Raw genomic sequence first — 72,089 nt, forward strand, 5'->3', positions numbered from 1 at the left:
ACATGATCAAATTATCATTCCTGCTTTTGAAATGTCTGTGCATATCCAGAGCCACTCTGTCCACCACTCTCACTTATCGCCTCCTGCATCGATTTTTTCTCCAAATACTACCAGTCACTTATACTTCCATTTACATAATGTCAATGAAAAAAAATTGTCAGACAGATTGTAATTCATATCTCCATTCTGTGTGCTTGCTGGCACTAATATTTTAGGTAGCTACCTTACATTTACATTTCAATCAGTGCTTATAGCCTCTCCTCCTCTCCTCCTTTCACCTCGCTGAAAGTTAATACGGGACTCCACTATCTCGGACTGAAATGCATTTGGTGGGATCGCAGCGATAGGCATGAATATTCTGTCTGGTACATATTTACCATGTGCTGCTAAGTGTCACATGCTGCAAGTGCATCGTTTAATAGCTCACTGCACTGTATACAACAAAGTGTGGCGCTAACACTGCCAGAAGCCTCAGACGTGCTAAAAATGTCACATTTTGGCTTAAAGTGTTCACCAAATGACATGTGACATGTTCTCTGAGGCGTCTGTTTAGTGTCCAGCACACTCATTCTATCTATAATGATGATTGTTTTGTTTGTTTAAACCTACTGCACTCACACTCTGAGTTTATCTCAGGATGTTTCTATGTTTCTGGAATATTAGTGGGCAGAAAATGAAACTCCAACACACAAGCTGCTTCCTGTAAGTTTTCACACACCTGCAGAGATTAAACACATCATGATGGAAAAGGTCAAGCAAGTGGAAAATGTCTCTATTGTTAGTTTAGTGTTGACCGCAACTGTGAGATGACCGTTTGACATGTTTGTTGTTTTTTGCATAGATGGCTCTAGGCATAATGAAGGAACACAATGCTGTGTGTTTCATAACCCCCCCCCCCCCCCCACACACACACACACACAAACACACGGGCAGCTGCTGATGACAAATGTTGGGCTCTCTGTAGTCAGAGTGAAGCCTTGCAAAGAAAGCAGGTTCTATCTTCACTGCACTGGAGGACGCCATAGGAAAGTGTGCTGCGTTTGGAAAATCTAACTTCCATGTCCTCCACCACTGAACGCCTGCTGTCTGTTGACTTCTCTATCAGGGGGTAACCCAATATCCGACTTTATAGGGAAAAGTTTGTCAGTTGATGAGTCATTGTGAAGCTTACACTCACTACTTTTGAAATTGCTCTTTACAGTGGAATTTCCTTTGTGTTGGGCCTGGCACCGTACGGTGAGCCGGGAATAGTTGAGCTCAGATGGGAATTGTTTGCATGTTTTCTTGTTTGCTTGTTTTGGAAAGACTTTACAACTCATCTATCATACAGCAAGGAGCAAGGAGGAAAAAAAGGACAAATCATAATAATCACACTTTGCCACAAACCGCTCTCCCCGACCTTCTGTTTTCCAAGTCTGGTTACACAAATGTTGGCTCCGCAGAATATTCAATCGACATTTATAGGAAATAAATTAAGAAATGAATGCAAACCATATGGCATTCGGAGGTTTATTTGTAAAGCCCCTGCATCAAAGCTTTTTTCCAGATCACACCATATTAGCTATGTTTTTCCAGTCCAGCAAAATCAGGAAGGTAACCACAGACTTTCCTGATGGGAAACACATGAGCGGCAGTCCGCCGAGACAAGGAGCCTCACACATGGACGAGGCATCCTTCGGGGAGCATCAGTGAAAACAATTATTCCCCGCATGTCTGGATGTCATATGTCATCCTGGACTGGCTTTAATAGGAGGGGAGCGCAATGGAGCTGCGTCACTGCTCTGAGAAACCTTTTTAGCCTCGAAATGAACCCCCCTGCCACATTCTCCCTTCTTTGCATGTGAGGCGGCCTGGATGCCTGTGCGGGGTGTGGGCTGGAAGGAAACAAGAGGAAATGGCAGTGCCCAGTGTATACACCCCTGCATGAACACAAGAACCCCCCCCCCACTTCTCCTTCCCTTCCAAGCATTTCATATTGGTGAGACAAGTTTACGGTTTTGTGCTTTTGAGTGTGACAGCAGCAGCCCTCCTGCGTGTGACAGGCCCAACAGCAGTGGTCTGCCGACACTCGGGGTGGTTTCTCCTTCTTTGCTGTTGATCTTGGGCTCGCGCTGCACAATGAGGGCCTGCCAATGTCAGACTTGGAGCGCCACACCACTGAGAGTCCACAACTTTAAACCAGGAAATTATTATTTTTGCTGTGGAGATGCACATTTTCCGCGAGATGTCAAGAGCAAGCGGGTTGTTGTTGCTTCTATTCAGCTAGAATGTGCTTATGATGTAGGCTGTGGAGGTTTTAGTTCTTGTGCCATTTCACAATGTAGCTAATGGTATAGAGTCCTCTCTGTCATTTCTATTTTTTCTTTTAGATGCACATAAACACACACAAATAAATGCACTATATGCTCTGAGTGATCAGAGCCTGCTGTGTGCCATCGGGCAGTTTACTTCAGGACTGACAGAAAAGCACTTCCAGGAAAAGAAAAGCCAGGGATTCCTGCTGAGGGAAAATGCATCAAAGAGCCTGACTTAAGGCTATAATTAGTAGCTGTGGTGTTTGAAATGTGGAAGAATGAAGCCTTTGGAGAATTTGAAATGTCTATTTATTTACATTTGTTGTTTTAATTTCCTCTCCAAATGAGCACATTTTTCACAAGGATTGAGTCCGCTCTGGTGTACTTAATTTGCTGTTATCACATATGTGTAATATGTAGCTGTAATAACACATGTTATTACAGCTGTAATCAGCTGTATTGTGTGCAGTGGAGTTTCATGAGATGCAAGCATGAAAGCTGCCATGGTCCAATAAGTTATGTTTTATGTTTATGGAAAAAAGAAATTGTTTCAGGTTCTGTGAGTGGGTGTTCTTTTGGCAGATTAGATCAGTGGATATGGATCAATAAAGTCAGTCCTTTCAATAATGATGAATTAAATCCTAAACTTATACAAATGTATGACCTGCTCTCCCTCTGGCTCCTGTCTCGTGACCAAGCCAAACCAGAGACCCTGCCGCTGGCGGACAGCACACCGTTGATGAAAACCACTGCTTTCAGAAGAACTTGTAGTGGGGTGGCAATCTGACCATCAAAAATTTCCCTGGATGTAATTTGAAACCATTTCCGCTTGCCGATGGAAATATTGATGTCCACCATTGTCTAAATATTGGTGTTATTTAATGCATTTCTAAAATAAAAGTTTACAACCTTTTATTTTGCAAATGCATTTAATATCACCTACAAAAAAACTGACTGTGAAAGATTAAAAACGAGCAGACAAGATTTTAAAACATCACTCACACACACAGCTGAGGTTAAAAAAGTGTGTGGCTTCCCAAATTCCTCAATCCCCTTCTCAGCCTTAATTCCATTTCTAACCTCTGATTCACTCACACTCACACACACACACACACACACAAACACGCAGGTGTGCAGGTGACGTAGCAAACAAACCATTCCTACACACACACACACACACACACACACCACACACACACACACACACAAACACACATACACACACATAATTCACGCACGCAGCACATGTCTACATGGGCTACAACATTTAGTATTGGCGTTGCCGTCTGCTGAGAAACTCTTCTTTTCTTCCTGCCACGACACATCTGCTGATGGCTCACTGCTCCACCAGCTTTCCTTGAGTAAAACGATTTATAGATATTTAAAATTTATTGATGTTTTCATGCACTGTGTGTGGGAAGTTTTATACAAGGCATATTCCACAACCTGTTCAAAGAAAAAAAAATGTCCTGGTTGTAAAATAAACTTCAGGGCCACAGATTCCATAAAAAGGAAAACATTACTAACAGCATGATCATTTTTTATGTATGAATTATATTTGCACAAGCTAAACTGTTTCATGGCTCTGGTTTAATGCGAAACTGTGCTTTAACTGAGCGTTGCTGGGGACGACGGATCAGCTCACATGGAAGCGTTTCAACTCCTCGCAATCATGGCTCAGTTTACTCTGGCTACTATACTGTGCACCTTTGCAGCACCTCATCAACACAATGAGAAACAGAGAAAGTCATTTGTGTTTGTTGGCAGCTGAGAAACTGTCTCTTAATCAGGTCGACTGTCGGCGACGGTCTGGGAAAGAATGCAGGGTCTGTTGTATTGCTATCTGTAGCTTTATCAAATCTTCACACCGGCTAGTTTCACAGCAAAGGATCAAAAAACCTTCAGCTGCAATATTTCCCGCATATGAATTCAGTGTGGATTTCATGAAAAGCTAAAGAAAACCCACCTCACCACATGTAAAAAAATAGATAACTGTTGCTCTCATATAGGCTTGATCTGCAACATGTGCACCCACTGTCCAACAGGAAATAGTGTTTAGAAATTGTCATGCTAAGTTATTCCAGGTGAATGGAAGTGTGTAAACTTGTTTCTGTCTTTTCATCTACAAAAGCAGAAGGCAGTAGCAACTGGTTGCTGAGAGAGGCCTGCCAAGCCAAATGATTTTTTTAGGTCTCAACTAACTTCCCCTAAATATGGACAACAGATTCTTGGTTTAAAAAACAACACATTTGATCGTGGGGGTAATATAAGTTGAGAATGGTGCTGATAAAAAGTTACATTTATTAACAGTGAAAATGGTCAAAAAAAGTCTATATCAGGATTCTTTAACATTTTTTAAAACAAGGAACTGAAAAAGAGACTCAGCAGGGCCCTCCTATTACATACTGTGTTGTTTAAAATGAAGTAGCATATTTAACTGGGCCTACAATAAAGTGCAGGACGGCCTAAAGCCTTTGTACAAACCTTTTTAGTGCACAGAATATTAAGCTGTTAAATAAATCATTGTGGGCGCAATTTTATTAATACCATACTTACATACCATCAGTGGAGATTCATGTTTGCTAATAACATATTGCATTCCTGTTGACATTTTAATTTGGAAAAAACTTAAAAAAATTAACTATGATTTGGTGCCCCCCCTAGGGGTCCCGGACCCCCTGTTGAAGAGCTCTGCTCTAGATGGTAAAAATACCTGGTTTCATCCAGCTTTATTGTGTCCTCATTGTACATGTCTTATCATAGTTTCAGATATCTGAAAAAAACACAATGTACGACCAGCTTAACAAGAAGACACGTCAGCAATTTAGCCCTCCTTTGTTTTGCATTTGTAACACCCAAAGAATAGATTAATGTCAGCTACATGACAAATTCATGAATACTGATTCAATCCCTACGTCAGCTTTCATTAGCTGTCTAAGTGATCCTGCTCTCGCTCCTGATAAAACAATGGGACAGTGTATGATTTCATTGAAAATGTACGGCAAATGCCACCTGAAATTGGAAAAAACAAGATCCCGTGGCAGATGACAGTTTGGTCTGTGAGTGATTCTGTGCTTCAACATTCCTTTTGTTTGAGACTACAACTTATTGATTTACATAAGCCACTTCTTCACAGTCTATGAGCACAACACGCCATGCCCTGTACTCAAGCAGAGGCATTCCTAAAATGTACTCTTGTGTATGTCACTTTTTCCTATTGCAGGCTGTGCTGAACTGATAAAAATACAAACGCCATGAGGTATGTGGGAAAGCATTTTAAATTTGAAAAGCCTGATAATCAGACTGAATTGACATTTCATTTCACTTCATTGTTCTGTTGTTTGTTGCATTGTTGATCGTGTATATATTAACCCATATCCGTAGCAGTTACTCATAGTATGCCATGATCGGGAGTCTTTAAGTTGTTGTTTTAGACGAGAAGTGACACAGGAAATGATGTATTACCAATCTTGGTCTCTTGGATGAGATTTTATTGTTCCAAAAATGGATATGTGCCAGAAACATGTGCTTCAAGTTGTTGGTGGCTGATTTGCAGCAATGAATCAAAGAAGAACAAGAAAAGAGGGTTAGGGGAGTTGTCGTTGACACACATGTTCACACATCTTTACTTTTTATAACTTGCACCGACAACTTTAGTCCGTGTTGCAGATGCAACATGTAAGTTCCTATTGTTACATGCAACCCTTCCATCAGATATCCCCTCAATCATTGTCTTGGACTCTCATTGGCTCTCGGACTCCCCGACAGGTAAAGTTATTTAGTCTGCTAGATATCGGGAGTGTGTCTGCAAGGCGTCTTTGAACAGTTCACACATAGTGCTCAGGTGCCTATGTGAGAGCGCCCAATTGAAAGAGCCCATTTGAGCACGCCAAGTCAACACCAATTTGCCTCTGATCAGGGGGTTTTGAAAACAGTCGGCTGCTAAAAAAAGGCTAAGTTGCGTAGTGTGAACCAGGCCTTAAAGAACCATTGATGTCCTTGGCCATAGAAAAACATACTGTATATGAATTATTAAATCAAGTAGTATTCCTCTTATTCCTTAAGGATTTTAGTCCAGATAAAACATCCCATTGTGTACGGTAACTGCCATTTACCCCACTGTCCTCACAAAATATTGCTTCAATTTATCTCCTCTTTCAATTCCCCCATTTGAATTTGGTAACGCTTGAACTGGCAATTTATTCTTTTTCAATGAATAATGTGACACTGAGTGTCCCTTGAGTTTCACTTGATATTGATATTCTTATTTGTTCTTTCATTTGACTCCACTTGAACATCATTTAAAAAAAAAACAAGCACAGAGAGACTTGAATCTTCATCCTTATTTAAAACCCTCTCTCACTAATCAGCAATTCATCAGATCACTTGTCTTTGTGTTCACCCGCTTCAATAACTCTTACAACTGATGAGAGTCACCTCCAAATAATGTCTTTATCATACAAGTGTCAAGCACAGAAATCCTCACAATTCCCTTTTTCTTTCTCCAATGTCAACAGTTGACCATCTTTCAAAGTCAAATGCAGTGTCAGTTTCAATAATTAAAGCTGTTTGTATTTCAAATAGAATCTTTCATTAACAAATAAAAATCATTAGCGGAGCAATACCATTGGATAGACAGCTTTGCATCAATGATAGAAAAGAATAACCAGACAAAGTCCATCCCCCCACCTGTGAAAGTGATTACGTTTTATGATTAAAAGGAAAAATAATTGAATGCCCCAGAAAAACTCCAGTTAATATTGACATTTTCACCAGAGTGGATCTTGGTTGCAAACAACACAGATGATTCTGTTATTGTTGTAATCTAGAGATCAAAGGGGGCTTTAATAAGGCCATTATAAATACATCTGAAAATTCACTCTGATATTCAGCAAACAAATCAATACAGGATGTGCACCGTTCATTGGTCTTTTATTGCGGCACTGTAGGCCTTTTCTGAGGTACCACAGCATAATGACCAAAAAACGCGCAGGGCTTCAGTGCCCCCGCTGTGTTCAAAGTCAGTCATATCCAGTGTTCTTTATAATTGAAATAAAGGTAATCTCTCCTTCCCTTTGAGCTGCAGCTTACATTATTCTGCTGTTGTCCACAAGAAATGTGCAATGGCCAGGTGGTGTTGTAGGAGTCTATTAAAGAATAAAGGGGAAGCCATGGTCACCACAAAAGTCAAGTGAGAGGCGTAAGTTTTGCTGCTGACCCTTGAGTGTTAGTTCATGTGTTAGTTTTTAACCTCTGTATTTTTGTGTGAGTAAAAAAAGTTAAATAATGTATACATGCTATGGAAGTGGGCCGTATGGATCAAATCACATTGGGTTTATCAATACATATTGGGAAAGAAAGAAAAGATAAAGCAGTCCTGTTCACTTCGGATATTTCTTTTTATAAGGTACTCCTTCTTATGTTAGAGTGTTAAAGGTCCCATGGCATGACAATTTCCCTTTATGAGGTTTTTTAACATTAATATGAATTCCCCCAGCCTGCCCATGGTCCCCCAGTGGCTAAAAATGACAACAGGTGTGAACCGAGCCCTGGGTATCTTGCTCACCCTTTGAGAAAATGAAAGGTCAGATGGACCGATCTGGAATCTTTACCCTTATGAGGTCATAAGGAGCAAGGTCACCTCCCCTTTCTCTGCTTTGCCCGCAGAATTTGGGCCACCCATGAGAGAGAGACATCATGGCTTTCAAACAAGCAAAGTGGCAGTTGGTCAAGGCCACACCCCCAGCCTCCACCTTGCCCCCCCTCTCCTCCTCAAAAGCTACAGACTCATAATTGGCACACACTAAGGAAAGCTAATTGTGGGACTGGCTCTAGTGGCTGTAATTATGCACTAAGGCTGAATTTTAGGAAAGAGATTTCAGACATGGTATTATAACTTATAACTAAGGCTTATATGAAAGCATCCAAAGAGTACTATGTCATTGGACCTTCAAACATATTCTGCTCTCTTTTATCATCTTTTGAGGTTCTCACTGCCCACTGCAGCCCTCAGTAGCCCTCAGAGTCACTATCCCATCTCAGCAAACCTGGGGTCCAGGGCTTTTAGGCCGCGCTCCTACACTGAGGGGCCTGCAGCACATCAATATTGCAAAGGAATAAAGTAGGCTGGTGGTCAGGACAGGAGTACCGAAGCCTAATCAACCATCCCCGTGCTCCAAACTAGAACAGTAACAGGGTTATTGATTTAGAGACACACTTTGCCATAACTGTTTAATAAATAATGAGGAACTATATGCGTTATTGCACACCCTAAAGACGTTTACCATTGGTACAGGAGCTCTGATAATGTGCCACACTGGTCTTCAAGCCTGAGATGTCAGTCAGTCCGTGAAGAGCAACACAGCTCTTGGTGAGTCTTGGACAGTTTTAACACAAGTAAAGGATTCAGGATTTCTACACCTGAATGTCCATAGAAAACAGCAACATTTTATGGGTTTGTTATTTCTCAGTAATATCCTTCCTAGAAAGATCTGGTAGAAATAATTAGGAAGAGTGTTTTGAGTTTAAAGTAGTATGTACTACAAATATGTATACATATACTGTACATACACACAGTATATACTGTATATGAATTTGAACAAATTACCCAATCATTTTGTATTTTCTGACAAATCTGTTGTCCAGGTCCAGGGAAGTTCACAGAGGGATTCTGGGAGAATTGATGTGAACAAAAAACTCTGTTAGCCTTTAGAAATTGAACATAATTGCATAAAAGCAAAAGCTTTAATAAGCAGTCTGTTTCTGCACATGTTTATTTGTCTCCCTCCCTGCCGTTTATCCTCTCTGTGATTGTGTGGCCCTGGGACCCAGTGTGTTATTTGTGAATGTTGTGTTTACATTATTATTTTTTCTGAAAATAAAAATAAAAATGTGATCACAAAAAAAAAGATATTATCTAAACCCAAAATGTTCTTGGTTACAAGCTACAAGTAATATCCACCATAACGATCACAGTGTCAGTTTTTCTCAAACAGCTTCAGGTGAGGACCTGATCAGGCTTCTAAACCAACAATGTGTCAGTGTACAGCTGAGTCATTACACCCCACATCCACAGACGAGGTTGAGAGAAGTGATCAGTTTCCCTTCTTACCTACACCACATGACCGCTTTACACTCCTCACCTCACTATGGTGCACTGCAGTATATAATAAACCTTGTTTGAAGTACATTAACCTGGCTCACAACAATGGTAATGTGCACCCTGAGGGGGAAACCGGCGTTATTGACTTCCTGTTCCTGGAATGTTTTTCTCCTGACTGTTAACTGAACTCGTTTTAAGTTTGCAGGCATGTGTGGAAAGAGAGTGTATTTAAGGCATATCTTACTCTTTAACTGTGTGAATGGGGTTTAATTGTTGATTGCAGGAGGGAGGGCTGGAACACATAAAATATAACCCCAAATAACTTGGGGTTGCAATGTGCATTTGCAAAAACACAAACATACTCTTCAGACATCCACAAGACAATAACAAAAATAAACAAAACGATAGAAACAAATTTAAGGAAATGAAAATGGTCAATGGAAAAAGTGTTAAAAGTGTGTAGAGTAAAACTCAGCTCAGGCCTTTTCAGGTAACACATGTTGACATGTCACTGTATGAAAAGTCACAGGTGTAACTAAAACGAAAGATGGCCCGATTGCATTTTGTTGCTTTAGTTTCAGGTTGCTGTCTTTCGCATGCTGGCTCACTGTTACACTGTCATGGGACACATGGATGATACAGAGGTTACCGAGCCATCATTAATGTTACAAGGAACACCTGGGCTTGTCCCACTGTGACAAGTCACAATGTCTGCTGTGAAAGAGACACATTAAGAATTTGTATCATATTCATGATAATGAGACACAATAAGCATGGTTAACATAGTGGAGCATTTAGCAGCTAAAGATCCAGATATTTCCCTCAGGAGTTGGCAGAGACCAAATACAGAGCCAAAAGAGAGTAAATAATGGATTTACATTCTTCAGGTGAACAAAAACATGTCTCAAAATTAAGGATCATGTTGCTCTGTAACTGCTGGATGTGTAAATGAGGAACAGATTGATAACAAGTTCACCATATCCAGTTAAAAGATGATATCAACATCAGTTAAAGGCAACATTTAGGTTTTACAACAGTCACAAGTTCACACTGTATTACTTTTAAGATCAAGCTAGTTTTTGAGTTCCATTAAAGGGGGAATTTACACTTCGCACTGGCACATTATTTAGTCATGAATAGTGATTTATTATTATTCTTTTGTTATTTAATAACATAATAATTCCTGCTGTAGAGAGGATGAGATTACAAAAGCAACTCTTGAGGCCGCACTCATTTCTTTGATATTAACAAAACTCATAGGTAAAACTCATACTTTAAACTAGTACAGATATAGATATAGATATAGATATTGGAGATATCCAAATGTCAACTGCAAGAAATGGTTTTGTTATGTTTGGGTTATGACACTAATAACACTGTATTAGTGTATTGTCTACCTCAATGTCCACAAATATTCACTGAATGTCCCTAATGTTCAGACACAAACTGTAACCTCCATAACGTCATCAACATTACATTACAGTATAACTTTACTATTATTGTCATTAGTTAGTTTTTCTCTTTAACCAGTGTCTTATAGTCCAAATGTTTACAAATGATTTCCATAAATTCTACATGATGCGATTACATAACAACTTAATGCGATGTTTCCTTAAGTGAGACACCCAAACCTGCATTGTGTTAGTCAGGTTTATTTCCTTTGATAAATGTCTCAAACTGTCAATATTTTTATTTTGGGATTGAAGTTACCTAAAGAAAAAAACCTTTGTTTATTTTATCATTTTTAAACTTGATGTTGAATGTTAGATTTTGAAAAGCAGAACATATGTATGAACCTTAAAGCAATAAAGGGTACATTTGTGTAAAACTTTGAAGAAGAAAGCTAATCACTCTGCTTTGGAAAGTAAACTTTTACATTACTGTTATTCACGCTTTCAGAGCAAACAGATGAGGAGACAAGCTTTTGGGCAGGTTAAATCCACAGAGCTGTTTATCAAAATAAGCAGCCAGTCCAGAGTGGTCAGCCTATTGATTTTCCTGCCAAATATAATCTGTTTCACCATCATAAATCTGTGTCTGACATCTGCACAAAGCCTCATTTTAGCCAAACACTGCCAAGTAAGGCTGTTTATTCACCGATGGTCTGATAGTCTCCATGACAACGCTCACTACAATTAGACATCTGTAATCCCGCCTTCAAACATGCACGCAGTTAATTATTTCAGCACAAAGTGAAAGGCGAAATGAAGAGAGGGGAGATAGTATGCCACTGTGGAATCCTGGTCTGCTGCTGTGAGTCCGCCTCATGCAGTGTGTGTTTGTATTTGTGTGTGTGTGCATGTACGTGTGCACGTGCGTCCGTGTGTGTGTGTGTGTGTGTGTGTGTGTGTGTGTAGATTCTGAACACAGCACAGCCAGCCTTTAATGAGGACCAAATGAAAACTGAATAATGAGAAATGAGGGATGATATTGAGAAATAAAAACAAAAGTGCACCCAGAAGTCTTTGTTATTATGATTATTATTAGCTGTCTTTTACATCATTTAAGTAATGTACTGATACAACTTTGAGGTACTTGTATTTAACTTGAGTATTTACACTATCTGTGACTTTGTGCTACAGTACTTGATTTATTTCAGTATAATCACTAGTTACTTTGCAGATTTAAAATAATTATACAATAATAATTTGTGATTTTTTATAACAGGTAAAGTTAAAAATACACTGAAACATAGTAACAGAGTTGTAATGTAAAGGTATTGTTGTATATTGTTGTAAATTATTGTAAGACCTGAAAAAGTGTATGCTGTATTTGCATATCTGCTTACTTTTTAATAATATGATTTTGTGAAATAGGAGCAGGACCAAATAAGCTATTTGCTTCTGCCTTCTCCTTCTCGTTTTATTTTGTTGTTTTAATTTTTTTTGTTTTGTCTTGCAACATTGTTGATGGTTCTCGATATATAAATAAATGTAATGAAATGAAGATGAGTTACTAGTCCAGATGATATGTAAAAATGATGTTACCATTTTCAGAAAAGCATGGAATTTGGTACACTTGTACAGTTTGGGGTGCCAAGGCGTTTTTGCGATGGCTCCCTTTCTGAAAATGCTAGGCACCCCAAACTGTAAGTGTTTTAAATTCTATGCTTTCTATGCTTTTGAAAAGGTGAACATTTCACCTAAAATTTGGCACATATCATCCAGACCATACAAGAAGACACTTTAGTAGCCAGCAGTACAGTTTAATTAGCACCTTTGCAGCTACAAGATTACAGTTTTTTTCAATCGCTTACCCATTCCTTTTCTAAACTCTTAACACAGACTGACACCTACAAAATGCAATAGGGCAAATGGATACTTTTCTTCTCAAAAACACATTTTGTTAAATAAATACTAACTGTTCATTTCAAAATGTTCATTTCAAAATTCAAACACATCTTTCTCTGCACACACTAACTTTACCAAAACACTGAAAATCTGACTCAAAGTTAAATTAGTCTGTCAAAAAATAACACTTGTTTTCACTTCACAAGGTACATGCAGTCAATCAAAGTACACCAGGTTTCAAAATGCTGGCTATTGTTGACATTACAAAAACTGCATAGACTTTTATGTTTCAGTTTTACAGGTATTGCATGCAAAACATGCAATCCACCATTTTTACACAAAATGTCTTGGATGGGAACTGCATGTCCACATGTAATGTTCACATTCAAAAGCATTCCACTAAAAAGCAAATCATTTTTTTTGCCTTTACTAGTTACTACAGGCGGTATAGTAGACATACTGTTTGCAGTATGATAGAACAGAAAATGTTTTACAGTAATGCTTACAGTGAACAAAATGTCCAGAAAACACCGCATTCTGAACCAAAAAACAACAGCAAAAATCCCAGATAAAAAATGGGGGACTAAAAAAAGCACAGAATTACTGTGTCTAATGTCTGAAATCTTCAGGGTTAGGCCACATGTTTGCATCAACATCACATCTGATATTATCCAAGGCGATGCACCTGGGACAAAACCGCTTGGTATGTCGGATCCACCCTTGGCAATCGTCAACTGTGATGTCCCTGCAGCCAGCATCCATGGCTTCAAGGAGGGACATCTGGTCATGTGATTGATGGTCATAAACCTCCCACCTCCATGCAGAAAAGAACTCCTATATAGGGTTGAGGAAAGGTGAATAGGGTGGAAGGAAGAGACGTACCAATCTTGGGTGGACTTCAAACCATGTTGTTATTGCTTACAAATGATGGAAAGCCACATTGTCCCAGGTGAATACAAAGGTCCTCATGTTTTCACCCCCCTGATCCTGCTCAGGAACCAGGCGCTGGTGGAGATCATTGAGAACGGCAAGGAGGCGCTCTGTACTTTAGGCTCCAACCTGACATCTGTGAAGGAGAAATCCCGCATTTGCAGTAGCTGCACACATGGTAATGTTTGCCCCTCTCTGTCCTGGCACATCAACTGTGGCCCTTTTTCCAATTACATTTTTTCCACATCGACACCTTTTGGCCACATTGAATCCTGCCTCATTTACAGTATGTACATGAATTAATGAGGGGGCCTCCAATTCCATAACTCTCTGAAACAAAGTTGATGTAAATCTGATGCGAGTCTGTACACCATACTGTATTGTAACCTTTTACTGTGCAAAGGTCAAAGCTTATAGAACTGGACCTTGAATTGAATGTACACCATACCTGGACATATTGTTGTTGTAGCTCCTCGACTCTCTGAACAGTGCAGATCTGCTTCATCCGCACTCTGTGTTTGGACAATGCCTGTGTGATGGTTGTGAGACTGATGCTATTGATATAGTCAAATATCTCATGGTCCGCCACATTTCTAGTTTGAATTTCACACAGTTTTATTGCATCATTTGCAACAACCATTTCTACAAATGCAAGCTCTTGAAAATTATTGAGGAGCTTTCCTCTTCCCCCAAGAGGGTGGAAGACGTTGCATTCTTTAGAGGGACAAAAAAATCAACATGTGATAGTGCCATGAATTTCATCACTGACTTCTGTTCTTGCAGCCCTTGGAATGCCACCACCACGCATTCTTACACCTCAACTTTGCCCTCTCCTTGGGCCTGCTCTTCTACCAGGCCCTGCTCCTCTCACTGCTCCTGCACCTCTCATTGCATCTCTCACTGGGCCTGCTCTTCTCCTTGGGCCCCTTGGTCTTACGCTTCCTTGTCCAGACATTACAGTCTTTGTCTTTTTCTGTTTCTGTGTCCAAAACCCTCCCTCCTCAAAGTCCTCCTTTAACTGTATAAGTGTCAATGTAAAGGAAAAATAACTCCTGCCAGACTGGAATCTGATGTGCTTGGCCAAAATTACCCAACATAAATCAGCTGTGTGTCAATTGTTGTCAATTGTTTGTTTATTATCAGCTGAGATATATTGTTTTTGAACTGATATCAATGGAGAAGCAGAGTTTTTTTTATTCTGTCTATAAGGTTAGGAATATTGTTTTTGCTGTTGTGGGAGGTTCTGTGTTAACATTCGTAAATACTACAAAAAGAATCCATCATTTTGTTGGGAGGTATAGCTGGTCAGTTAAGAAAATGTAAGCATTGTGGAAATGTGTGCACTGACTGCATATTGTGTGGAAATGACATGACATTTGTGAATGGTATAGCCACATGAGACCAATGCTGTGCTAATTGTGTTTAGAGTTTTGAAAATGCAACAACTGGTGGGACAAACGCTTGTTAGCAACTGAAAAAAACTGTAAATTGATGTACACATGAATGCACCTTAAAGTATAATACAATACTATTATTCTGAAATGGGCAATTCTGCATAATCATTAGCCTACTTTTACTTCTTGTATTTTAAGTGTCTTTTTATATTAATGTGTTAGACTTTTTACTGAAGTAAACTTTTAAATGCAGGACTTTTTATTAGTAGTTTTTGTTTTATTATTTGAGTATTTCTACACTGTAGTATTGTTTTCGTTGAAACCACCACTGAACACCTTCCAGTTAGTGATGCAGGTATTATGCATTTGTCCAACTTAATAAAATCCTTAACAACCACAGAAAACCAGATATATACATTTATTGCTATGAACCATCTGGAACACGGAATATTAACCATTATCTGTAATTAAGCTGTAAATGATTACATAGTTAACTGTTTTCAAAGACTTAGTGCTCCCCATAACTGATCAACTAACCTCCATGTAAGATGAGAGTGCCCCTTTAAGGATCAAAATGTAATGATTCAAAATCCTTCTCCAATTCCCTCTCTTCATCTGTTGAGTATCTCACATTCTGTCATTGATATTGATTTAATAAGGACGATCAATAAAGAATAATGTCTTTTACCTGTATTTAATTAATCTGAGTACTTTCTGAAAGAGGCCCCTAACATTTTGTACATTCCATCGATTAAGCATAAACTCCTCCATTATAGAAATATCATGCAGCTCGGGTAAAGTGAAAACCAGGAATGTGAGAGATGATGAATGAAATGCTGTCAATGAGGTCTATTCCGTCAGTCAGGTTGGGTTTTCTCAGTTGTTAACTGTTCATGTGTTCACATCATTCCACAGAATACAGCACCGCATGCTTTCTTTCCTCCCCGACCTCTTTTCTTCAAATGTTGACTCAGACAGTGCCCCTATTCCCAGCAGGCCCTCCACAAGCCCCATTTGCTCCTACTCATACCATGTTAACAGGAAAAACTCATTTGCCATGTATTGTTAAAATTTTTATTAATAGCAATTTATGTCACTCAGACAGAGCCTCTGCAGAAAAAGAAAACATTTGGGCCTTGTACAAATCTATCACTCAACTTGTCAAAAAAATTTGTTCTCATGCAATATAAATAGGCTTTGAGTCTGTGGGTAGAGAGAGATGGGATCTGTTTCTGTGAGGGCGACGGGCTGGCTGTTTAGAGACTCCCAGTAAAACAGGTCATGCTGTTCACATCATGAAGCCTCAATCACAAACAAATGTTTTATTTAAAGAGCCAAAGCGTTGTTTACTCCAGACTGCTTACTCTCCTTCCCTTCTCTTCCTTTCCTGCCCGGGTGTGCTCTGTGTGATCAGCACATTTGAATGCTGGAAGCATGCTAAGAGGAAACAAAAACACTCCTGACAGGAAGCTCTACCCTGTCATGTAAAGGAACAAATAGGTAGGCATGTAGCTAAGTGAACAAATTGCGCCAACACAGTTTATTAAAGGAAGCATTCAGGGAGTACAAATGTGTGAACCGTTGCAGAACTTGCAACTGCTGTAAATAACCTCAGCAGTGCTTGTTTGCAGAGTGGGAGGGTGCATCTGAGTAAGGTACACAAGAAGTGGTGGCTTTTACTGTATTTGTCATTGATAAATATGGGATGTTGAACTGCTGCTGCCGTCTGAGATATTGTCAGAATCTGTCAAGTTATTATGAGTCTACTAAAGGATCTCCCCCAGGTCAAAGTCCTCTCTGTTGTCCTATCGACTGCATCTGTGACTGAATGCCAATTCTATTGACAAATCAGCAAAGGAGGGGTCTGCTATCAGCATTTACCTATAACTATGGTTCCATAATTCATCAAGGTTGTTGTCTCCTTAAAGGATGATCCTTCTAAAAAAATGCATACTGCATGGCATAGACATACTACTCTTTTGCAACAACAGCTATGTTTTGAGAGAATTGTAATGCTACCCAGAACAAGTTTCAGAAACATGGGAAAAAGCATCAAATAAAGCAAAGAACAAAATCAACAAAAACATTGGAAAGAGTGACATAAAAACTTGAAAAAAGGAAATAAAAAACATTGCATGGTTGACACAAGGGTTGCGCTGTACAGCCAAACACCGCACAGGTTAGCCTAACTGATCTAAACATACATGTATATATAAACATATTCAATATTTGACAAATGAGCTTTCCCTCCCTTAAACCAAAGTGCTTTTATTGCCTAAACCCAACCACATGCAGGACATGAACCCTGGTCTCCGGTGTCAAAGTCCTGCGTTCTGTACGCCCACATCAATTGGAAAACTATGTACTATTTGTAGTGAAACAAGGGAAAGGGAAGACAGACACAGACAGCAGCGGACCCATGACACTATTACATGTTCTCCTAAATACCATTTAGCGGGATATAAACAGACAGAGGTGGAAAAATGCACTGTCCACTGAAAACAGTCACAGACCAACGTCCCGTTTCAACCTTGACTGACTATATTTATTATATGCGTCCTTACAAGTTTTTTTTGCAATGAGGGATTCTTTGTTTTAAAGATTATTTGAGGGCGTTTTTAGGTCTTTATCAACAGGACAGCTAAAGAAGTGAAAGGGGGAGAAAGAGGGGGAATGACATGCAGCAAAGGGACGCAGGTCTGAGCCGTGCCTTGGCATGTTGCGTTGAGAAGCAAACCAATACACATGGGCGCCTGCTCCACCAGCTGAGCTATCTGGGCAACTAAATATCTTTTGATCATCTGGCTAAACTTTTGGATTGTTTAAAAATTGTTTGATCATTTCATTGCCCATGTTTTTTTTGTTGTTCCCATATTTTAGCAATTACTAGTGAGTACAATGGTAACACAAGACCCATAAAATATCCAAATTTTTACTTGTTCTGATGTGTGTGTTTTCATTCATTTTCACACATCTTTAGCCCTTCAAAAATGTGATTCATTTAAGAGAATAATAATAATATAAGTAATATTCCTAGCTATTCCAATAGGGCCTTTTTAACCGAAGTTGTCGGTGCTCCAGCCCTAATGACTAATATAGTCCAAATGACGGCCAAATTTATGAAAGTGAGACCTAAGTTGTAACAAACTTGAATCATCCTTTAATCAGCCTGCACTGTAGTGTGTTCATGTTCAGTGAGTTGCTTCTTTGATGATATTCATTTTAAAACAACTCTCTATCTTCAGCAAATGACATGTTACTCAGAAACACATTAACAGCAAGTATTTCATTAGTGCTGTTGTTGTTTTTCACACTGTAAGGCTCCTGTTTTGCATATGATGAGATGATTGTGCGTGTGAGCGGGAGGGAATGAGTGGTGCTTAATGTGTTGGACAGTGATCACTGGCACATCCCCCCTCAGGACTGCAGGCCATCTCATTTACATTCCCCCCTCCGTTTGTGGACAGAGCGGTGCAAATCTAACGCTGCTCCACACTTCCTGCCTGCAGCACCCACCCAATATGTGCTTGCGTGTGTGTGCTACTGCCAAGTCAGCCAAGGAGGATTTTGCACAGGTTAAAGCCTCTAAATGAAAGCGGTTATTCTTATGACTAATTCATGAGAGGCTGAATTATGGCTGACAAACAAGAGAAATTTAAGTATGACAAGCAAAATGAGGCATAAAAGCTTGTATTCTGAGAGCTGCAAAATGAGATGATTTAGGAAAGTGTGGGAGCTGTTCCTCTGCGCAGTGTAAAATCAGACTGACCTGGTCAAATACAACTACACACTCCATCCTTGGGCTTTTGATGTGTTTGGTTCCCCTTTGCTCTAAGCCCCCACTAACACAAAAATATGGGTTTTGTAGCTGCAGGCCGGGAAGATGGAGTGAAAGAGAGAGAGAAAGGGGGGTTGTGAAAACCCCAGGCAGGGGTGCCATTCTGTGCCAGAGTCCGGCTCTTCACATGTCCTCCTCCAGCACTCACAACAGCACCATACAGTGAGACAAAAGGTGAAGGGTAGGCAGGTCACACACACACACACACACACACAAAGATTTCTACCCACCTTTCCCCCCATCTCCCTCTTCATCTGCCATTCTCTTCACTTCAACCCCCTGCATCCTCACCTCCACCACCACCAACCAACCTGCATTCACTCTCAAGCCAGAGATGTGAAGGTTAACCTGCCTCTCATCCTGCCTTGAACTACAACAAAAGAAACATGGAGTGTTAGTGGCGCTTTGTATAGATCTAAAGATGTCGGCGCCCATAAACCCTGTGTCTATCTTGATCATGCAGGAGGGTGACGTGAGAGAAAATAGCACTTCAAATGAAATGCAACAAGGCACTAGTGACAATTTGCGGGGATTTTACTGCAAACTGTGATCACATGTCCCACATGTGATCACACAGACCCCTTGACATTTGAGATGGATGGTTTGTTTGAGCTTAGATCAATGCTGCAGGCAAAGAAGAGAAAAGAAGAAAAAAGGATAAAACACAGTGAAGACTTTTTTTGTTTAGTTTTACTGTCTGTAATTTACCTGCTAAGCAAACATGTCAAAATGATTGCATTAAGACTTTTTCTGACAGCAATTGCTCTAGAGGCTGGGAACAATTCTACCCTCAGGGCGAAAAACATTGTTAATATTATTATTGTTTGAGTATTTCCCTCCCTTTCCCGTTAATTCAAAGGAGTTCTATTTACATCATGGATCTACAGTATTGACTGAATAATTTCTAGAGTGTGAATATGCAAATAGCTGCTCAAACGTTAGAAAATACATGCCCTAGGTGCAATTATGTAAATTGTCTTTTGTTATCCATTCAGTTATTCACCCTTGTATTCGCTCATGCATTCATTTGCCATATTAGGGGCTGGCGGTGATGCCCTGAAAGCGGCCGGCTCTCTCTGCAGGCCTTGTGGACAGACAATGGGCAGGGAGAAAATCCCCGTATCCAGAGTTGTGCTGCAAGTTGACCCATTCACAGCACACAACACCATATGGAGAGAGGTTGCTTTGAAGAGGCCCACATGGCCCTGCACACCAGTACACAACAAAGAGCAAGAGCCACTGCACACGCACGTGGCACACACACACACACACACACACACACCCTTGACCTCATACACACACATACTGAACATGAGCACTTTCTTGTTTCCTTGTTTTAGTCACGCACACACACACGCACACAGAAATGCAGTTTCATTTTTCAGATCTTTTCAGGAGATGTGAATGAAATGACACTCTAAATCAAAAATGTCATTGAATCCCTGCTGCTTAATATGAAGAAAAATTTGGTTTTGACAAGCAATATTAGACAATAAAGCTCACACTGTTCATGAGAAACACTGATGTGGTAAATGATGGAGGGAAGACCTGCAAGTTGTTCAAAGTAGATCAAAAACAAAGTTGTGCACCCTCAGGCATGTCTATACTTCCCATGCTCAAGTAAATGTTGCCCTTCATGTTTTTGTGCCAATGCGAATGTATACATTAACCCATAAATACATTTTTTTAAGAGCACATGGGTGGGTCAATCCAAGGATTGATTTCCACAAGGACTGACATGAAAAATGTACACATAATGTTTGGACCACATGGTTCTGATCAGACTTTTGACCTCCATGTAACCTGCAATCACTAATTTTCAGCTTGCTTCCATTCGAAGCCGGAGAGAGGTATTAAAGGTGACATGCAAAAAATATATGTAAAGAAAAAGAAAAAAAGAAAGCTAAGAAATATAAAGTACAGAGCTGTATTGTGTCATAACCGGCCGGTCACTGTGACATATTTTCATTTCTGAATAGTTTCACTGTGAGTGTGTGTCTGTGTGTGTGTGTTCATGTGGGTTTTTTGTTATTTCTTTCTCCCACCTCCATCCCTCTTTCCTGCATACACTCCTATTCATAAGGACTGATGTATTAAGGCTAAGGTGGTACTGATTTGAAAAAGCAAGAACAGCATGGCTGGCATATGGGTTTACTGTACTGGCTAATCTTCAGTCCTAAACCCTGGAACAAAACAACAAAACCACAAACTGATGTTGTAACATCATACACCACACGCCAAGGCTTTAGTCTGATATAAAGTGTTGCTGGAGGGTGAGAGGGCGTCCCATTGCGACACCCAGGGTGACTTAGAGACATGTTTAGCAGAGGAACAAAGAGCAGGAAGGAAATGCAGAAGACACACTGAGCAAAGAAAAACCTATTTAAACACGACAAAAAAAAAACACACCCTCCTCCAATCTTCAGTATTAACTAAGTAAGTTACAGTAATGAGTTTGGCAATTTCCACTGCTCGTGTTATTATTATTATCTTTCAATTTGAAATGTCTTTATCTGGTGTTTTGTCATCTTGTGACATACTTTGCATGGCTCAGCTCAGTTTAGGATTTATATTTGCATGGAAGCTGCCAATAGTAGTCATATTTTACTGATCCGAAAAAAGAAAAAGAAAAAAATCCATAAAGAGAAATACAAATTCTGCCACCTCAACTAACTGCAACAATATAATGCTACTTAAACATGAGTAATGCATGAGTAATAATAATTCAGTAATTTCATGTAGTAGTATAACACTAGCTGCATTGATTATTTTTTTTACTTTTTTCCTACCCAATTGCACTTTTCAAAACAGGGCTGTTACTTAAACAGAAGGTTTTACAGTGTGCTATTCCTGTTTTTACTCAAGTAGATGATCCAAATACATTCTCTAACACTGTGGGAAAGCCTCTGAAATCCATAGACAAGGATGTGACTTCAGCAGCTCCTGAAGGCAAAGTAAACAACTGACAACCCTTAAGATGTTTAGTTTGAATAACTCTCTCACAACTGTCATTTGGACATGATGATAACTGCAACTCCTCAATAGGATATCCTCTATCAGCAGTAGAGTCACATACAGACATAGTATGACACATCTCAAAAGTGCACCTGCATGAATGCTAAGAAAAGGTTTCTCAGATTTTGGAAGTACATTTTCCATTTCCTGTCCATGGTGGTATGTGTGTAATTGAAATTAGGACAATCAGCTTTTCATTTGAAACTTGTAAATACAGGCACTTTCAACTCTCTTGAAGGGAGTGCTTTTTATCCCCTATAAGTGCAATTTGTCCCTATGCGTTGGTGCATCCTCCACATGTAGGGCCTGAAAACTCCATGCTCCATGTTTGGGTAAACTGCGTAACAAATTGGAAACAAAAGGCTGAAGTGGGAGACATAGAGTAAACTCCCTCTTGGACAATACCATGCTGTATTATTAAACAACAGCATAGGTCTTGGCGTTGTAACCTGCTAAGATGGAGGAACATGCTCATGGATGATATCAAGGTGACTGAACACACACAGCGCAGCGAGCCAGCTGCTGTTCAGGCAGCATGGAGGGGCTCACGCTGTGGACTAGGTGCCTGGCTGCATAATTGGGAATTATTAAACATGGCTCTTGTAGCGAGGTGATCATGAAATTGTATTTCCAGTCTTGAGGGATGAAAGCAAGAATTAAAATGTTACCATTTGTTAGGAAGAGAGAGAAAAAAAATATTGAAGAGTCTTGTCCTAAACCTCCCATGATTCAATTTCTTTTAAGAAACAAAGGAAATGCATTTGGACAAGCGGGGAGATGGATGATACAGACTGCTGTCGGAAATTGTGGATTGTTGTAAATTGCAATCTGGATAAATATTTCAGTGGCAACTGGACCAACATGATGAAATGCGGGACGAGATGGACATTTCTCTCCAGTACAAGAGAAATAAGCAAACAGCTTCAAAGACAAACTGAGAGTAAAGTGAGAGAATGACAAGATTATTAATTTTGTCAGCTCAATAAACTTGTTTTTTAAAAACACATATCTAAAAATAAATAGCTTAAATTCTTCATATTATTAGACAGGATTTCTGCTTTATAGTCTATGTACAGGCCAGACTATGAACAATTCAAACAGTTCAAATTAAAGGTTATTATGATATAAAAGTGCCAGTAAATACATTTTTGGCTGTCAGTTTTACCACAATGCACAACAAGTAAGGGGGTCAAGAGGGTTTTACCACTGAAGTGGTCTTGGTGAGCAATAACAAGCAGATCCTGTATAAATACAAATGTATGAAAATAAGTGAAATGAAAGAATAAATAAATTTCCTTTGTGCTGTCTGTCAAACGCTAAACCGGGAACAGATGCTAACATTTGATGGGGTTTATAGACAAAATCATTTCCACTACTATATTTATTAATATGATGGAACAGACATGATGAAATCATTTTATGAATATAAGCAAAACTACTTGGTTAGGTTGAGAAAAAAATAGTTTGTTACATATTTTAAGTTACTTATGGAAGTTAACAAAGAACATTAACGAGTCAATATTGACATTGGGATACGCAATCAGCCCCAACAAAAACGCAGAAATACGTTTATTCAAACAGAAACAGTGGTGCATTTAACACCCAGTGTTATGCAAATGTTATGCAAGTGCACTGCCATTTTAATACAACAGGGTTCATACAGGCTACTGATTGGGTAACAGCTTTGACACACCCACCAAAGGAGAGAAAAAGGACCTCAAAGCCCGTTGCACAACTTTTTGTGTGTGTTTACCCCATATCACCGTTAAACCGTTTCAACCGTAGGAAAATGGTGCACTCTGTTTTCAATTTTAACATGCCCTTGGTTTCACACGGCAAATTATATCTCAAATACAATTGGAATTTGGGACAAATTACGCTTCCCTCGGAACATAACTGAAAATGAATTTTTGCTCTACAGTAAGACAGCGCTGAACGAGACATTGTGTGAAACATCAAAAAGTATGAGTGACGTCAGAACCCAATCTGACTTTCCAGACTTAGGTTGTATTTTATTTTTTATCCGCCCTACAGTTCACGGATTTGGACCCCAAATGAAAGTGGCCCAGATCAAAACTGGAAAAGATTGGATGCCACGTGACTTGGTCTATTCCCACTGTCATGGAAAAATCAGATGCGAACAAAAACACAATCAGATTTTGGTCACTTTGGTCTGCAGTCTGAACGTAGAGACCAGAGCAGGCAAGCCCCCCCTTACCCCCCCCCGTGGATTTACTTGAATTAACCTTTTTACCAACAAAGTTCCGTTGCTGTTTGACATGTCACTATACCCTGTTTTTTTCTACAAAAGCATGCCATTTCCATCACACAATATGTGGTATTGTATGTTCAGTATGTAAATAGAAATTTCAAGAGAAAATAACAGTTATGGTTAAAATGAATTAATTTAACTTAACATTGTGTAATGTATACACAAAACTTAACTCTTAAACTGTCAGACATCATTGAATTATTATTAAGCTCTAACAAATCAATGATCAACATTGTTTCATAACGTAAAATCAATTAACATCTTAAGTTTGTGAAAATCTTTAGGTATAATGCATCAACACCTGTTCTGTGGTGATTTCCTCTGAAGGTTTGAATAAAATGACAAAAATATCTATTATATCACCCATGATCCAGAATTGTTTCCAAACCAAAAGAAGTTATAGAATTACATTTAAATTAGCTGTTGAACATATAATGTATTACATACAGTACATGCAGTAGACCACAAATGTCAACAATTACAAATAAAACAACCAACAACTTTCCTCTACTCATCAAATCAAATATTGACCTAAAGTTTGAAAAAGGGAGCAAATCAGAAAAGTGTGACAGGCGACACGTGTCTTTGAAATGAGTTCATCTCACTGGAATCATTAGTTTGGAGATGCAAGCCGAACATTTTCCTCTATAGCAGCAGTTTCAAATCACAGTGCAATAATATTTTCCAGCATAATCTAAAATGATGTCGGAGAAGAAAAACGGAGAGTGGCTTGATGTGGCAAAGCAGCAGAGGATGTTAGTGATTGTCCTATATTGCTCATGCTCTCATGGATTACTTAATTATCAGCCCGTGCCGACGTTGTGCTCTGTTAATGGTAGGCAATATGGCCTTTACCTCACTTAAGGAATAAATTGTATTGCTCCATCTCTCTCCTTCTTGTAATGAACACACCCTCCCACACACATATAAACACCCTTCCCTCCTCTCTTCACTGCTCATATAGATCATTTAAGATGAAATGGGATAGTTACTGAAGCAAAATCCCGATGAGATCCAGGGCTAAATCACAATAACAATTTCTTTAATTGGGCATCTCTGCCTATTTCCCTGCAACCTGTTTAATTCTTCTTTGCCAAAATCAGGGATGGGATCCTCATTGACACACGCTGGGTTTATGATTTTGAATCATGAGGAGTGCAACTTCTCAGTGAAATTGCTATTGCCTCAGTGGGAAGCATTGTTGTGAGCAGAGGTTTAGAAGATAAAAAAATATTAGGTTAATCATGATCTCAGTCATTCAGAGAGTCGTGAGCCGTGGTAGGAGGCTGCTGGGTCGACATCAAAAAGAAAATTACACGTGTTGAAGAGGAGGAAGAAAGGGCAGAGGATACTCCAGGTATGTGTGTCATCGCGAGGTCAGTGTCATTGGCAGCTACAGGGCAGCAGAGTGCTGGGCCAGAAGTAAGAAACAGAGAGCTGAATATTAGGCTGTTCTGGGATAGCAAAAACACACTATTATTTAAATGAGATTTGCAAATCTAAATACGTCGTAATGTAAGTTTTGAGGTGCCGTGCACTACGTGAATGAAAATCATTTTAAAACAAAATTTGTTATTCATTGGCAAAAGATGTGATTTTAGGAAATTAGGGAGGTAGATAAAAAGATCCACACCACTATCATTTCTGTAAACATAAAACATCCGCCAATAAAAGTACTTATTGGAACAGTAGCCCTTGTTATAGACATATTACTGTATATTACATTATTGGATTATTATTACAGTTGCATCATAATAAGTACAGTAGCATTTTAATGCAAAGTGGAGCGACTTTTACCACCTTTCCATACTGTTGTGTAGTTTCATCAACAACTCACCACATTTCATAGGATGATTACATGTTTTCATGTAAAACCTCCATCTGCAAAGTAACTATAACTGTCAGAATAAAGGAATAATCACTACCAGACTATACTAAAGATGTGTCTTTATTGGAAAGTGTATTCAAGCCATGAGTTACTGAATCCCTTTGTATCTGAGATGACAGCTGAGATGCCTGCAGTGTGGATCTACAGGAGCTGACCACACACATGCACCTACAGGACAGGGAGGGCAGTGAGGGAGTCCGACACCGCTCTAAAGAGTTCCATTGACCTCATCATGAGTTGCTCAACAGGAAGTCTTCTCTGGGTTACGCTTTCACCCAACTGTACTGGAAGTACACTCAAACTGGCCCAAAAACCTTTAATGCTTTGTCAAGTTGGTGTGTTTTCCCCTCATAGGCTTGTTTGGGGTAAATATGTGTGGCATTAATAGCCACACACAGATCTTTTACTAGATGATTATTGAACATTAATTACATTTGCATTTTCTCTCTGACAACAAGGTGGCTTCTTATCTGTGATCTTAAACTGCAACTGGGAACTATTGATCTGGGCCATGTTGTCATTCAGATGATAATTAGGAGTGGGTGAGAGGTCGGCTTCCAATCCGTTTGAACATCTGGATGAGAGTTCCTCAAGGACAATGGGAGCCGCAGGATGCTGCCACTCTGTCGAGCCCTGTGTGTCTTCATGTGCCTAAGTCCATTATACAAATTGTCTAATTAATTCCAACATTCCAGCAGAGCGGCCCAACAATCAATGGAGACAAAACACTGGGAGAAGAGCCCTGTGCACGGTTACAGTTGATGCATACAGAGCTGGAGGTGATGCACCTGCTGCAAAGTTTAACTCTGACCTTTTCCTTCTGGGAAAATGACAAAAAGCCACAGTTCAGAGTAACAGAAATTACAAGGTGCAGTCACACAACTAAATAGAACATTACCTATTAGTGGCAGGTGTGAGTGCATATATTATTTTGTGACTGACTACTTTGACCATCTCATCTTCCTGAAGAGAACACTATTAAGATTAATCTCTAAAATTCTTCAGCAACAACATACTGCGAGTGTGCCATATAGCTGTAGAGGTGGCTCTATCACAGGTTAGCCTTATCTATAATTAAAACTGTATTTTAAGGACATGCAAATGGGGATATTAGCAGACCTAACATATATCCTTCTCAGTGTGGTAGAGACAAGAGTTCAAAATAATTTTTTTACAGAGAAAGAAAAGTAGTTCAATGTATTCTTTTTCATGAGTAAATAAAGGTAATCTCCTTGGGTGCATTAAATTCTGTCGCTGCTGCATTTATGTGATCGTTAATGCGATGAATAATTCCGTTTGCACACTCTAAAAGTGCTTACAGCAGAACTTTGGAAAAATCAACTGAACAAATTGTGTAAGAAATTCCTAAATGGTCTTGTTCAGAGTGTTTAAGTGTGAAAAAAGATCTCCTGCCTCTCAGTGTTTTGTACCAAGATGTGACACTGCATGCTTGACCACTTAGAACAATTGCCTGTTAATCCCAAATTCAAAGGAAACTGGAGCAGGGCAAAACAACAGATGTGACTCTGGTGACATATTCCAAAAGTACAGATAAGCACTGGATACAAAAGAGAAGCGGCTGTTTTAGTCTGTAAATTATTATTGCCAATAAATTGTAACATAAAGAGCCTGTGGTCCTGTTAGTCAGACAGTTGTTGCTACAGGAAACAGCTTATTGAGGTTTCTGCTCACATGTTGCAATGTAAATGAACAGCTAAACTGTACTTGATCCAAATGTGCAAATGCAAAACATAAATGTAAATCAGTGTGTGTGCCTGGGGAGGATGCAGACAAACAATGCAAATATTGCCCCCTTGTGGTCCATGCGCACTCATGGGCGTTGAGGGAAGCTGGCAACCATCTGGGACAGCAGAGACATGGTACGGTGCCTGTTAGCTTGATTTCAGGACATTAAATAAATGTTGGAGCAATTGAGGGGGTGCTTTTTTTTTAACTGATATCATGTTGGAACCATGAGTGACGTGAGGGAGAAATCAGGGTTGTTAGATTCTGTATGATGTTAAAAATTAAATAAATGACTTTTTTCTGCAACCGAATCTCTAGATTAAGTCAATTCCCTTCTCATAACCACATCTCTCTCTCTCTCTCTCTCTTTCTCTCTCTCTCTCTCTCTCTCTCTCTCTCTTTCTCTCATTAGAGCAGAGTAAATTTCAATGTCACTTAAAGTCATGGCTTTAATTTATTGGCTCCTTAATACTGACAGACAAAGGTTGCGAGCAGCGCTGTGAGGCGTTCTATCAGGTTTATCTGTGCAGGTCATTAACCTTGACCTGGTGTAAATGCACTTCAGTCCAGGAAGCTCCCCTGTCCAGCATGTGCACGTTTCCATGCCCCCAAGAAGTTCCTCCCTGCGACAGCCACTCACTCCGCTGCACCGTTAACTCAAGTGCTTTAAACTTGCCTTAATTGTCATATGGCAGCCAACGCAGCTTTCTTAATTGATCTGACCTTTCACAGTGCTTTCTAATTTCCAATCCCGCTTTCATTGTTCCATCTGGCACTTTTAAAGCGACATCTGGTTGACTGTACTTTACCCGGTGATCTCTGTACAGTTATTTTTAAACTTAATGTATGCTTCAACAGATGTTAGTTTTTATAGGTGAGCGAGGAGCTGGACTGCACTCTCAACACCGGCCCGTGTCCATAATACTTCCCCTTAACAATTCAAATACTGACAACCGAAATTACAAGCAGGGTTGCCAGCAAACTCTATGCTATTATCTTGGGTTTCTTGTTTTTGTTCCCATTAGCTAAACATCAGTTCAGCACAGCCTTCTCCAATCACTGTCCATACATAAAACAATATAACTTTCAGTTAAACGAACAAATAAACAATTGTGTTGCCATGCAAAGTTTGGTGTTGAAGCCATGTCTGATGTCAGTGAGAAGGCAGGAATATTTGTTTAATAAATAATAAGCTGAATGAGGCCATTGTTCACCATGGACACTTAGGGGAAAGAAGCTCTCTCTTTCGTACTGTAACAACATGGCTGACACTCAGATTTTTTCCAATGGAGTCCATATCAGGAATGTTATAATATTCCCTTCACTATCAAGACCATAGCCTCTTTTTTCTTCACTCAAATGGTTTTATTAAAAACCCTCTCTGCTGAACAGAGTTATTTGTAGATCAGTTCTACCATGGGGCATCTTTCTCTCTGCACGTTCTCAACAAGATACGGATAACTTTAAACTGCAATCTCTCCAACTCATACTGTACGTAATCTTCTCTTTAACCCTTTCCCCTAAACTGCAGCTCTCTATCCTCCCTATCTCCAAACACGGACGACATGTTGTGGACATCCACATCCCTCCCTTTGAAAACTTCATTTTCTGCGTGGACATTTTTCCAAAAGATAAATTTCCTATAGCCTGTATTTTCATGGGGAAGTGCTCAGAGATGGCACTACCTGCAGGCTGTTAAATTAGTGCCATATAATTGACTGATTAAACGCTTATTGATTGCTGAGATCCGGATGATGGAGGCAAAGGATATGGATACTCTTGTCCTTGCATTTTACACTGTCCTCTGCTCATGAGGAAGCTTAATACTAGCTAAGCAAAGAGAAACTGATCTCTGGCTCAAAGAAATCCTCTCTGGTGCTACATATTGTGGACAGAGGGTTAGATTTTTACCTCAATTTCTGAGAATCCATCAGGACTGTTACTTTTTATGAGCAGACACTTTAATAAATGGATATCAGAAATGAAATGTAATGTGTTTGTACAGTTTTCTGTCTATTTGCTAACCAAATAGGGCAGTGTTTGGTAGTCTCACAGGGCTTCAGGTGACAGGAATTGACATGCGGCAGCCTCAAGGTCAGAGTCTGCTGCTCCGCTGAAAGCCTCCAGCCACTGATAGACACGTCTCCCCTCCTGAGCCGTGCTGGAGCGAACACACCACAGAACATCTGTTCGCAAACAGCCCTGATGGAGCCGTACTGACACCGAGAGCGCACCCGCCACCCGCACCTCACCACCTAATTCCCCGGTCGGGGCCAGATGGCGGTCTGCGCTGCCTCTCGCTCCTCTCCTCATTCAGGACAAATCATGAGGAAGAATGGCCTGCAGGTACCGCCCCAGGCACGCCAGTGCCACTCACCGCTGACCACCCTCTGGTGGCTTCCAATGTTCCCTCCTGTCAAAAGACAAATTGTCCAACAGACTGCTCTTTTATGAATTCACCCCGCGGTCCATTTCTCAAAAGAGGTTAAGGAAAATCCTTGGCCTGAGCTGCTCAACTTTGAGACAGAATTCTGTTCTTTGTAAAGTTAAGAGGCCTGGAAACAGGGCAAAGCAAGAGGTCATGGAACGCCGGGCTACTTTGAGCTTCTTCACAGTGGATAATCGGTAATCCAAGTCCAATTGGCATAGTCACCTAATTGCCATCCTCTGTGCCCAATCTCTGAATTATGTGCTCTTTTGCCATCATAAAAATGTAGATGAGGAAGAAAAACACAAATTTTTCGGAAATTACCGTCAGTTTAAAACAGCAAAGCTCATTGCTGGAAAATCAAATACAGACTATTCCCATCTCCTGGCAAGTGTTTATGTGGTGTAGTGAACCTAAAATGTAAGAAGGATGAACACACATTACTGAGGTTAACCACCAACTCGGTGCAGTAACACACACAGCATCAATCATCAAGCAAACTAGCAAAATCATCCCATCATCATGAAAACCAGTAGTTGTGTTCTGTGATTCAGCAGCCGCTGATCTGCTTTTCTCTGGTTACTCTTATGTGATTGTGGGTTATTTCTCTGTGGATCTAACTTTGAGAGCGGGCTTGAATATTTCAGTTGTGAAATCATCTTTTTACAGGTGACCCGTTTAGGAATGCCAACACAGATCAGGGATAAGTGTGATTAATCTCCACTGACATTCTTACGGCACCTTTACACAGCGTTCATCTTGAGGATGCACAGGAGAGATGTGTGTGAAACAATATATCTCTAATGACAGTAAAAATCTGCCTCATGGATAACAGCAATATCTGCTCATTTAGACGGAGTGCTATTTTGGGAGTTACCTTTAGGTTTGCTCTAGTTACAGTTACCACACTATCATTACTGGATATTCCGAGAGCTGTAGATCAACTAGATGAGATGTTTTTTCGCCATAGTGTCATGGTGCAAATTAGGTTTTAAATGGATGTGCAACTGCTTGGATGTTTACATTTATGCCTAATGGTTGCCATGTCATTTGCACTGGCAGTTTATTCTTTATACTATACTTACAGTATAAAGTGGACCTAGGCAGGTTTTTCATAGGTCAAAAGGTAGGTCGGAATAAGAAAAATGACCCAATTAATGCTTTACCATGCTGTTACAGTAACGTCATGTATCCCCCTGAACAGCCCACCTCTTGGTACATCTCAAATAAAAATAATATCTGCCTCTACTCTTTCTTTTACGCACCAGGACTTGGCCCAGGGACTACACTTGACATTGACCACTGATGACATTGAGGTATTTGAAATACACCTTGTCACAGACTGGCTACACATAAGTGCAAAGACTACTACAACTACTACTACTACTGCTACTACGCATACAAGTACTTATAAGGTTACAGTAGTTCACCCAAATCACAGGACATATTTCCCAATTACAATTTGTGGTTTACAATCATGGCAATAGTTTTGTTTTTTGTTTTCTGAGATTGCTGACATTGTTGCTGAGAACGAACGGCATTAATTTGTGGTGATCAAAGCATCAAGAAATGACATGTCAAAAAACAGGGACATGTCTTTCCAGACACAATGTCCCCTTTACTGGAACTCTGAATGATCAACAGACCTCAAAGTCAACAGTTTTTAATGAGGGTTATTTTCTGAAAGAAAAGAAACAAATGAAAAAAGGAAGTTAAATGAATTGTCCTGCGTAACATGCACATTGTTTCTAAGAAGAACTCTCAAATGTGCGTTTGGTAATTTTTAAATGCCATGTGGGCCAGAAACAAAATGCAGTACATCCATGCTTTGTTAGGGTGGTGGCAGTAATTTAAAAACCTCACCAAATAAAGAAACATTACTGACTGTATGTATAGATACTACAAGGGGTAACTGGGAAACTGGAACAGTATGTGTTTTTGTGCATTGGATGAATTGAAACCAAATATAGAATATCCCCAGCTTAGGTTAAAGCTGGGGATATTCGATATTTTTTGATTGTCAACAAATCCAACAAAAAACCAACAATGTGCTAGTTTATCTCCTAATCCTTTGCAACCTTCCCGGCCTGATTGTGGCTCTCAGATATGAGCTAATTCATTCTTACTGAAAACACTAGCCTTAAAAAAAGCTTTTTTTAAAGGCTCAGTGATTTCTTACAACAGCTGGGCAATATACTTTTTATCCAACGTAAATTCAAGTAGGATGAAATAGCCCATTGTTGTCGACTTTATTCATGATGGAATACGTCATTCAGTGCAATAGTGTGGCTCAAGCCACCAACACGTTAACTTAAAACTTAAAAGCGTTTGAAGGGCTTTTAACATGGGGACCAACTGTTGTGCCTCATAATTCATTTTCAATGAGCGGCGAGTGGGCACCAAAAATAAATTGACTAATGATTAGGGAGATGCGCTACCACAGTCAGCTAATGCCATTCAGCATTCAGTTGTAAGGCAGGAATACAGTGCACAGAATCCCCATGGTTACCACACATTGATCTCTGGCATTTAACTTTGTCGTTCACATTAGGAGAGCGGTGAGACCCTGCAGATCCACGCGACCACGCACTCAATGTGTTGCTCCTTTAAAATGCCCTTTAGGCTCACAGCGGAGAGGCAAAGTGCAGCGCAAGTATACGTCATCATTGCTTCTGGAATTCGTTGTGCCCTGAAAGGTCAGCGGCAAAGGGTCAAAGCTGAAACAATCTGAACTTTGAGAGCAGAGCTCGGCGGTAATTCCAAGCGATGTGCAAGGCCAAAGTTAGCACTTGTTAGCAAGTTCTCTCCACTGCTCTCTCCCCATTGGAAAAGAACTGCACAAATGAACCAGAGCAGTTTTACTGCAGATCATGTGTATCATTGTGTATCACTGATATGCTCTTGATAGTTTAAGATCAAATACTTTTTTATTGTACTCAAGTAGGTTTATCATATATTTTTTACTTTATTATGTATTTTTGTGCCGACTTTTAACTTTTAGTCCTTACGTTTTAACACAGATATCAGTACTTTCTTCTCATTACATTTTACAAAATTGGCTCATTACTTTAGTTACAAACAATTACAGTGGAGTTCTTGTTATTCTTTTTTGCGTTATCAATACCGAATTCAATCTAATTGGATGGGAATATACGTTTAACGCTAAACCAATGGTGTGTTACTGGTGCAGAGATATTAAGATGACAACTTGCATATGTGGGAAAACCTAATATCAGATGATTATATCCAGAGAATTCTCTCAGCTGTGTTGGGTTTGGATATTGTTTGTACCTCAATAATACTTGAGTTTGGTCTTTCAGCTGGTTATGGTGACCACATATTCAAACGTTGCCTCTACACGATCAAACACTTTTCTCATCTCCATCCAGAGCACAGTCTCTTAACCCATGCCAGCTGCCTGGAAACATTTGAACTAATATTTACACCACTTAAGAAGTACCATACAAATCAAATATCAAGTTGAGCAAAACAAAAAAAAGCCTCAGAAGTGCGTTTAATTAAAAGATATGACCAAATTTGGTCAGCTATTGCGTTATCTGGATGATTCTATTCAGATTTGAAACTATTCTGCTCTGCTATTTCCTGAGCAAGAATTCAAGCATGTTTACAGAAAAAGCAAGGCCCTTCAGACATACCACGCAAGAGCACACTTGACCATGTGATGCGCTCTCTGAGACTGAGGAAAAAAACATCCTGAACTAAGCAGGCCCCTACGGCGAAAGATCTCCACCAAATTGCGCTGGTGTTATTCATTGAGATTGCGCTAATTAAAGCCGTGCTTCATGGAAGAAGGTTTGAGGGTGTATTTCTTAAAGCACTCCCAAGCTTAATGGTGCAAAGGATTTCCACCTGATGAAGGCATTCCTACCACAGGTATGTGTCCCAATTGCCAGCAGCACTACCAGACAAACCACAATTTAGCACTCCACTACAAGTGTTTACACCACACTTGGCAACTTTGTTTTAATTGTACCATGCTGTTTTTTAATAATCAGTGTGTGTATACATTAAGGGGGTGATTTAAAAAAAACTTGCAAATGGTACACTAAGCCTGTATGTTTTCATCTTGAGCCCTCAGGGGTCACAGTGTGAGCTTGTCCCTGCAGAGCTGTGGCTGAAGCCCACTCACTGTCAGAGTGGAGCCGGTTGGCGCTGCAGGGAGGGCAGGGATAAAGGGAGGGTGTTAGTTAAAGGGGCTGGAGGAGGGGAGCTTCTCCTCTGCCTACAATCCCACATGATCTCACTGGTCCTGGAGAGTATATCAGGCAAAAGCAGCATGATCATTAAATGCCCATGCTGCAAATCTTTTTAATTATTCTTCTTCCTCCCTAGCCTTTTAATGAGAGGAGTATCCACAGATAATGCGGGTAATTGGACAATGGGATTCACTCATTCAATTATTGACCACTGAATCTGCTCAAGAGTTGATGGGTAATTCTCTGCTCTGGCTCCGGGGCTCAGTGTTCAGCATCCTGGTTAAAAAAAAGCCAAATAGCACTCCTTCTGGTGGATTGTAGGTTGTTTAAGTACATTTTTTGGGTTTCATCCAAAAAGCATATTACATTATAATTTGTTTGAACCTTTGAAAGGGTTAGATCTAAATACTGTGTGGCAGGCCTATCCATAAAATCTTGCTAAGTAACCTCTGGTATGCGATGCTGGCCTTTGCACTCAAACCACATATGCCAGTGGGAGACACGTATGTTGAGTAATCGGCTTTTGTTTGAAATCCATTGAAATCGGAGATGAGGGTACTAGTCATTTTAATGGTCTACTCTGAATCCAGCAGAACAATCGAGCTGTGTTCAGAGTGTCCACTGGAATGACATTAAATGTTCATGCTGAGAGGCGGTGGTCATTAAAGGAATGGTTTGACATTCTGTGAAATGCACTTTTTTGCTCTCTTTCTGAGGGATAGATGAGAGGATTGATACCACTCCCATGTCTGTTTGGTAAATAGGAAGCTACAGCCTGGTGAAGTTCAGTGTAGCTTAGCATAAAGGCTGAAAAAAACGGAAAAGCTAGTGTTAAGGTCCTTAAACAATGAATACAACAATTTCAAAAGACAAAACTTAATTCGACCTTTAGGTTCAATTTTCTGTGCTTTTTCTCATCCGCATCAAACCTTTTTACTTTTGATTGTTTTTTAAGATGAAGAAGGCATGAGCCTATCCAAAAATGCAGCGCAGAAAGACGATTGCTGAGTGCTATGTATCATTTTATCACTCAGATAGTCTCCTGTCAACAGTTTGTCTAATGTGTAGTCGGAGGATGATGAGAAGAATGGAAGAGGGGAATATGAGAACACAAAAAGGAGAGCAACAGTGTAGTGATGGTCACAGAGATTGAGGGCAGCGCAACTCTTTCAGGTAGTCACAGTGCCAAACACAAGAAGACGCAGGCAGAGTGGACAGCCAGCAAGTCAACTAACTACTACTAACTACTGTCAATGGAGAGAGAGTAAGGTATAGAGTAAAGATGAATGAGAGAAAGGCAGATTGTCTCATTTTGTATTGTTTTTATGAACATTTTCGCGATTGATTTATTGATGCGCATAGGACTCAGTGTGACAGGTTTCTGTGCGTGAAGAATTTTTATAAAGACAGATACAAAAAAACACATACAAACATTTTGGACTCAGTGTGCAAGGTTCTTAACTCTGTCTCTCTGTAACAAAAGTTACCTTACAGCAAATCTAAGTCTTACTGATAAACATCGCTTATCTCTTTTGTTTAATCTTTACAAAAAAGCATAACAACTACAAGTTGCTGATTAATGGGGGTTACATGCCAAACTGATTACATACAAAGTAAATGGGAAGCATATTTTTATGGAACAACATTTTTTGGTTAATAAATATTATTTTTTGGGTGTTCCTTCTATACAAACAGCACATAATCTGCTGTGGGCCTACAGTAACTCCTTTAGACAGGTATTAATGATTTATGCAAGCTGACATGGGATTGCGAGTAGCAAAGTAAACACTGTTTCCCGGCTAAAAAAGAAGAAAAAAATGGGACTACTTCCCCCCATCTGGACCCCTGCTTAATGCTCAATTGAAAAAAGCCAGTCTCTGGATAAAGGACTCCTCCAGTTTGAGTGAATTTCAAACCTGAAGGCAAAATCTACAAACCACAGCAAAACCCCAGAGACTGGGAGAATTCCCCCATTGATCATCCAATTTAGATGATAGCAGTGTGTGTGAAAAGAAAAGGAAAACAGGGAGAAGCAAGAGAAAAAAAAAATCTCACAGGAATCTTCCATCACCCTGCGTCTTTGCAGCGTCCCACATTGATCCAGTGCATTAATCATGAGCAGACAAACAGCATGTTGTGTCTGTTGGTAATTGGGACTCTCGACCATACTTAGCCTATAGCTACTCTCAACATGAGCTGATAAACCACTCTATTACTACAGCACAATGCAGGACACGTTCCGTCAACAGTAACTTGAGAGCAAAAAGCTTCCTGCAGCAATATCACAAAAGACAGTTTATCTGTGTTCAGTAATGGAATCACTGGCTTTCTACGGAGAAGCCAAGCTATTTCCGCAGTGGCACTGCTCTATTAGAAGAAACTGGTGGATTTTTGCACTTGGAGAAGGAGGCTTGCCGCTATAGCTTTCCAGCACAGCACGCATGTTAACAACCCCCCAACTCCCCCCCACACACACACACGCACACACACCCCACTTGTGAAATTCACACCTCCAGCTAGAGTCATTATCATAATTGTTACCAAATACTGTAACTCCCAAGTTTTAATTGCAATACCATTAATTTCCAATCTGTATGATTCCCTTGCACAGACAATTTCACTTCCAAATTGGCATACCCACTCAAATGATTTCAAATAAACACACTGATAAAAAATAATAATATCTCAAGGGCCAAATAGCAAGAAAGAAGGGAGGAAGGGAAATTATTGTTTTAGGCAGGCAAATTGTATCAAGAACTAGTCACGGTTACTCTTCCAAGGCTTTAAAACAAATATGCCCTTCAACTGACGCGTTATCATCGTCTCCGCACTGCAAATAAACTATGCTTTGCCTCATTTCTTTTCAAGATAAAAGACCAGTCGTTTGGGCATAATGGTCAGGGCCAACAAAATGAAATAATAAACCATTCATTAAATCAAGCACACAAGTGGTAACTTTTCTAATAAAAGATTGTGAAAGTTTAATTAATAGCAGTCGTTAGCGCTCGTTTGAAACTTATCGATTTAAACATAACAATATGTTAAAATAATGTATCCTGCAACAGTCATCACCCTCCCTTGGCGGGGCCTCTGCTCACACCACATTGTAATCAACAGATTGTTAGACATGCATTTTCCGGGCCACTGACAAAGCCTGATCTATGGGGTCGAAGGGAGCATTCGTAATCCATCCATAGCTGCAATTTATTATCTTATTTTAATTGTATACACAAACATTGAGGTGATTTAAGTGACATGGTGGAAAGATGAAATCCGTTTATATTAAAAGGGTTGCTCACCCCTGGAGCCCACTGCCAGCAACACCTTTCAATGACTGCTTTTAACAACATGGTTATTGTTTTATTGATCAGGGTTTTATTACAGATTTGACACCTATGTTATGTGTTAATCGAACTGCATATAATTTTTTGACACATATTTTACGAGATTATGACTGCAATTAATTTAATAACTATTATTTTTTCGGTGATTTCAGTCTTAACGAGGTTTGTGGGAGAGTGCTCCATTTGTCTTGGCCGTGTTGTCACTCATGCACTCTCCGGCACGGTGGCGCAGTGCATGACCTTAATGGAAGCCGCGGAAATGGCCAATCGAGCTAGCGTCCGCACTCCCCTGCTCGTTGCGGACCCACCTTCTTTTGTTCTAGGAAGCGATATCACTATTAAGGAAGCCATTCATAGCCATATAATTCCTCCTTTCTACACTTAAACGCTCCAAGCTTATGGGAAAATTATACAACGCAGCCTTTTCTCAAAAGTACTTTGAGGATGTGTCATTTTTCAGGCAGTGTACAATTAACCTGGGAGGGTAAAAAAATAACCATTTTCTGCAATGTGAAGTAGGATTAATATCTTTTCTTAAAACACAAATTATGCAACATTGGCTTTAAACACAGTAAATCAGGAAAACATGGGCGCCTGCGGACGGTATGTGGGCAGTTAAAGCAGGACAGGGGGACAGGGGACATAACAGTGTGTCAAGCTGAGATACAGCTCACACGTCTATAAAGGCAGACACAGACAGGGGCACTGTTGGTCAATAGCCCCCATCTGTGTCTCCTCTCATCTCGAAGAAGTGCACATCTGCTGAACATGGCACAATTTATCTATCAGAAGAATTATTAATTAATAGTTCATCTCATCCTGTATAATTGAGGACAGATCTGGAACGCCATTAGCTGTGATAATAAAGAGAGCGATACCTCCCGCCCACCTGAGCACATGGGAAAAGCCTCCTCTACTCCGGTTCTTTGTGGCCTTGTCAGCAAATGTATTCTTTGCACTGAGCAGTAGTTAACAACTTATAGGTTTGTCAAACCAATTTCCTTCTTTTTAAATCTTCATAGCAATTATCTTTTTGCATAATCAGTTTCAAGACCTTGGGGGTCTACTGGGTCTTGTAACGTCTTTAAAATAATTGTTCAGATAGTAATTTGAAGTTTTGTGGAAATTGCTTAATAATCAGATCCCAAAGTCAATATTTGGCTGAGGAACTAAGTTGTAGATGGAAAAGACTTCATGGGTCTCTGACAGAAAAGAGGACCAGCTAAAAATAAAATTACATCAGAAGTTGGAGCCAACTCAACATAAAAGCATGCATGCGTGTGTGTGTGTGTGTGTGTGTGTTCTGTGTGTGTGCTCGGATGTTCAAGGGTGTATATATGTGTGTGTCTGCTTGCACACTGGTGCAAGCCAGTGTCCACATGCATTCACATTACATTGTAGTCCATGTGCATGTGTGACAAAGTGCTGAGTTGTACAGGTGCATATCCAGGTTTACGGGGAAAAAAACCTGCAGATAAAGTAGACCCATTTGAACACGTTTTAATTTTCCATTTTAACACACCATCAGAAGAAACAAAGTCAAACAGATATCAGTGGGAATAAAGCTATATTATCATGAAATATTAACAGCTGTTGTGGACCTAACACAGCGGTTATCTACTTTGAGCATTTGAAAGATATCCAACTTAAAAGGAGGAGGGCACAGATTTTTAATGTTTGTCCCAATTACCCTTGTAATGAGATGTATCTGAGTCGGTAGTAATGACAGTAATGAGAAAGATAAAATGACAATGAGTAACAACGTAGCTGGCATATCAATGACTCGCCAGACCGAGTTCTACGTCTAAAGGGACAAAGGAAGTACCATGATCCCCAATAGCAAGGACAAATAAAAGAAAATACAGGTCCAACACGGTGCTCCCCTTGACTCCTAAAGTATATATGAATCACTACCCTTATTATCACTCTGACACAGCAAGGAGCTTTGCTTTATGAATGCTACTTAAGGAGCATCTCATAATGTGCACTGACTAAACCCAATCATAATCTGTCTTGCCCAATAACAACAAGACAATGCTTTACAGAAACCGTCTGATGTCATATCATCATTACACTAATAGCAAGAGCCCGGGCTACTGTTAGCCCCGCCCAATTAGTCATTTTAAACGGCTTATTGGTGAGAAAGCATCAATGATCAATTCAAGCATTTAGCCAGTGGGGCAGGCCTTGAGTCAGTGCCAGCATTGATTATCTGAAGGAGCAAATTGGTCCGTAATAATGGGTATTTCTCATGATGTCTGTGTGAAGCTGTGAGGACTTTTCATTTTATACAAAATCCTGTACTGTTAGAGCTCAGGTACAGCATATCATCATTTATGCAAGTGGCTGTTCTTGTGCCACATGTGAGGATGCATATTATCATCTTGAAAGTAATACTTTTGGAAAATAATAATTCTCCTCCCGAATTTTGAAAAGTACCTCTGTAGTTACTTCCTGATTAACGCTGTATTCATCAAATAATGTTTATTAGCAATGGAGCAGCAGACAGTTTTCAGTGTAAAAAAACAACAAGTAATACGGCAGTACACTATGTGGTGAGGACCAAATGCTAGGCAGACAGAGTTAGAGTAGAGAAGTGAAGAACTTAGCAGCCAAAGAGTCAGATATTTCCCCTGCGAAGCAAGCAGAGCTGAAAGTAGAGTGAATATTGAATTTACATTTGGCAGGTGTCCAGAAACACGACTCCAAATGAATGCTAATGCTGCTCTTGTCTGTTGGATGTGTCAGGAAAGCGTTTGCTAATGTGTTAGCCATGTCAACTTTGTTTAAAGATACAGTAATATGTCAGCTGTGTGTTTATAACTTGTTCTACTGCCTCCCAGTGGCCAAATGAATGAGCGGCGCAAAATCTGCTTTAGGCATTATTGTTATAACTTAAATATAAATATAGGCTGAATATCAAACTTCCTCTTTCCTTCACTTTAGTTTACAGACCTAAAGCACCGAAAGCTTGCGTTGAATGTTTGGTGGGATTTGTATTCTTCTTAACTCTTTCAACAAATAGTCCCTCATTTTAATTTTTTTCCCCTAGTTTTAGAATACTTCACCTGGACAAAAATACTGTATAGCACCCTGAGTTTTGACAACATGTAACACTTGAGAGCTTATTTCACTAAAAAAGTGTTTTTTTTAGAAAAACATTTACATTTCTCAATTCAAGGTAATACAAATGTATCTGTTTTTAATATGATTACCAAAACCCAGTATCATATCCTCGACACTTGTATTCAAACAGTACCCAACCCTAAGGATCACATAAAGTAAGTTATACAGTAACTGTGTAGAGCTACCCACGCTGCTGTTTTAAAGATATAATCTTGACAATATGAAGAATATTATAATAATATTATTACAAATGTAACAAAGCTTATTATTCACAAGATTTGACCACTTTAGCTTTGCCATTGTTTGAGCATTGTTGTCATCCAGTGTGGTACAAGACCTCTGACATAAACAAATCTTTCAGCTATGCAAATTAAATACAGCATATTGACTCTGTAAAATGACATAGATTGCCTGAAACCAGGGTAGAAGCTTTGAAATCAGAGCAAAAAAATCTATTTAGCCTTGAATAACTTCAAGGCTTTTTACGAACACCCCATGGATCATCCGGGGGTCCCAGGTGGGACTGTTGCCTTAGGAAACTCTCACTTCCTCCACTGTGGAGAGAATCCCCAGTTGGTTTAAGTCATATGCTGTTAGACGCCAAAGAATCCAATTTACCCCATTCCCATACTTCTTTGATTTCCTTTGCTTTGTAAGGTCATTTATCTACAATCTTAATTTGGAAACTGTGATTTCTTCTCTTTGTGACAAGCAGCAGGAGTTTCTTCCCCCTCTGCTCAGCTGTCATAAAGGCAGGCAGGTATCCTTGAAGATGTTGGAAACATTTTAATACAATAGACATGTTCAATTAGAGCAAAATGATGTTGGACATGAATTATTGTGTTCTTAATGGGTTGAGCAGAAATAAATCCCAGGAACTAAAGGTGAGCTCTGCTTTAAGGTACAGCACGTGTAAGTGGATCAGAACAAACTGCTCCACAGTAAACTCTGTGGTAGTTAATGAGGACCACGGATAAATGCTGAAATCTATTAACTCAGAGATCTCACCAAATGCATTTTACCAATAGCGGAGCATTCTGTCCACCAGAAATGGATTCTTTGATTTTCTATTTCATCCCTTCTCAAGCACAGCTCAGCTTCTCAGCGGTTATTTTTAAGGATTACAAACCTAATCCTGAATGGAAGTAGCTTTTGGAGGAAAGTGGTTCCATTAACTTTGCACTGAAGTTTATCACAAGCTTAATGTGTAAAAAAATGGTAAAACACAAACAATCGAAAGAGTACTATTACCTAGATATTATTTAATAGCCAATGTACACCATTAATTTGTACTGAATCGGCCGAGCCATTAGACTATTGAATAAGCACACTTAATAAATCATTTAACGGATGAAGGATTTTCACTTTCTGATGTATTAAATATGTCTGCTGTCATTTGTTTGTTTCTATTGCAAATAAAGAAAACACACTAAAAATATCCAGGTTTGTACCTGTTAAATGATCATTAATTAATAATTATTTAAGCATGAGCATCAAACTGTAGTCTCATTATTAACATGCATCAAATACTCCACATGTTTGTTTTCCCATCCTCTACATGTTAGATTTGCACCTTTTATCTATCTGAGGACAATGACATCTGCCTATGAAAATAAAGTTGGTCCACCGGGGTTAACCATTCGTAGAAGGAGAGAGTGAATATGACATCAAGAGTCGTCTTCTCTTTGTCTTAGCCAGCCTCAAGGTGACAGGAGTCTGCTCTCATCCAACTATGCCAACTATGACACTTATTCTCTGTGGAACTCATTAAGGGGCAAGGGGACCTTTGCACCGGCAGCATGTTCAACAAACTAAGACATTTTACTAAAACCAAAAATAAATAAATAAATAAAGTCACAATTTCCATTTAGTTCTATGGAACACCTGCCACGTTCACACACATGCCTGGCCTAAATGTTAAGTTGTCCTTTCAAGGTGATCTGGAATTATGCCTTGATTCTGCATTGAAAGAGGACATTTTATGTCCATTTTCAGATCCATACTTGTATTTTGATTGTTTATTATAAAATGTTTGCATGCTTTAATGTTAAAAACACATATTATTATTATTATTATTATTATTATTATTATTATTATATTCACTCACTGTCTCAAATGCTCCGTTTTAGCGCCTGTGTCTTTAAGCCCCTCTCCCAAAAGAGCCCAGTCCATTTGTGTTCTCAGTGTCTGCACCATCATTGCTGTATCTATTATTGTTACATCACAACCGTATGAAAAAAATATTAGATATGGCTGTTTTATTTAATTTCATCTTTATGCATGTAACCCATGTTCATATTTATGTTCCCAGAAGATTATTTGCTTTAGCGTTACACTAACCGCTATCACTTAATAATACACTGTTGACAGGACAGCTAGCATTAGCTGAAGGCTAATAATTTCAAAATGTGAAACGTCAAATACAGTCATTTATTTACCATAGCTGATGGGCCATTTTTTTGAACGTTTGGAACACAAAACTAATATTTGGGCTCAAAACTGAATGCTATATCATATTTAAAAAATGAATAAGGAAACATTTCTACCCAAAACTGATACCTTTGTCCTTGTTAATACATTTTCATATACCATTTATCTTTAAAGTTGCAACGACTCATTTCTTTTTTGACATGCTTAAATGTTAGCATTGAGCAGAAGGCTATTTAATGAGAATACATGCAGGATTATTGCAAGCACACAATTGCTGACTTGATTTCTTTCCATTATGGTCGCAAGATTAAGTTATTGCTTTGATTAGGGCATTATGTGTTCATAATAATCCAACTATGTTAACCTAAACCAATTACCTGAAGTTTTAAAAGGCAAGTTTATTTTCCTAAAAAAGTTTGGGTATAGCCTCAAGGCTAATGGAAAATAAACATTGCTGGTGCTGTTGGTATTGTTTTTCATGTGAATACATTCATAAATCATTCTAGTGCAAATTATATTATTTGTGTTTTTAGCTACATCAAAGCTTCTTTTTTTTTTGCTGCTCTTCATTTTCAAAGCAACACTCTGGTTCACCTTCTGACTCTTGAAGCACATGAACAGAATCAAAACACAGACGGAAATCAGACTAAGGTGTATACATGCAAAGAGCCCAGCAAACCCAGCACTTCTAATTAAGTGCTCTGTCACAGTGTGGTTATAACCGAATTGATATTTAAAGGGAAATAAGATCGGGAAGCCAGAGTTACAGGTTCACCACTGAGCCACAAACAACACATAAACACGGCAAGACTGAAGCTGGATGTGTATGAGTACCTGTTTACAACTGTAAATAATGGAGTGGACTGTAAGTGCAGCGAAGGGGGTCAGAATGCTGTCACTTATATAATGTAATTCATACCTGAACTTGATCTTAGGCTGTCACTTCACTCTGCATTAGGGAAAGCTCTAATGGGGTGGATTGTCAGCCACTGTGACTTTTCTGCAAACGCAGGGCCACACAGCTCATTCCGCAGAGAGCACATTTCCATGGGAGCCAAATTAACCACGCAGCCTGCTGAAACTCTGACGGCGTGATTGATGGTAACCAATAACACAAAACCTGCTGTGTCAGTTAGAAACAACAAGACCACTAAGAGGGAATACAGTGTTGTCACACATCGCCTTTTGAAGAACGCAAGAGCACAATCTTGATTTGGCTTTCCTATAATTACATTTTATCACCATAACAACACAAGGAATTTGAAAGGAGGAGCAAAGAAAGCACGAGAAACTCTGTGGAAGTTCTCTTCAGGAGTTGTATTTACACTGTGTGCAGCATAGTAGGAGCTCAGTAACAAATACTCTCACATCTTAATTTTTCAATTAGCATGGCTCTTGTTCTCTAAACATATGCAAACACAACGGGGCGTCTATTAAAATGCAACTCAAGTGTTGAGCCTAATTAGAGTAAATTGGTTGGCTTGTATTCTGAGAAATTTGAATGCAGCTCACTATCCATGTTTCGCTGCGTGTTTCGCCCCAACAAACAAACTGGCACCGGCTGCCTCATGCATATGTTCAGCAGAATCACAGCCTTGAAGGAGTGAAATGTGTGTGTGTGTGTGTGTGTGTGCACGAGGGATTGTGTATCTACATGTGGGCTATATTGTCTTGTCTTGACAATAATCTGCCAAATATGGTAACGTTCTCTGAAAAACAGTGACTTTTCTAATTATATTACATCACAAAATATCTTTACACTGTGTCCTGTTTGCTAAATAAAGCATTTGTATATGGAATTGCAGTTTTAATGTGAGATTTACCTTTATTATGTGATGTTTTGCATTTGCTTTTGGCTTCATTATCACTTCATAGAGGGAGAAGAGTCCAACTAATAAAAACGTTGCTGACCTTGTCCCGGTGATGTTTTAGTAGGAGCGGATCTCTAGTGTTTTTGCCAACGTCATTGGAACATTGGAAAGGCTTACAGTACAGTAGGCAGCAAGCCAAATGGTCTGCTCTCTTGCTGAGGTGAATAGCTGCCTCCACAGCCAGGACGAGAAGACTATGTTGCAGCCTGCTGCGTGAGAACCTAATCCTGTGAGCTGAGGAGTGAATGAAGACAGAGCTGTGGTAACACTGTGCTTGACATCAACTCACATTGGCCTCAGCTGTGTGCAGCCACATATTTTTGGCTTGAGATAATCAGGTTTGTCATAAGAAGTGCATTTTTTATTTGTGATGCAATGGACCAGATGGCAGATGCAATTACTCTAAGAGGCGATGTGAAAGACAAAGGGAGAGTAAACACTGCTGAGGAGACCTCTACGTGGGTTAGAGGAGGTAAGTTAATGTGAATCAGTTCTGTGGAAAGAATCTGAGCATCAGTATTGAGTCATTGTGTTTCTTGTAAATCTCTGCTAGGATAACATACAGCCGTCAGAGTCATCCTTCCTGTCCCTTAAGCACTTTAAATGTCTACTTACTGCTACATATGTAGGCCTACTTTATATTTAACTTGAAAAAAAGTTTAAGAACAATTTCCTAGGATTTTGACAGGCCAATGGCTTACAATCATTCTTTAAACTGTGTGGATGTTTTCTGGGGTTCTGATGTGCTTCAAATTAGAGTTTGCATTCTGCACAAAATAAAATCATCTTCAGTTTTATGGTGTTTTATTATTGCTTGTAAATTGTATCGTACTCTGGAAACTGTTTTTAACTCCCTATTAATTGTAGCACTTTGAGATTTCTTTTTGAAATGTAAAGGGCATTATAAATAAAATGTATTATTATTATTATTATTATTATCCATTGCTACTAGTAACTGTGCTGTCTTATGAGTGGCCGTGGCTTGGAGAAACACAACCTGAAAAATGCATAGAATGCCTGCAGGCCTCGATTCTCTATCAGCTAATGGTCATGGGCATGGACCAGCTGCACTTCTCATTTGATGCTTCTCTGTTCAAACATACAAGCGGACAGCAGTGATTTGAAGTTCATTTTAACTTGTTGTACTTCAAAAACCAGCCCAAGCTACCTTCTTCACTTCTCATCCAATCACTGAGAAATGACAGCTTGAAGATTCTGATGAGAGATAACAGGAAACTTCAAGCTGATGAAAGGGAGACATGTTTTGAGCATTATTTCATACGTATTTAAAAACACAGCTAATAAAAATCTTTAAAATGGCCAATACAGCCCGGAGCAAAGTCCATTTGTATGTCTCTTTCAACAATTTAGGTAAGACAAATACAGTTTAAACTTACAAAAATGTGTTGAGAGCATGAATAAATCATTAGGAATTAAATGTTTAATAAACATAGAAAGAAATGGTTAATAATTCACTTTGAATAGGTGGTGAAAAAGTAAACAGTCTGCACCCGACGCAACAATTCATTAATATCTATTTTAATCAGATGATAACAAACAGATCCATTCCTGGACCGTTGGAAACCGCACAGCCTAACTCCAGACTCGGCTCTTTGGGTACTGACTGTACATTTAGTGTTGCAAACAGTATAGGTTTTACATATGAACTAAGTACACGCTCATTAGGCCTGTAACGATATGGATAATAAAACCGAAATCGCAACACTCAGCTCCACGAACCTGTGTCACGGTGGGAGAAGGCAGAATCGCGACACACCCCTTCCAACTCCAGAGTTATCCTTCTTGTCTAGATGAAATGCTACCACATCTTTAATTTACTAGTAGTTTTTTTGGTGCCTTATTATTGTTTTGTCTGGTAAATTTAGCTAACTGTACAGATGGCTAAAACGGAGATGTAGTTAAGTTAGCTGCTGTTAGCGTCCTTAACACCGGAGTTAAGTCCTGACCTGTATGGTTGCTAGCTGGCTGGGGGCTGACTTTGGAATGGATGTGTCCTGGAACCGGGGCTGTTGTCAGCTCTCATCTCGAATGAATTATCGCAGTGCCGGGAGACTGAGCAGAAGACAGAAGACAGCTAGCTAGCTAAATTATTAGATTAGTCGTCTATCTATACAGTTAACGTTACTGACTAATTTGTGGGTTAGCCCAGAGTTTTTAACTATGGTAAATACAATCATACTAGAAATAAATGAGCGTGTTGAACGGTGTCATAATCTAACATTACCCACCAAGAATTACATTAGCATTAGCATGAACGCTAGCTACTTGTCAACCAGCACCTTCACAGTAGGCACCAAAGCACGGAAATGTTACCATTATTCTTACTTGTCATTCCAACGACTTAATGAACCACTGAAACAATTTTGGAAACATTATTTTAAGGTCCAATATATTCTTTGGTGTTGAATCGATCAATATTGAATTCAATCATCATCAATAAAAAAGGGATCTGTTGTATTTCTGTGTTGCAAACTGACAAAACGATTCCATGTGGCAGGAAACAATTTGTATTACGTTTACTTAGGAACCCCCCCCCCTAAAAAAGAATTGAGGTTTGTGACGAATCGTGGGTCAAAAATTGTGAACTGAGCGAACCGAACCAAAGTTTGGTGTATTGGTGTAAGTTTTGGTGTATTGTTACACACTTCTCATCAGCTGTTTCAAAGCTGTGAAAGCATCATGACACATCATGAGGCTCACAGGCTCCACTGATCTGTGTCTGTATGTGGTGTCTATTATTGTAAGCCCACACAAGAAACACAGCTGTTCTCAAAGATCAGGAGGTGATGGACAGTTTTCAAGTTGGTGTCAATCAATAATTTAAATGTACTCATTCTGAAACTTTGAAGAGAAGCTCATGGCTTCATAGGGCTATTAAGTTTCCAGTTTGCAAGATAAACGGATGTAACAGTTTGCAATATATCTGACCAATAGGGGCTTTTTTTTTACAATACATCCTTGTACCTAAATGACAGAATAGGTCGATTGTCAACCCTCCCAATATGGCGTACACTATATGACCAAGCAGCTTATAACAACTCATTAATATGTTGCTTGTCAGGCTGCGACCTCTCTTGGCTGTAGTATTTATCGCAAAAGCAATTTTAATCATGTGACTCCTGTATTGTCAGGGGCGCAGGTTTAAACACATAGTTAGCATTGTTAAACGAAATAATTTAAGTTTATGGAACAAAAGTCCTTATTTAGGGATAGTAACAAATTAAGGATTGGCTTAAAATTAGTCATGTCTTGTTTCATGTTGCATATTGTCGTGTTGTGTTGCACTGTATCGTATCATGTTACGTCATATTATATCACGCCATATTGTGTCCTATTGTATTGCGTCATATTGTGCAATGTCATGTTGTGTCGTAGCGTCTTGTGTTGTTTTGTATCGTATCGTGTTGTGTCCTATTGTATCGTGTCATATTGTGTTGCATCATATCATGTGTTGTTGTGTTGTATTGTTCAGTACGTTGGCTCTGCGCAGAGCTTACTTTCCTAGCCTAAATAAGGGGCCTACGCAGTTGCTCTGGGGTGTCTGCAACAACCTACCGACTCTTTAAGAGAATAGTAGACTGTATGTTTGTGTGCGGTGGGGGGAGAGTGAGTGGTAGATGAGTAATGGGGTTAGCTCCGGAGCGGGGTACCGATAATGGAGATGGAGAAACAAAGTGTCTCCCCTGTGTTTTCAGACCACGGTTGGCAAGCTGCAGCAGAAAAACTTAACCTTCTCCTTGACTACATGGGGTTCACGGAGAAGGAGTACCAGGAAAGAAGTGCATGCAAATGCAGCACTACCAAGCCACGGCCATGTGGACCAATCACAGTTGGGGACGTGCACGTCAGGCATACGTCGCAGTATGGTGTAGGGTCCACATCCACAAGCATACACTACTGTCAAAAGTTTGTGGTCACTTACAAATTCCCATTGCACTCCTTAATAGACAGAATAGCAGCTCAGTTGCATTGTTTTTTTTTAACCAGGGCAGCTGACAATGAACCATGTAATGGTTGCTGATAATGGGCAATGCCATATCTGGTATTCTGTCTAGAATGTCTACGAAGGGGTATGTAAAGTGACCCCAAACTTTTGACCAGTAATGTACCTATGGCGTAGATTAAATGCAGGATCATAAATGCTGGCGTTTTGCTCTTTTACTTCTCAATCACCTTGCCCCAAACAATAAAATTGTTGCAACGGTTCATCTCCTTGACAGAAAGGACAGAAAGTGAGGCTCAAGTCAACGCCTGGGAACTTGGTGCCTCCGCAGACACTGGGCCTCGGGAGACTGGTAGAGACACAGGCACACAGCGGGCTAGAGAGTGTGACAGCTCTTCTTCCTCTCTGCTCTCTTTGAAAAAGTACCTGAGGAAGTCTTCCTCTACATCATCCTCCACCACAGACTCTATGTCTTCTTCTCAGCAGAGCAACATGGGAGGTTAGTTACACCGACACTTCATCATACCCATCCAAGGCCCTCTAGCAGAACACACAGCTGCTGAAAAACTCTTGTGTTGAGCTCTCAGCATAACTCTTATGAAAGAGATGATCATTCAAATATAACGTTACTACTAATGAAATAACCAAGGATTAATATGCAGACTAATAATGCCACACAGCACAGACAGAATACAAAATTTGACAAATTGCAAGCTTAATTCCTCACCATGCTGTGAGAATGCTTTAATACAGTTCATATGATCAATTATGAAAATGTGTGAATAATTTAGATACTGAAACTACAGCAAAAAAATTCACTACCGACTGATTATGTTCTCATGCACTTCTGTCAAAGGAAACATTAAATTAACCAGTATGTATTTTAAATTAAGCTTTCTTTCCAAGAGAAGAGCAAATTTGTTTCAATCTTGCTTCTATCTTGGTCTGTGCACCAAATACGGAGTTGGAGTCACAATGCGGTTAGCCTAGCTTAGCATAACGACTGGAAACAGGGGCGAAGAGCTGTAAAAAGACCAGAAATACATATAGGCCTACCATTCTAGAATTCCCTAATTAACATTTTGTATCTCATTAGGTTAATCTAGAGCCATTTAGATTGAGTTGTCACTTTTTGATCTCGCTAACGGCGTGGTCACGTGGTCCAGGTAAGCCTGTATAGTTCCAAACACATGCACCGCTGTCATATTCTTCTATGGGACTTGCAGCAGTGAGTGCAACATTGAATGGTAAACATAAGTGAAAATACTAAGTACGTGTTTCACTTTTTTTGTATCTTTGTAAATGTCAGTTATACATTTGAGTGGTAGGGTGGCAACTGAAAGCCCCAGTTTTACTACTAAACTCACTATAAAAACACTATAAAGAATATTTACAAAATGAGAACCATAGGCCTACCTGTCTGTAACACAAACACATGTTTTCTTAAAGGCATAAACTGTCATTAATGTAATCAATAATCACCCAACAACACATGTAGAACACAAGAATTTATATATATATACTGTATATATACATTTAATAAATCAACCATTTACTATGTTATTACAGTGAAATATGAAAATAGCCTAACCCGTGTTTCTCAATCAAAGTGTCACAGAACATTCATTTGCTAGTCTGCTACTCTGCTTTCTCAATCTCAAAGTCCAGTCAACAGTCCATTCAGCATTTAGTGTCCAGCCCACTTCTTCTGATGAGGCATGAGTTGAGCACATGATCATTTTAAGACTAAGCCATACACAAAGTATCAAATATTAAAGAATAACAACTCATTACTCTTGGATGAATGAAGGATATAGTATTTTTTAAACAGAGTGAGTGTGTGTGTGAGTATCTAACTGGATAAACAAGAACAAAGTGAAGGAACAGGGATGAATATTGTGTATATATACGGAAGTGTTAAGAAGAAAGGAATAAGGTAGAGAAACAATAATAGTTAGCATTAAATGTCTCCTGTATTGCTCCTCATTTCCCGGAGGTCCGCAGTACACTGCGGGACCCCTGTCCATCCTGCCCCAGCTGGCCGCCGTTAGGTGCACAACAGTCAGATAATGTCTTAGCCTCTACCGCTCTGTGCAGCCCTGAATCCACCGAAGATTGCGCTGTACACATTCAAATAAAGATAACTATGAGCATTATAAAGTGCCTCTTATACAATATAGAGAGTTGACAATTCAAAAGAGGTAGCTGTTTACTCAATTTACCCCTGGAGACACCTTCACAGCTGGCAAAGTTGAGCCAGCAAACTAGCAGGCAGTCGGTCGTCTACCAAGTTAAAAATATATATAATTGCGCTGTGCACATACAAATACATTCAAAAATTCAACAATTCAAAAGCTGCAGCTATTTAATCAGTTATCCAACGGTCAGTAATTGAAATTAATGCTGTCCAACTCTGTGGATTGGATGTTTGGAATTATTTGAGGCTGCGTACGCCGGAAATAGACGGTAAAAAGCGTAAAACAGAGTCCAATGGGAATGTCGCCACCCTGTCTTTCTCTATCACTCTGGATTAATCCATACACGGACTGAAGTGAAAAAAATACTTTCTGGTTTTAGAAGGAATTAAACAATTTAATGAAGAACACCATAACTTCTTTTATATCTTTATCCATGGGACAAACCGACCCGATTTAATAACTAATGAACACAAACCGAAATAATTTGCCATTGTTGTTTATGAACCCGGCATTACTTACGCCGCTCAAAGTGGCCCAATGTTAGATAGCAACACCACTTCAAGACCTCAATAGCATGAATTCAGGTAACTAAAAGTGCACTCATTCTGGCACAAACTGTATCATTTGTAAATTCTGAGCTTTTAGAATATATTGTTCGGTCATTCAGAGCACCCCACTCTCATAGCACTCAGTCTGAGGAGACGGAGCAGCAGAGAGCCAAGCCCAGCAAATGTGTTATAACCAGTTGATATAACAGGAACTACCCTAGCAAAATGCAACAACTGTGGACTGATGGGGGAATTAAATGAATTAATTCTCATCGTAATGATCTCCTACATTGTCATCCTCACTGTTGACAAGCTCCCGCACAAGAGACACCACATTTTATATACTGTATACACTCTGCAGTAACATTAAAACGACTCTGAATAACCTGAAAATTTGCTAAAATCATCCTCACACAAGGCCCTTATAATACCACAAAGGATATTCTTCTTCAGAATTATTGCCAACTGTATTTTGGTCTTGATTTAGGTGCAGATATAACAAGGTTTTAAATAATATAGATAATTGGGTAGCCTTGTTGGACGTTTGCTTTCCCTAAATCCTTTGCAACACAAGCCAGATGGACTTTCCTACGACATGTCTTCGGTGAGTAACTGTAAACGGTCAGTGTCATTTGACGATCTCATGCTTTATAGCACTCATGGGGGCATCATTTGGCAAAGGCTGCTGGCACACACAGTAGTACATTGTTTCACTGCAACCACAAGGCAACTTGAAATGCTCCTGACAAAGTATAGGAGAGACTTCTAGTAATTGATTACGTCGCCAAACAGCTTTCTTGTCTCTCTGTTAGGGATTAAGGCATGATTTTATAAATTATGCATGGGCAAAGGAAGAAAAGAAGGCTTTTAAAATGTTAGAGGTATAAGTGAAGAGCAGCTCTTGTAGAAGCACAGATGATTTATGTCCCAAGATATGGTTTAAACACAATTCATCACACATTAGCTGAAAGAGGTCATTGCAAATGTGTGAAGGGGAAAGGCCTTTTGTTGAAGACCAACAAAAACTCCAAATTGTTTCATGTTGAATAAATACAATAAGGCAAACCATGTTTTGAATATTTTACCTGACTGTACGTGTCTCCCTCAGTTGACTGTGCAGGAATTATCCTGAACTGTCTCTTCTGCCAGTTCTACGATATGATCCTCATGCTACCTGACTCCTGTGAGAGAGCTGTCAATCACTGCTGCCCCAACTACAAACAAGTTGTCACCGCAACAGAGTCTACTCCCAGCAGTAACGATGACTCCTACGTGGAATTGGACTGTGGTCCGTTCGGTTCCTGTCATGATGCAAGTGACTGCCTGGAGTTGGCTATGGAGCTTTCTGAATTATGCTATCACTAATGGGAAACCCATACAGCATTCATCCCCAATAATGATAAGAAACTGTTGGGATAATCAAATATCAGACTCCTGTGAAGTGGAGAATGTCTAAGGGCTAAAACACAATTAGAAAGAAGTTACAAAGTAAAAAACATACCATCAAATGAAAGCTGTAATACGCAACATTTGGGACATTAATACGACAGTAACTATATACATTACCCATCTGTATATGCATGTGGCCTTGTGTTTATGTGTCTCTTGAATGTTTGAAATAGACCCTTAATCTGTATTCAGCCAGAACATTTTATATTGTCGATTTCAGAATGCGTTGTTGATAACTGATGATGCATTCACATCCCAAACTGCCCTTGTAAATACATACTTCTTTATCTCCGACCTTGTTTTACTTGGTTGTTACAAATCATTGCTCTGACAATCCCCATCTACTGTAGATACTGAATGAATGAATACCTTAACAGTCTGACTAATGTAGCGTCTTGAATTTCAGCAACGGAACACTGTCCTCACAAATAATACACTGGCCTTGAGGACTGCAAATTGAAATCTCTGCTCTGTTGAAATACACACTGGCACATCAACAAGCACTCCAGCTTCAACATGATAGTCTTTCTGAAGTATGGAAAAAAATCTTGAAGCCTGTCCCCTGTTGAGTGGGCCTATTTCAGTTCAAGTGCCACTGGAAACCCAGGAGCTTGTGGATGTGGCATGTGTAGGACACTTGTCCTTGTCGCTTCCCTCGACCTCTGTTCTCAAAGACAGTTCTCTCAAGTGGTAGATCACTGTTTGGATCACTTCAGTCTGATATATGTCCTTGTCACATAATGGGAAATGAACGCAGAAGCATGGCTGTTATGTCAGTGTGAAAACAGTATACAGGACAACATTGTACTTACGAATCATCAGTTTCCCAGAGAGGTCAGTGTGAGAGCCGAGGTGCGCAACACAGTGTTACCCGATTAACTTCCATTACCAAACATTTGTTTTCTGCCATTACATAAAAAGACCAATAGAGTAACCTCACTCGATAAACAAGGAGGCTATTATAGTGCAGTTGTGAGAAGCACAGCTGTCTCCTGTTGTCGCAGTTATACACTGTGGTAATGGTACTGTACTACAGTCCTGAGATTAAAGCATGGGGTATGGATCGGACTTTGATAATTTGCTATTGTGTGTAAAGCAGATGTACTATATCCTATTATTTTTACTAATGTGTTTCAGCTTTGTAGCTCAGAAATAGTTTACACTACACTGCCCATGAGCCTTAGTGAGTCAAAAGAAGATGTCATGTTTTGCAATGAAAAATAAAGGGTTAAGTTATCAGTTCTGCCTCACTTTGATTTCACTAAATTCAAGCAGAAGTCATCATTCAAGGTCATCATTATACATTTTTATTTAGTGTTTGAAAGCAGTATAAAGAAAACCAGACAATCACACAACTAAACAGTGTGTTACACCTGATATTCCTAGAAAGTTCATGCCAGTATCATTTTAAAATCAATTTTCAAAAAGAAAGTTGCATGATTTACCCATCACCATGAATATCATATTTCCTTGTCCATCTTTGGTTTCTTCTTCTGGGACTATCTGAACATGGCATGTTTTATGGATTTGTCTAATATTCTTGGACTCTGGACTAGCCAGACCCTCCTCCGCAGCACTTTGGAGAAAGGTCTGGCAAGGACAAGGTCCCAAAACCTGTTATAAGAAACACAAAACATAGAAACTTCTGGTATTTAGACTTTTTTGTTAAATTAAACATGTTTACATTTAAGAAAGTCTCCCAACAACAATGTATGTTACTGTTTCTGATGAAAGGTCCAGTTTCCACTACTCACAGTTCAAGATAATTTGTGACAGCAGCAGATTGTGGACTTAAGGTAAATAATGGTCCTGCAGTACTTTTTATGTTCTTGCGTATCGCAGAATGCTATATTCTTCTTCATTGATTTGTGTCCATCGTCCGTCCAAGTGGTCACCATGAATATGTGAATATATTAACATCCTGATAACATTATATATTGGTCAATGTTGTTATACTGGCTTATAAACTGAGCCTTGAGACAAGTCATGTTAAAGAAATATTTTGCAAATGCAGTATTTTCTAATAAAATGTGAACGTTGTTTGACAGGTAATATTAAAACCAGGCGGGAACAGCTGTAGAGATAAGGGTTTCTCCAAATCCAAATTCCATCATTTTTAATTATAATACTTTGATCAATTGTGTCAAAATTTGCACTTTGTTCCCACAGCACAAACAAGGGGTTAGTCGGCATTCATCAGGAAATCACAAGCAACTCTGAGAGAGGCTGTTCAGTTCTGTTATTTAACGAAAACAAGACTAAAAATCTTTTGCTCAAATTCTCTGGGAATTAGTTGCTGTTAAAGGAAAAACAGTGGTGTAATAAAATGACTTTACACTTTGCACACAAACAATTTAACATCTACATCTAATACCATTTATAAGTTCCAACTGAAGATCTGAATTTCCAAAGTACTTTATGCTCATAAAGTCTCTAGGTATTGCATGAAGTAAACGGTTCTGTCTGCATTGTATTTTTAGATGGAATCAGTCCTCTTAGAGTGTATGAATTAGGCTCTAAACGTTAGACTTCCTGAAAGCAGCAAAGGAGCTCAGACAGCACTGCACGGAATATAAAAAAATAAATGTAGATACTGCACATGCTGTGCAAAATTGTATGTTGCGGGTTACATCTACAGGGAACACTGCTTGTGACCAATTTTCTCATTACCTGGTGCAGCACAATTACAAAGCTGAGTGCTATAGCTGATACTGCTCCATAAAACCTACTGGAGGTCCTTTGTGGTTTTTTGAACATAAAGTGTGCCTGCATAAACAGATGCCAGTTTTAGAGCGAAAAACATCTGCACATCTTAAACTCGCTGGATCTCTTTCAAATTACCTGATGGCTTTGGGAGTAGCATGGGCTTCAGCTTTTTTAAATAACATCCAAATGGCTTGTCCTTTACTGGCTGGGCTCAAAAATGGCCCCATCCTGGACGAGCGGATGTGGACAAGGTCAGGTGGTTTTCACTGCTGCACAACACATGCATGCACCTTAATGGTTGCTCAGAGGAGCTTGCCTAATACAACTCTAGTTCACAGCTTAATTCAAAACACTTGTGTAGAGGGTAAAAAAAAAAACTGTAATATTGAAATGATTAAGTGTGAAATGTGTTGTTGCAAGCAAAACACTTCAAAACGCTGCATGCCGCTCCACTGTTGTGTTTAGTGACACAAGCCTTGCATTAACAAAGTGATCTAATCGCGTGCTGCTTCGCCATGTTTACATGCATCTCTGCTCACTAATCGGATATGAGGTTTCTTCAGAGTTCAGGCCCTGATCGCTTCATTAGTGTGAAGCTGCTCTTCCTCCAGAGCACACAGCACTAATAGTGTTTCCCTTCAGACACAGCTCTGCAGCCCAGAGTGGCCTCCCGAGGAAGCAGCACCATTAAATATTAATGCCATGTGTTTAGAGGATTTTTATTTCAAACAGCGGGTTTGTCAGCATCTTATGTAGTGTTCCTCAAGATTAAGTCCATGTGGAAAACAGGGTCCCAAAGCTTTGTGTAGCATTGTGCCTTCAGAAGAAGTTAGGCCTGTTTTTCTAATGGTCTTTCTGTGTTAATATTGCCTACATTTTACTGTGATTTTCTCATGTGAATAGAGCATTTTTAAGTGGCTGAGAGTACTGCTCTCTGTACCTTGCAGCGTGCAATGTAGCTGTCACAAGGTGAAGAATGTTTGGGTGCATTCATCTTGACGTCACTTCAAATATTTGATGCATGTGTTTCTCATAAGCCCATTTTGCAGTTACACCCATGATGCAGAACACTATCAAAGCAAAATTTTGCATCACCAAATTATGACATTAGAAGACAGTACAAAACATTAAAAAACAAAGTTCCTCAACATAATCAAGCCCATATCGTTTTCTTTCATTGCTGGTCTACCACGCAACATCTGTAAATGCAGCGGGACACGTCTAAATGTATCACAAATCTGTTCAGAAATTTGAAATATGTCCTCATTTCTTTGTCATTTGTTCTATTGTCCTAGTTTACATGCCAATTTCACAATTACCCCCTCAAATGAACCTGACCTCACTCTCGTATGTGGAAGTGGTGTGTGTGAGCATCATCCTCAATTAGGTCAGGGGCGTTAATAGTACAGTGGAAAACGAACGCTCCCCACAACATCCTCCAGGAATTGCGCCTGACACTACTGACTCTCTTGAATCTATATTTGGGCCAAGCGTGTGGATGTGTGTCACCTAAGACTACCCGCCTAATCTCCGCCAGAGAAAGTAAAGTGAGTTGTGTGCCCATGGGCGGAGATTGTCAAGACACAAAGGGAGCTCCCAGCAGGCACCGCAAAAACCAGGCCCTGGGCAGGTTTTTATGATACCTTTCAATCAGCAGATGATTCCCAGCTGAAATGACAGGTGATTTGACTCAGTCTCCAATTAATGACCTAATTTTAACAATTAAGAGCAGAGGAGGAAGGGGAAAGCCCCATGAAAAGACAGCGAACAGGGCCGGGGGGCAAGTTTTTATGCCTTGAAAGTAAAAGGCGATCTCACTACGTCGAACGTGACTGGAGCCTGTTGTCCCGGCTCAGGTGACCTCTCCCTCCTTTAATCAGGTGGCGTCCTGCAGGGAGAGCACACTTTGGCAAGGAGCTGGCATGCGGATGGGAGGGTGAAAGGAGGAGGAGGGTGTGCCTTGGATATGTTGAAGGGGTGACAAGAGGGTGGCAAGGGGATGATGGAGTGCATCAAGCTGTGTGCCCCCCACCCACCCATCCCCTTCCACTCTCTCTTGCCCCCACCCCCCACTGCATAGAGGAAATTAAAGAGCTGTGTAGCAGGAGGAGAAGAAGGGAGGAGGGTGGTGATTTAGAGCGTGGCGCAGGGGGATGGGGACCCGGCGCATTGGAGTTAATTACTGAATAATGAGGAACAATTTATTGTGTTCTTGTTAGAGACATCAAAATGCTGCTGGATAGTGCCTATAGAGAAGAGCATGCCTCTCTCACCCCTTGTGCATCTGCTAAAATGTGGTGTTTAACTCACAGCAATTAAATAGCCCTGCCATGCTTTTCCTTAACATTTACAGCGAGGGTTTTGCAGGTCTTCTTGGCTGATGGGAGGACTTATCCAATACAGTACTTCTACTTTCCTCCAGACCCTCTGGGTTTATACTAAAACCTAATGAGAGCTAGACTGACTGGCTCAGTCTGTTTTCAAAGCTTGCAAAGTTGATTTTACCCAGAATGAAAACTGCAGCTGACAGATTTGGTCAACTAGCAAGCTAGCTAATTAAGCTAACGTTTTCTCCTTGAGTTGGTTTTTCCAGTTTACTTATATTAAAATTAGAAACCTGTAGAAGGGGTCAATCCATTGGTGCATAAAGACTACACTACTAAAATGTGTGTCCCAGGCAAGAAATTAGCCCCCTCACCATGCAGTTCCATGTCATTTTCCGACGCTACATTGTTCCGACCTCTCAATAACCCAAAAAATTCCCCTTGCTCCTACAGCCTACGTCCAGGATTGAAGCCCAAGTTCAAGTTTATTGTCATATGCACCTTAGTACAGATTACAACAGCATTGAAATGCAATATGCCTTTTGCACTCTCCCAGCACCAGTCAACAATAACAGTTATAAATAAGATCAATAGCACTTAAAAACATCTAGAATATCCAAGCACAATATACATAGTGACTAAGTTCGGACCACTGCCCTCCTTCCAGCTGTGCCATCATTCATTAACTTTAGTACCTGGGGGTCAAAACGTAGAATCTAATGATTTGTAACTTAAATCACGAGAGCCATGAATTCTGTTCAAATTAAACACTGTTGATGCAAAGGGGGTTTACATTGTATTTTGGTCATGATTTGGAGTGAACTTTGGAAGGGATGTTTGGGCTAAAAAGTGATGACTTGGATGTGATCTTTAGTCTGCCATGTAGCAAGTCCTATATGTTATCTAACATGTGACCAAAACATATCCTATACAAAGTATGTCTAATGTATTGAAAGCTAGAGTGTGTACCTCTAGTGGAGACACTCTCCAAGCTTCTTCAGAGCTTGTAAATTGAATCTTTGATATAATAAACTTTATAGTCAAGAAACAGTGTTGAGGCGGCCTTCTTTTGACACATCCTCCAGCATTGTTGTTCAGACACCACAAAAAACTATCCCTAAAACGTGATGTGCATGTTGGGTTACTCTGCAAACAACAGACTGTGTGCAGGATGACTAGAATTCTGCATAACACCTCATGCCTTCTTAGTACTGCGTTTCCAGTAAATGTGTTGGAGCGGTTGATGTGGAACCCCAAAGATTTTAGATGCAGTTTTGACCACCTTTGTCAGAAGATTAAGGTCATGTAAAGTAGCCCTACCAAACCCCACTACAATGTTTCCTGTCAATATACTCTTAATTGTGCAATGGTAAAGTTTCTGTTGAATGTTAAGGGACATGCAATATTTCTTGAGACACCTCAGAAAATAAAGCCTCTCATCTGCCAACTTAATGGCACACTTGCTATGAAGTCTGAAGTCTGAAATGTAGATGCCTAAGAACTGGTCCGACATCCCTTTGTTTTGTTTTGTGAAGAAAAAAAAACTGTGCTCCGACATCCCATTGTTCCGACCATATAGCTAGGCTTTTGTTGATCACCTCCCATGATCTAAAATCTGAATCAACAATAACAAGCAAAATTACTTTTATCTAGCCTAATACACACAGTCTCTTCACCGGTTTGCATGCAGTTTATTGTCCCAAATTCCCCGTAACCCCATTTGTGCTGTGGACGAAGTACACAAGTTGATCCACTGGTAAGAGTAAATTACATTTAAGCATTTATCCGGCTAATTTAAATAGCTTACGTTACTGTATTTTGTTAACAGTAACATCATTTAAAATGTTATGTAGTGTTTTCTTTTGCGGAGTGCAAATGTTCCACCAATACAAGTTCCTTCTCGAGACTATTTTGCAGAACCATTGTCTGACTGCATCCGGAGCTTAGCGCCGCCCAAGACAGTTGTGATTGGTTCAAAGCAATGCAAACAACCCAGAGCATTTTTTTTCTCCTATTCTAGGATGTATCTCTGAGGTCTGGAAATGCAAGACTTTCCCAGTATTATAAGTTTTATATTATTATTATTTCAGTCTGTTTAAGCCTAATTCTGTTTGGCTTTTTAATTTACAGTATATATGGTTCATATTTTACATACAATATGTTGCTGTGGTATAAACATCCCCAAATCCTATAAAGAGCAGGAATGAGCTGCTACCTGAACTCTAGTAGCTACCCGGCTTCCACTCAGTGGAATAATTTACACAGTGGATGTGCTAGTTGTAACCTGTGTCACCACAAGCTAACGTAGTCCAATAATAAGATGTTAATTTTTTGGCCTTGGAAGTTATCTTGGGTTATTTAATATGACGGTAAGCTAGTTAGCTGTGCTTGCTAATCATTGCTGCTCATGTTACTGCAGATAAATCCATTTCTTAAACTGTGTTTTTGGTACCACTGCCTCTTTGTGTGGAGAAATCTGAACTTGAAATGCCTGCAGTGCCGCAATAGTTAATAAACTATGATTGTTGTTTAGATCAGGGTTTAGCTGGCTTAAATAATTTCACTGCCAATTCATTCTTACTCGATACGTCCACAGTGTCATCCCCAGAGCTTATTATGTAGAACAGTTATGAAATCCACATGCTCACAGTACAGATTACTCATATAAGGGACCGTTTTTTAAGTATGCTCTCATGCTGCATGAATTTCCTCCCAATAATGTTTTCATTATCACTGTAAACATGACACTCCATTTATGATGTTTACCGCATTCCTTGTAAAAGTGCGCCTGCATATAACTTCATTTGTCTGAAAGGGAAGTGAAAAAAGCAACACCAAATGCAAGTTGACTTTATTCTACGCCAGCAAAACGCCAACTCTCTCCTCACCAAACAGCAAAGTGTCAGACTTGCTATCAGTCCTTAGCAGAGTGTGAAGTATCCCAACTCTTTGATGTGTTAAATATGAAATCTGACCATAGAACAAAGCAGCTGTCAGCAACCAGCACGTGTCAAAAGCAATCCACGCCAATTATTATTGAGTTTCTGTCATGCATGCATCTGCTGTGCAGACAAGGTGGTGTGTTACAGTACTGTAGTGCTAACAAAGACTTCAGACAGTCTTCAGAAATAAACATCACAACCTGTACTTGTCTTCATCAAAGTCTGCAAATACAGTCCAAGATGCACCTTTTGTCCAGAGCGCTTTGAGAATAATCTGCTGCAAGTGTTGGTCCCAACACTGTACTGTGACCTAGAGTATACGACTTTAACTTTGTCAAAGGCTCTCCACATTAACAGCAACACAATCACTGGATCACAAATCACACACTGTAAGTTATGAGAGTTACATGCTGTGTCTCTCATGACATTGAGGGGAAAGCGAGAAGGTGCTTGCTGAGTGTGTAGCCATGCTGTGTTGCCCAAATAGATACGTTCCATCTGAGAGTGATGCAGCCTTCGGAGTGATCCCGCTAGACAGATGAGTGCTACTTGAATGTTAATGAGGGCTCCTTTAGACACGCATAAATTAAATGATTAGATGTCTGCAATCATGCAAGGTCCTTAGGTGTCCCCTATTTATGGCATTTGAAATGTAGCTGCCTTTATTTACGACGTGTCTCTCCTGCACAGGCTTCGCCACCTGAGCAGGCTAACGCTTTCAAAAGACGAGTTTTTTAATGACCTGAAAATGAATCACTCTGGCAGAATCATACGAGAAGCGGAGCCCTCCCCCTTTTTGAAAACAAAAAGGGAAATTGTGCCATCTACTTAAAAAGCTTGCAGATGTCTTGGACGAAGTCCGTGCTACAGAAAGTGAGGGATGCAGTAAAACATGTTTGTTTCAGAGATGCTGCTTACTGAAATACACACTGGCGAGCCTCTGAGAGGGCCTCAGAGGACAGCGCAGTCCCTGATCACAGTCACCTAACAATGAATCTTCTTCTTCCTCAGTTCACACGCTCTTCATTGTCGTTTTCTAGTTTCAACAACAGCTATTTTCATCTTCATGATTGCATTAATTACAGCATAACTCATTTCTCTTGTCTCCAGTAGTGTTTTCCCCATAGAAAACACTATGTCAGGGCTTCAACAAAGGAAGGGAACAGCACATATACTCAGTTGGCACTTCATTAATCAACATAAGAAATCAGCATCACTTGACACGTATCCAGCTCTCAATGAATCTACAACTGCATTGTGTTTTCCTTTTAATGGCATATATTCTATTCTGAAGGTTTTAATGAGATTTAGGCTGGACTCTGATTGTTGTAATGATCAAAGAGATGCAGCCACATATATCCAAATAGCTCAGTATGTGGTGATGAAGCTTCACGGTGGACAGGCAGAAAGTGACTGCTTCTTTATTGAATCATCAGGCACATTTTAAAGACTTATCAGGGTCCCAAGAAGACTCTAGGGTGCATCAATTATTAGAAGCACCTAAGTTACAGTCATCCACTTTCAGGCCAAAGTAAAGACTTTTTGTGTTTTTGTGGAGAGAGGGAGAGAGAAATTTCTCTTAAGATTCTCACCCCCCCGCCCCCCCTTCTATTTATTAGGGTAATGAATTTCCGACTGCAGTGCCAGTTCCACTGAGCCTGCTTCTCGGCCTAATTCTCTGTAACATTTCCTCATTGCCGCTGGGGAACATTATATGAAGGCAGGGCTTACAATACCATCAATATGCCCAAGACGACAATCGGACGTCTCATAGATATTAATGGAAGTGCAAATTAAATCAAAGTTGGAGTGCAGCTATCGGGGCTATGATCAATGCCTTTTGCACAGTCAGATTTAATATGGGGTTTGTAATTTGAGTATCCAAACAAAATGTGCATCTTAATGGGAAAGATGAAAGTAATCCCACATGGGGAGGAAATAACACATTAGCTGCATTGTAATTAGAGAACTCGGAGTGCAATGTTTCCCCGGCTCAGTATTAATGTTGAATAAAAGCCTGATACATTTACAATGTGGACATTTGAATTGTTTTTTGGACACCTCTTGAGATGCTATTGGAGGCATCCTTTAAGAAAACAAAAAACAAAAAAAAACAGTTTAAAATCTAATACAAACAATATAGAAAAAAACAGCTAATCCAGTTGCGTGACTAATAATACAGCAGGAACACATCTGTGTAGCAGTTATTGCAACTAATGAAAGTTCAAAACATTTGAAAGCCAAGAAAGTAAAAGGGAACACAAGAAAAGTATATGAAACATTTGGTTAAAAAGTTCGTAATAAAGCCTGACTGTGCAAGTCACCTCACAAGCATTCAAAGGGAATAGGACATAACAAAGAGGCTTCCATCTGAATATGTGCTGTATTTTTTTTATATAGCGCTTTTCCAGTCTTAACAACTGCTCAAAGCGCTTTTACATCTACAGGGAACATTCACCATTCACACACATTCATACACTGTGGCCGGGGCTGCCGTACAAGGTGCCACCTGCTCATCAGATAAACACTCACACACATTCACACTCCGGTGCGCAGCACCGGGGGCAACTCGGGGTTCAGTGTCTTGCCCAAGGACACTTCGACAATGACTGCAGGGGCGGGGATCAAACCACCAACCTTCCGATTGGCAGGCAACCGCTCTACCACTGAGCCACAGCCGCCCCTACACACCAGCAGCCAGTTAAAGTGACCCCATGTGAAGTCGGCAGGTAGCAGGAAGAGAGCAAACAGCAAAACAGAATTTTCAATGAATAACACATGAGATGACAAATATCGGTAGACAATGATCCTATGTCTCCATCAAGTGCAACACACACACACACACACACGCAGTGCTGCCAGGTTAGTATTACATTGTCCCATTAGAACAAACACTATCAGTAAGATCCGTCGACTCTCATGGTTAACAAGAAACACTGTCTTTTTTTTCTCAACCCGTTTTCTTATGCAACCAAATTGTTGACTAGGTCAGCTGATGATGGCCAGATGATGTTACCTTGCCCAAAATCAAATGCTTTTTATACAGTTATTTATGGTGCCATCAATCATTGGAATAATTGGCCACTGAATAAACAAACAATGAATAGCAAAATCTCTGTAAAGTACCATCTGAGAATGCACAATTTAAAATTGTGAGTTGGGAACGGACATATTTACTGTATGAATGTAATGATGAATGTAATACTGTAATAACTTATTCTGAATAATTTCTGTTGATGTTTATAATGATGTCTACGATGTTTTACTGCTTTTAGATTCTCATTTTTTTTACTTTTTGTTGGACCCCGGGAAGAGTAGCTCATCCCACTTTGGTGACAGCTAATGGGGATCCTTTGATTTAAAATGAAACAGCAGTTAAGAGTTACATAGTTATAGTTAGGAGTGCAATCAGATGCTTTTGTAAATGAGAATTAAGTTAAATATTTAGACATTCATTTATTTTGTCTTGTTGGTGATTTCCATCTCAGTTAGTTCTCTAACAAAATGTAGTTTTACATTTTGGGAAAACACCTACGCTATTTAGCTTTCTTTGCCGAGCTACATTAAAATATCGATACCCTACCACTCTCATGACTGTAAAGCAAATACAGTATGCAGCTAGATCGAGCAGCCAGTTAGCGTAGCATCAAGACTGGAAGCGTGGGAAGCTGTCTGGAGGTCACAAAGTGCCCACCCTCACCTATACAGCTCATTACCTATCACATTAGATCTTCTTTAATTCATACAAAAAACAAACTTTCAAAATGTTGTTTTACACAGCAGTAGATTCTTACAAACCATACAAATCTTTTTATCCAGCAAATACACATACTGTATTTCCTAAGATTTCAAACTATGTATGTTGTTAATAATATATTTGTACACATTGATATTTAAAGATTTTTGAAAGGTCTCTGAAATAGCTGCACGATACAGTGCACTCCTCTTTTCTACCTAGTGGCTTAGTTCATTTTAAAGATTAAAGACATTCTCTTAAAATGAACGAGCTTTTAAAAGCAATGTTTGTCACAGAAAAATTAAAGTTTTACACTTGTTTTGAAGCAAAATGACGATCACATTTTCCATCAGTCAAATTATATTGTCTAGGGTCAATAAGTTAAAAGTTCACACAGCAATACCAGCCCTTACTAGAAAATAAATTTTGACATGGTCTTTTTGCTGTTGCACAGACCTATCTTAGATGAAAGCGTTAAGGGGCTCAACTCAATTTATAAGGGGTAACATTTCATATTCAAACACCTCACTGAGTGGGTATATAACAGGACGCCCTAGTCCATCAATAAAAATGTATTGATATTGTCAAATGTTAATATGTCATCCATAAACCCTTGGGTCCTCTTGTCACCAGGACACAGCCTTAGCAACACATATTGCCTCACCGTGTTGTTTGGCATCGACCCGGGTCTCCCTCTGAACGCCTGCTGCTGTAAAATCTTGCATACCGTGACAGAGTAGAGCATTAATCAAAGTTGATTTCAAGTGTGAGGGCGCAAGTGCCTTTTTCTGCTGGAGAACTGTTTAGCACAACAGCCCTATGTTACAACAGAGTCCGACTCTTCAGTTTAATGGTAGCAAAAGGAGTTAATAAATAATGGATTCAAGATCACTTACACTTCATGAAGCAGGCCACTGTGTGGCATTCAAGGGGGTATCACATGTTGCTGCTCAAATTATAGATTTGTTTTTTTTTTAGCTGCAATTGTGAAGGAAAACAAGACCTTCAAGCAGGCTCTGAAAGAGTTTAATATGGTACAAAACATGACGGCAAAATAACAGTTTAGACTTCGCCACTGAACAATAGTAGCTGGGAAAAGCTGGGAACAGAAGGACTGTGGGTAAAAACAGCTTTTGGTCTCAACTGTATGTTACAATGTTTTGCATCCCTTCTGGTAGACTTGGGGCTGCAACAATCCCTTTTATTTGCAGAAACTGTCAACACTCATGTGTCCCAACTTTACCTTTATTTAACCTTGACAGTAGAGTACGAAAAGAAATGATAAAACACTGAGGCTGTTAGCCAAATCATATTTGTCTTAAGAAAAGATTGGGTCTGTAGATGCAAATGGATTTTGTAATTTATCAGGTAGTGTTACAGATTCATATTTGCACTTCATTGTCTCTGGACTTTAAAGGCTACTCCATCTCCACTTAAAAAATGATTAGAATTACATTTCTTAATGCATTTGAAATTGTAATTGTCCACTATCAAACCACATTTAAATGAAAATATGATTATTTATTCATCATGTATTTGATTGTCTCTAGTTGAGCTGTTTGCATACCAGAATTGGAGAGGTGTACTTATATTATCTCATACACGTAAGACGTAAGAGTTTATTGATATTACCTTTAGATGATAGCTATTAATGTGATAACCTCTTGTTGTAACATGTCCTTGTGTCAGGTCTGTAGCTGCCTGTCTTTATACTGCCCCTCAGTGGCAGGACAGGGAAATGGCCTAAACAAGACACTTGGCATTAGTGTGAACACATTCTGCAAGACCTTTCATGCAAGCACTGTGGCAAACTTTGATATTTCACCATTGAGTATGAGGATAACAATCCCAATAATTTCTGATGTGCCAATGCAGCTGGAGATAAATAGCACAGAGCAGAGGAGGTGATCAGATCTCACTCCATATCTTAATGGGATCCTCTCACACGCCATTCCCATTAATGACCAATCCCTCAATTATGTAAATCAGAGAATGGTCACTAACAGTGAGAAGTTGAAGTTGATCACATAAACAGCAACAGTGTCACATTGCAGAGTGCTAATTGGCCACTACTTTTCGTATAATTGCAGCGAACGGGGTCACGTCCTCAACTAACCTCTCCGTTGTTCAGCACACAAACAGTTAATGGACCAATAAAGATGGTGCTCACAAGGACCACTTGTGGGGACCATTTGGCAAGACAGAGATGGAGAGAGGTGGCCTGGGATGATGCAATCCTGCATATGGTACACCAGAGTCTCAGACCAAAGGGAGGGTACACCAAGGTCCACAATACAACTCGTACTCTGGCTTGAATGGGATCTGCTGCTCATCGCTGAACCAATCATTCTGGTACTACTTTGGTGCCAATAAATACTGTATTTCTGCCAGAAAAAAGGAAGTTTTTCCTTGCCACTGTAGCACCAAATGCCGGCTCTTGGAAGGGAAAACCGTTGGGTCTTTTGTAAATTATAGTGTGGTCCACAGCTACTCTATCTGTAAAGTGACCTGAAATAACTCTTGTTTCAATTTGACACTAAAAATAAAATTGGTTTCAAAATTTGATTGTAGATCTGATTTTGTCAAGCTTCTTCTTTTGTGTAGTTTCGGTACTTTCAATACTATGATTTAGCGTTAATTATATAAACGCTGAAGCTTACATGTGCCAGTTTATTTGGTTATTCAAAAATCACACATACAGTTCATGTACTTCAAAGTAGCCACTCTTGGTTTATCACAATACTGCCACATCTTTAATTATCGTGTAAAGCCCTTGGAACTGCATTTGTATGAGTGCTATAGAAATACACTTAATGTTTTAAAGTATGCTCTGCCTTTTTGCAACAAATACAATAAAAGGATCAGAGTCACATTTGTCAAAATTGTTGTGTGTTTAAACATTAGATGCATAAAATAATGTCAAAAGAAAATACAGCAGAATATGTGATGCATTTGAAGGTACAGTAACAGTTTTCCTTTTCTTTCTTGGACTTCACAGATATATTCTCAGACATGTTAGCACATTTCTATTGTGTGGCGAGAAAACTGGCAGCTGTTGTACCTCTTTTTTCATTATATTTATTTAACATGTGTTTTTTATCCACTAAGAAGTTCAGGGTGCCACAGTCAGAACACACGAAACAAACCACACAAAGAGAACAAAAAGCTACCGCTTATCTCCTCACAATATAAAACAGATGTTGAATTACCAAAAGTTAAACATCCAGTAAGATTTTAACTAATATTGCAGTAAAGTTGTCTTGAAGGAGATTGTGTGAAACTTCTAATCTCTTCATCTACCCCCTCTACCACAGACTTTGCCCACCCTCTATGACTAAGTTATGCCCTGTCATGTAGTCAGAGGCGTCAGATGCCAAGTAGACCACTGCAGCTTGCAGGTCTGTCACTTGAGCCAGTCTACCAGCAGGGATATCTGACAGCCAGCGCTGCACCAGAGGCCTCAGACTCTCCGAGTGGATGAGAGGGGTGTCAACAATCCCCCTGAAAAGAAAGATGGAGAAAGAGGGGGGGGGGGGCATGCCCACACACACACACACACACACACACACACACACACACTAAAATCAGAAGGCATCACAGCTCAGAGCCAAGAGTGACAGCGTTGTTTCAGAGCCACCACTTTGGTGACAAAAATAAACCCAATTATCCTTTGAAGAAAGGGCATGGCATGCCATCTCTGATGATGTTTATTGTGGGACTGCTCAGGAACAGCCCACGGGTACGAGGGGACGCCTGGCATAATTCGCACAAAGCCTTTGGTTAAGTACTTATTAAACGCAACGCCTTCATATTCCTGTTCTGATTCATGATTGAAATGTGCTCTAACTACTCTGAAAGTAATAAGGTGTATATATATATTTTTTTTTTATACACGAGTGCTCTGTGACACCATTACTTAAAACAAATGCAGCTCTCTCTAGTTTCTACAATAAAGAATCACAGAGTCTGCATTTGAATAAATATGTCAACATGTCTGCCTTTGGCTAATATGAGACACCTTTTTACTTTCTACACAATTGACGTGACAGTGACTAAAAGCCATAAGGCCTAAATCATTGTTCGAAGTATTGTTGTGCCTTGATATGAAATTCCAACATTTGGCTAAATTAGCACTTCCAAGGAGCGTATGACACCTTGGTTAACATATTCCACCTCAATTATATTTCTCTTCAGCTGCCATGTTATCTGGAACCTTTGCTGGCAATCACAGGTACTGTTTTCCCTCAGCCAATTTTCTAGATAATGCAGCTTATCACCGCTGCGGCTAAAGTTGCCAATGGAATCAGGCTCCAGTCAACCTCGTGAGCGCTAATTGTGTCCTCTTTTTTTATGCATATTTACCGACTGTCACTTCAAAGAAATCAGTGGCCCATTGAGACACCCAGTTAGTGAGGAGAGAGAATTGCTTCTTTGCAAATTAAAATTAGCAAACAAGCTGCCGATAAATAAAGCTGAGCATGGCGCATGTGTGAGGGCTTTGTTCTGGGGCTGTAACCGGGCCTGGCTCGCCCGGTGCCACCGGACGGATTTACTCAGGGATGGCTGGGGCTAAGGGATGCTCCACTTAAAACACACACGCATGCACGCGCATGCACACACTCTGTGTGCTTCCCCCTGCTTAGCTTCACAGACAAATAGTCACAAACAAGGCACTATTGTAGCGCCTACACTGGAGTGAGGTTGCAAATTTGATTCCCTAATTGAATAGAACAATTAGAGCAAGTGTTTGTTTGATTCATCCCTCAAGACGTCATCTAATTAAGCACTGATGTATTGTTTGAGGGCAGAAATTAGTGCATCACTCTGGAATGGGGCTCTTCATATGAAAGCAAATGCACTTATCACCACATCCTTTTGCAGCTCAATCCCATACAACACTCAAAAGGTGGACAAGTACGTTTTGGCAAAAAACGGTAAAAGAGAAGAAGGCCAAGAATAGACAGCACTTACGGTGAGATGCAGTTGACATGCACTCCTCTATCAATCCATTCAGTGCCCAGAGTCTGAGTCAGTTTGACCACTCCTGCCTTGGATGTGTTGTAAGAAAGCTGCTTCTGAGGATGGGGGACTGCAGGGTAGAGGATGGAAAGAAAATCAGATACCCTAAATGGACACAACACAGCGTTTTATAAAGATAACATTTGCTGCATCATTAGTAATGGTATGCACTTTCACAATTCTCAGGTGGCCATTAAAATATCTTTTATTTTTAGAAGTCATTTCTTTTACAAAAGAGACTGGCAATACTTCCTTTCTCACAAAAGCTGACCACATATACATATATATATATTTTGCAGCTCATGCGGTTTCTGGTGTATAATACATAAAAGCTCTTCCATTAGCTGCTGGGGACACGGAGGATGAAGCCATGTAAAATTAATTGCTTATAATGTCCAGTTATGCTCCGTCCTCAGCAACAAAGACAGGGAGCCATTTGTTTGCCTTGACCATCACAGATGCTGCACACTGCATGGGATAACGGGACAGGGGCTCATTTTCTGCTGTTTGATTAATCATCACAAGAAAGGCTCCAAGTTACATACAACTTTAGTAGTTAACCTCATCACCCGCCGATCTGACTGCCAAATGGCTTCAGTGTGAGACCAGGATGATAAATACCAGCCAGCTGCAGAGATGCAGGGATCGTTCCTGGGGAGAAAAGGCTGCAGCATCCCGCATACATTGCTGGGTTAAAAGGAGAAAAATGTGCAGGGTAGAGGTAAAAGTTGGAAACTGCCAAAGAAATAAGATGTAAAAGTCGGGACAACGGCAACGTAGCTGAGAGCTTGGGTGAGTGGGATTGTGCAAAGTGTGGCGAGATAGCAGAGGATGGTAAGGTTGGGCTGGGGTGGATAAGGGTAGGCTAGGACCTCAGAGGAGCAGGCAAGGAGGAGCAGAGCCCAGGGCTTACACGCAGATTGAAGGTGAAATCCGACTTATCAGGACAGGAAACACAGCTCAAAATGCCTAACAGCACTAATCCTCGCTCAAGACCTGATGATACAGCCCCAAAATACCATTCAGAAAATGCCTTCATCCTTTAAATAAACCTGCATTGATGTTTTCGCCGTCTTAAAGAGCAGTAATCCCCAGAGAAGGGAAAGGGGGTTGAAGGAGAGCATTCTCCAAAGCCCTCTTTAACATTCACCCTGCTACTTATTGCCCATTTCAAGTAGGAGAAAACATGCTCTTTATCAGGCACGCCTTTACATTTTGAATTCTTCCAAGTTCAAATGATGCACTCTTTTCCCAGAATGGCATGGCTGTTGTATTGTATTACTATGCAGCTGAAATCTGCAGGTATGAGTGTGAGAGTCACAAATCCCTCAGTAAGGTCATCATGCAGCCAAAATTCTGAGTGTTTTCATTTCAACTTTGATATTTCCTGTCAGGGTGTCTTTGAGCTGCTGGCCATTATTCAGAAAAGAAATGGTGGTTGATAGTAGGGTGTGTGTGTATGTGTGTGTGTGTGTGGAGGGTGTTAGTGGGGGCACACACATTCTATTCAGCAGATGGACAAAAAGCTGTCATTGTGCATTTTAATTGGGCATTTACGGCTGCTTTTTGGGCTTCCACTTGGCTAGAACAGGTCCCATCTGATTACACATTATGACAATATTATAACAGATGTCCAGACCAATAAAGTAAATTCCTGAAGGACTGTATGTAATGCGAGTAATTGATCATTTTTTTTATGCTGGCCTCTATTTACCAGCATGCTCCTGTTTTACAGATTGCCCCTGCAGTCGGGACTGGGGCCCATATGGCACAGCGGTTTACTGGCGATTTGACTATACTGCTGATGAAGTGTTGCTGTTCCTCTGGAGGAACCTGTTGGATGAGGAACATTATGCAAGGCTTTTACTAGGCTCTCACTAAACTCTAAAAGTGTCTTCCGCTGTTCAAACAAGGCTGCTGGCACAGGCTGGGGTTTTGCCGCTGCACAGGAACCCTCCCTTCCCAAGTTGGACCTCAGGTTGGCTTCCACATCCTCCAGACAGCTCCACAGAGAGGGG

General features: G+C 39.8%; 2 protein-coding genes across 3 annotated transcripts in view; one reads left to right on the forward strand and one right to left on the reverse strand.

Annotated features, from left to right (window-relative positions):
• Positions 1–13,613: 13,613 nt before the first annotated feature.
• mdfic2 (MyoD family inhibitor domain containing 2) lies at positions 13,614–53,260 on the forward strand. Its single transcript, XM_034869494.1, has 3 exons — positions 13,614–13,794; positions 49,427–49,648; positions 53,004–53,260. Exons 1-3 carry the CDS (start codon positions 13,614–13,616, stop codon positions 53,258–53,260), a joined length of 660 nt encoding a protein of 219 aa, XP_034725385.1.
• Positions 53,261–68,329: 15,069 nt separating this feature from the next.
• Positions 68,330–72,089, reverse strand: part of zgc:113054 (uncharacterized protein LOC541322 homolog) — a 10,141-nt gene continuing 6,381 nt past the window's right edge. For both annotated transcript variants that reach the window (XM_034870393.1, XM_034870394.1), the window contains 2 exons: positions 70,024–70,141; positions 68,330–68,553 (listed from right to left, as the gene is read on the reverse strand). In XM_034870393.1, coding sequence (XP_034726284.1) covers positions 68,358–68,553; positions 70,024–70,141 — 314 coding nt within the window. In that variant the 3' untranslated portion in view covers positions 68,330–68,357. The remainder of the gene's footprint in view (positions 68,554–70,023; positions 70,142–72,089) is intronic.

The sequence above is a fragment of the Etheostoma cragini genome, chromosome 4 (genome assembly GCF_013103735.1).
Source record: "Etheostoma cragini isolate CJK2018 chromosome 4, CSU_Ecrag_1.0, whole genome shotgun sequence".
NCBI classification, from domain to species: Eukaryota; Metazoa; Chordata; class Actinopteri; order Perciformes; family Percidae; genus Etheostoma; species Etheostoma cragini.

What these genes read in the sequence shown, in the direction of transcription:
- mdfic2 (XM_034869494.1), top strand. Translation starts at nt 13,614, where the DNA reads ATGGAAAGCCACATTGTCCCAGGTGAATACAAAGGTCCTCATGTTTTC. An exon ending in TTGCAGTAGCTGCACACATG is followed by an intron (nt 13,795 to 49,426) that starts GTAATGTTTGCC and finishes TCTCCTTGACAG; the next exon opens with AAAGGACAGAAAGTGAGGCT. An exon ending in TCAGCAGAGCAACATGGGAG is followed by an intron (nt 49,649 to 53,003) that starts GTTAGTTACACC and finishes TGTCTCCCTCAG; the next exon opens with TTGACTGTGCAGGAATTATC.